Consider the following 72,089-nt stretch of genomic DNA (forward strand, 5'->3'; position numbering starts at 1 on the left):
TTTAACTTGTAATTTCTATGAATTTGTTTTTGAAATACATTTTATTTCAATGTCTATTTCTTATTTTTCTACTTTCTATTTCTTATTTTTCTATATCTAAGTGTTTGTGCCCCAAAGTGAATATCTTAGACGGGATTTTTTCTTTCTTTTTTTCTTATACGGTACAAAAAAAAACAAAAAAACTTTCCTCCATAATAAACTGCTCTTGTCTTCCTAAATATGAAGGCAACGACAGTGGAGCTGTGCAGACCCCCACACTTTCAACTATATGCTATTGACGAAGAAGAGGGATTCACGCTCACTTTGGTGGAATGACGTACCAGAGCGCGGCTGACAGTTACGCAGTTTACGTTACTGTTTTTGCGTAGCAGAGGCCCAGCGGAAAGGAAGTGGTCCCACCGTGGACGAGTAGCCACCAAATCTAGACAGCAACAGTGAATGGCAGCGAGGCTATCCAACGAATGATTACAAGTCTTTTTAGGCGACACGGTAAATTGAGAAAAACACAACAGGTGAGATTATTTACCGAATTACACGACTCATTTTACTGGAATATCATTATTCTGTTGAATATGTTGGCCTTGCTAGCTATTGGCTAACCCAACTAGCAAGCTATTGGCTAATTTAGCTAGCAAGCAGGCTGGCTGACATGGTGATGGTGCATGGTGTCTGTCTAGACGTTGTGTAGCATTGCACGCTGTATATTTTGTGTGAGGCCATGTGTATGTTTTGCTCTATGAATCACTCAGTGGGGGTCAGACAAGCACACTGATCAATACAAACAGCTAGCCGCACAATTATCCTGGTCAGTACCTGGTCCCTGGCAAGCGCGATCCGTTTAGCTAGCCAGGCTAACAGGTGAAGTTACCCCGTTGAACGCTGCGAGAGGCTGTTTTGTGAGTGTGTTTAATGCTATTGAAGCAGTTAAAAAGCTTCCTGATGAATTGTTAAGCTCCCTCATGTGCACCCTAGATTCCTTCTAACGTAGTATCAGCTGAGCTAACGGAACGTAAATAAGCTAATTTGTCATATGGTTGGCATTCAGTAGTTTATTGAGCTAACGTCACGGTTCATACTTTGACACTGATAATGAGGCCAAGGACCTTGTGAGGCTTTGTTGCTAATAATATAATATCAATCGAGCATCTCCAAACATTTGATACAATTGCTTTAATGTTAAGATACTGTAAATGATGTTGAATGGATGCCAATAAATGTCTGGCAGGACTGAGCTGCTAAGTTGCTAACTAGCTAATGTTACTCAGTCAGCATGGTCTCTGCCAGTAATTTTAACATCATGGCCAGCTAAAGGCTTGTACTTGCTAAGGAAGCTAATAATGGTGTGTAAATAACAGGCGGCGGCGTGTTACGAACTGGCTGCTGTAGAGTAAAGTCGTTGAATGTCACAGTGCCCCGAGGTCAAAGAGTTAATGACTCTAACTATTGGATATGATGCAGTGAAAATGAATCATTGTGGCTAAAGCTCTGAACATTGTGTTCTGCACACATGCCGGGCTTCACAGAGCTGCTGCCAGACACTTTCTCTTCTCTGTGAGGCAGCAGGACTGTGGGACAATGGCAGATGTGTTGGCATGTCAGTATGAGCTCATAAGTGTGAAACAGTAATAAAAAGCTGAGCGAGGTCCTCTTCAGACCCGCACTTGTGTTTAATATGATGTTGTCAAGTTTGAAAAGGACGTGGAAGTTTTTTTCTGTTGCTTTGGCAGTCTGTTTACTTCTAGCTGAACATTTCTGTAACTGTTTCTGTGTGCAGCACAGTCACATTAACACGTTCTGTATGCATACAGTTAAGGAGAAAAAATATTGAACAGAAGTTCAATCAATCAAGTTTTATTTGTATAGCGCCAAATCACAGCCAAAGTTATCTCAAGACACTTTACAAAAAGAGCAGGTCAAGGCCGTACTTTAAAAATATATATATTTTTAAATGTAATTTAGAGAGAGACCCAACATGAATCCATCATGAGTTGCACTTAGCAACATTTGGCTCAGTGGCAAGGACAAACTTCCTTTTAACAGGCAGAAACCTCGAGCAGAACCAGACACGTGTTGAACAGCCATCTGCCTCCACTGGATGGGCCGGAAATGGGTCGAAAAGTTCTGGTGTCTTATCAGGGGAGGGTATTTTTAAATTGACACAGATTAAAAGTTGGTGGATGGTTTTCCCCGTGTCATTGGAATATGCTGATTCTTACTGGTATGTCACTGTTGATTGTGGTTATGCTGGTGCTGTCCTACTATCCCATCACACCTATAAACAGTATGTCACTCATGTTCGATTTTCATATACCACTGTGCTATATGATTCTTGTTGGCATACAGTATGCAGCTAATAAGAGATTTGTAAAGTGTGCCACTGGTGTTTAAATGACAGATATGGATTTGTTCTAACCACAAAAAGAAAACTTTTTTATATTGGACTCAAATAACTTACTGAGCATCTATACATTTATATCAGCCTGCGTGAGTCTCATGTTTTACCTGTTTACGTCTGTGAGTCGGAGGACGTAAAAGGGTGCGTCATGCTTATATTCTAGCGATGCACGATTTTATCGGCACGTTATCTGGATCTGCAGATTATCGCTTGATATGTCATTTTTCTGCCGATATTTTCCGCTTTAATTCTGCCTAAATGCTCGATGATTCCCTAAAGAAAGAAAAGAAAATGTTACATACAAATAAATGTGGCTTTGCTACATAACCTAAGTTTAAGTAGTTTTCTTATGTTGCCCGGTGAATGGGTACATTTTAAAAAGCACTGTATTATGTTATTTCTGCGTCTGCCAGTGGGCCACTACAATGAGAGTAGGCATGTTATCAATTCCACTACAGGTAAGACTTTAGGTAGGTAATTGGGTTGAAAAAAAACATGTGCCAAATGTATGTATGTTTATGTTTGTGTATCAAAACAGGCAAAAAGGGTTGGAAAATATCGGCAAAAAATCCAATATTGTGCGTCCCTGTTATATTTAGTTATACAATGTTAACATCCGAGTACTTGCCAAAAAATGTTACCAGCTGTATATGGTACCTTGCACAGTACTTTCCATTGTGCTGCTTTCTATTAAGTAGACGCTCACAACAGCATATGTTCCAACAATGTACATCCCCATGCATAGAGCTCAAGACGGTACTCCTCTGGAACTGATAAGACAAGATAAGATAATCCTTTATTGATCCGCAGAGAGGAAATTCGGGTGTTGGTGAACTGATTGATGAGCTTGAACTTCTGTTCTGACTTTGTTCCCTGAATGTTGAATACTATTGATCTGAGATTGAGGTTGCCGATATTCATCTGACTCATGATGTCATCCTGATGCGTCTTAATCACTAGCAGGTGTGAGCAAATCCATTACTGAATAGATCTGTTGCCATGCTGCGACAATATGAATACTAGGATTTATTATAGCTATGGTGAAACAGTCTTCACTGTCGGGTCGTGTGGTCGTGTGGTCAGCTGTGTCAAAAATGCGTTGAAAGCTTTTCTCACTGTAGAGATGATGGACCTGTCTTCTGTCTGCCTAAATGTACCCGTGTCAGCATCTGGCGCCCAGCAGGACCTCACCTCCTCATCTCACCTGTGCTTTTGTTTTTACAGATTTGGAGGACCTGCTAACAATCCCTGCCACTTTCCGTTTGTGAAGAGGTGAGAGGTTTCACTTTTGAGTGACAGTGTTGTGAATGCTTCCTGGACATTTGTCGCATTTCTAAGTAACTCAGAAGCTTAAATCAACATTCAGTCACTGCTTTCTACAGCCAGAAAATACTTTCATGTAATTAACTTCACTTTTATATAAACATGTTTCTCCTCTGTGAGTCTGTCCTATAGATAATAACAATGCACTCTCTTGTTTCTCAGGTGTGTTTCCATCTAAATGAGGGGAAGCATCAGGCGTTGATTCAGATATATTTTATGATGAAGCCCAGATTAAGTGTTGACTGCACATCCAGAAAGTCTCACTTCTTACCTGTAAGTATCCTTTAGTAAGCTTACTGTTGCTGCTGTGTCTGTCGTCTCCACCACATTAAACCAGTGTCCTCTTCTCCTCTGCCAGTGAACTTGTGAAAGAGGAGGATGATGAAATGAGATAAAGTGGACGACTGGAGGAGCCCAGTCCCCTCACCTCCACCTCTTTTGAAGCATGGCAGGCCTACAGCTTGTCACCCCTGCCACTTCACCCATGGGGCCTTTCTTTGGTCTGCCGTGGCAGCAGGAGGCGATCCACGATAACATCTATACACCTAGGAAATATCAGGTGATCATGTCTTACCAGCTGCTTAATTTCTGGTGTATAATGTGCAGCCTGTTCCGTCGTTTATCAGAGACAAACAATATTTATTAGATGATCTTTAGGTTTTGTTTTCCATCAGCTCATTGTCCGTGAACTGACCCTCCCTCCGCAGGTAGAACTTCTTGAAGCAGCTCTTGAACATAATACTATCGTCTGCTTGAATACTGGCTCAGGGAAGACCTTTATTGCAGTACTTCTAACAAAAGAGCTCTCCCACCAAATCCGTGGAAGTTACCAAGAAAATGCGAAGAGGACTGTTTTTCTGGTGAACTCAGGTACCTGCAGAGCTTCTCATGTGCTGCAGAACTCCAACTTCATCATCAAACGACACCCATCCTGTTTGTTAAAATTCAAATGCAAGACGTGATTTAATTTGAGTTTCTCTCTGGTCTTCGTCGTCCAGCTCTGTCTGTGGTTCAGCAGGCAGCTGCAGTCCGGACTCACTCAGACCTCCAGGTGGGAGAGTACACTGATCTGGAGGAGACCTCAGCATGGACTGACCAACAGTGGAGTCAGGAGATAATCGAGAATCAGGTGTGCTGATCCCTCTCATTGCCTCTCACTGTATCTGTCCTAATAAGATCACACTACCTTCATGCTGTGACTGTTCAGCTGCGTTTCAGGCGAGCAGTGTGGCCTCGGTGTAAGAGCCCTGATTATATAGCTAGAAGGCTGTTTGTGTTTCCAGTGGCCTGAGCAGTGTTAGTCGGACTGAATAACATCGTCTCTTCTCTCTTGTTCTCCACTTTCTCTCATACAGGTGCTGGTCATGACTTGCCACATATTCCTGCACGTTCTGAGGAATAAAATCTTACAGTTGTCTAAAATCAACTTGGTGGTTTTCGATGATTGTCACCTGGCCATCACAGACCACCCCTACTGTGACATCATGAAGGTGAGACCGTGGAGGCAAAGTAAAAACAGTTTTCTGCAGGTGAACGGTGTCCTGAGTGATTCATGTGTGACCTGTGTGTCCTCTGTGTGTCTGCAGCTGTTTGAGGGCTGCTCAGGTAGTTCTCGTATCCTCGGTCTCACAGCTTCTATTCTGAACGGAAAGTGTGACCCGTCAGATCTGGAGCACAAGATCCAGAATCTGGAGACGATCCTGAAGAGCAATGCTGAAACTGCCACTGACCTCGTGGTCCTGGACAGGTACGACGAGCCGATACTGACAGTTCATTCAAACAGAGAAGGAAAATAAGGTTTAAAAATCATGTTAACAAAACCGACTGAAGCAGTAACATGTACCGTGTTTACATTGCAGGTACGCCTCTCAGCCCAGAGAGGTGGTTCTGGACTGTGGTCCCTACGTGGATAAGAGCGGCCTCTCGTCCCGTCTGCAGGAGGAGCTCGATGAAGCTCTGCACTTCCTGAACGACTGCAACATACCTGTTGCCAGAGAGGACCGAGACCCCACATTCATCTCCAAACAGGTGAGTAAGATGTAGAGTATTTTATCTTTGTAGTTGTTTAATTAATAAATGAGTTCTCTATCTAAATGTCCGCTCTGTGCATACTTGCTGAGTACCCCTCAGTATCAGCAGATGGAACGTCGATGAATAGAAAGATCAATAACTGTTAGTATCATGTTTTTGTTGATGCAAAACTAAGGCTGCATGACTTATATTATTCGATGTGTGCATATGCAATCGTCACATCGCAGGACGTGCGATGTGACGCAAATTAAGTGAAACATGTAGAGCTGCTACTTTAGTGCTGCTTGGTGCAAAACGAAAACGCGCCAGTCTCTCCTTTTTCACTACATATCTCAACGAAGGTCTGTCTGACATCACATTAGTTCAGAGTGAAATGAACGCTGTGCAGCAGACTGTGTGTCACCTGCCTGTAAACTGTAAACAAGCACGCGACGCTGCTGCCGTCACAGATCATGCCGGCGGGATGATCGAGGCAGGCGCTCCGTTACACGAGGTGTCTGAGTGTATTTCTGTTATCAGTGTAACCTCGACCCGGTGCTCGTTGATGCTGTGGCCACATGAACGAACAATTTTTAGTAATTTACTATATTAAGGGATTTTGATTGAAGGCTTTTCAGAGGTGGAAAGGAAGATTGCAAAATGCAATTTCCAAAATATCTTTCTTTTTTCTTTGTTCGCTAATTTTTCACTTTCCAGTCTGCTCTCATCATCCCTGATTCTGGCAGCAGCATGCAGCTGCTTTCAGTAAATTGCTCTTTTAAACCTGCTGTGCACACTGCCTCTGTTCTCTCCAGGTCCTGAGTGACTGCCGTGCCGTGCTGCAGGTTCTGGGTCCCTGGTGTGCAGATAAGGCAGCTGGCATCATGGTGCGCGAGCTCCAGAAGTACATAAAACACGAGCAGGAGGAGCTCAGCCGCAAGTTTCTGCTCTTCACCGACACCATCCTGCGCAAAGTGCACGCTCTCTGCGAGGAGCACTTCTCCCCCGCCTCGCTGGACCTCAAGTTCGTCACCCCCAAAGTCCTCCGGCTGCTGGAGATCCTGCACGAGTACAAGCCCTTCGAGCGGCAGCAGTTTGAAAGCGTCGAGTGGTACAACAATCGCAACCAGGACAACTACGTATCCTGGAGCGACTCTGAGGACGAAGACGAGGATGAGGAGGTGGAAGCCAAAGAGAGGCCGGAGGCAAACTTCCCCTCACCGTTCACCAACATCCTGTGTGGGATCATCTTTGTGGAGAGGCGATACACCGCCGTCGTCCTCAACCGGTACGGCTCTGTTATCTGTATAGCTACATTTGTCTACTAGAAATAATCAACATTTTGTATTTATTATTCTTTTAAATATGGTTGTTGGTGGACTTTAATGTGGAGCTCATCAAGAACTCTGATGTCCTCTGTGAATCTACATCTAGTCTATTATAATTCACTTTCCTTGGTTGTGTTTGTTTGTCAGGCTCATCAAAGAGGCGGGGAAGCAGGACCCGGAGCTGGCTTACATCAGCAGCAACTTCATCACCGGCCACAGCATTGGCAAGAACCAGCCGAGGAACAAACAGATGGAGGTGGAGTTCAGGAAACAAGAGGAGGTAAACAGACAGAAATCATGTGCGTATGTGAGACTCTGATCAGACGCAGGCCTGAACCTCTTCTTTTCGTCTCACAGGTTCTCCGCAAGTTCCGCGCTCATGAAACTAACCTGCTGATCGCCACCAGCATCGTGGAGGAAGGTGTGGATATCCCAAAGTGTAACCTGGTGGTGCGGTTCGACCTGCCCACAGAGTACAGGTCCTACGTCCAGTCCAAAGGCCGAGCCCGAGCCCCCGTCTCTAACTACATCATGCTGGCCGACAGTGAGAGGACCAAAGCCTTCGAGGACGATCTCACCACCTACAAGGCCATCGAGAAGGTGACCTCTTTGCCTTTGTATTGTTTGATGTAGGTTGTACTTATTAATATTTATAATAACAGAGATATAGGTAGTAACGTTGATGTAACTTTGATGTTAGATCTTAAGGAACAAGTGCTCTAAGTCGGTGGAGGTGAGTGAGTTTGAGGTGGAGCAGGTGTTGGATGACGACAACATCCTCCCACCATACGTGCTTCGATCTGAGGATGGAGGTCCGCGGGTCACCATCAACACAGCCATCGGACACATCAACAGGTCGGGTGACGTGTCTGCAAAGCTCATAAAGAAAATAACCAACATTATTCTTTAGAGCAGCTTTTCATAGTGTGCTCTCGCTCTATTTTTCAGGTATTGTGCTCGGCTGCCCAGTGACCCGTTCACCCACTTAGCACCCAAGTGTAGAAGTAAGGAGACGCAGGACGGACGCTTCCAGTCCACACTCTACCTGCCGATCAACTCCCCTCTGAGAGTTCCTATAAAGGTCAGGAAGAACATCTACGTCTTAATGGTTTAGGTGATTGTGACACCAAGAAAACTAGTGTGCAATGAATGTTCAAAACTTTCCCCAACATTTCAACTCTTAAGCTTCGTCTACATGTGCACAGGAATAATATTACACGTGCTTTTACATTACACATTGCATTTTGGGTCATTGGAAGTAGAGCTTTTAGAAACAATGGTGGACCTGGCGGTCTAGGTCTAATTAGGAGTTTTCTAAACAAAACCAATGCAGTCCATCGCTTTCAACTTTGTCAACAACAATGGCGGAGGAGAAGCTCATCCTTTCGTTCTTTTGAGGGGACTATTTCCAGATGTAGAGCTGCTGCTAACGCCAGGATGCGATTCCTTTCATTGTTTCTGTTTTCTGTGTAACATTTCACCTCCAAGGGAAGTGAGAGTGCCGCCAGATAACTTCCGTAACCTAGCAACAGCAAGCCGGTGAGAAGCCCTCTGAAATTTAGGTTGTGGCAAAAATGCAGTTAGTGGACACAGGCCTTTAAGCTCACTACACATGCTCAGGCCTAAACCACAGAACCTTTTCATTTATCAACACTTTCATTTAAAAATAGATTTCACGAGATAAACAATATGTGATAGAAGTCTTTGTTTCTGTCTGTGACACTAAAACTAAAATGATTTAAAGTAAAAGTGTGGACAGTAGACGTGAACAAAGTATCGTGCAGCAGATATCGCCACAGAATGTTTTTCTGTACTTGCCAGGCGTGTTCGAGTGTTTGGCACTGATATGTCATGAGGACAGGAATCATCCTCCCTCCAGAGGTGCAGTGAGAATCCTGTTTCACTTCTCGGGTTCATTCATTTTATTCGTCTGTCTTCACAGGGTCCGATCATGAACTGTGCCAGACTGGCAGAGAAAGCGGTTGCACTACTATGCTGTGAGAAACTCCACAAGATAGGTAAAATAACAACTGAGATTTTTGCAGCTGCATCATTTGACAAATATTCACTGTCTGGCTTTACGTAACTTTTTCCTGCTTTTATTTCAACTTCTTCGTGTTGCTCTCTCTTCCCACCAGGTGAGCTCGATGACCACCTGATGCCGGTGGGGAAGGAGACGGTGAAGTACGAGGAGGAGCTGGACCTCCATGACGAGGAGGAGACCAGCGTACCAGGCCGGCCCGGCTCAACCAAGAGGAGGCAGTGCTACCCTAAAGCCGTGAGAAAGTCTTTCTGTTTGAGTCTCGTCCTTTACAGTTTGAGTTCACTGACGACAAAATCGATTATTTTCCTCCTCTCTCTCTTTGTCCTCTGCAGATACCAGAGTGTCTGCGGGACAGTTATGCTGTACCTGAGCAGACATACTACCTATATGTGATCGGGATGGTCCTCACCACCCCTCTCCCCGATGAGCTCAACTTCCGCAGGAGGAAGCTCTACCCACCTGAGGACACCACCAGGTGCTTCGGGATCCTGACTGCCAAACCCATACCTCGAGTACGTCGTCTTAAATCCTTCTTATACTGTCTCATGTTTCCACTTAAAGCTCCATTGGTCTTCTATTTTTACGGATGCTAACTGATGCTTTCCTTCTGTCCAGATCCCACATTTCCCCGTGTACACTCGCTCGGGTGAGGTGACGATCTCCATCGAGCTGCAGAAGTCCGACTTCTCTCTCACCACCGCCCAGCTCGACCTCATCACCCGCCTGCACCAGTACATCTTCTCCCACATCCTCCGCCTGGAGAAACCTGCACTGGAGTTCAAGCCCACGCTGGCTGACTCGGCGTACTGCGTTCTACCTCTGAATGTTGGTGAGTAGAGTCGCTCTGTCAGGCTTGGTGGATAACTCTCCCAGATGTGTGCAGATGCTTATTAGTTTATTGGCTCTCTTCAGTTGGGGACACCAACACTCTGGACATGGACTTTAAGTTCATGGAGGACATCGAGAAGTCTGAGGCCCGCACTGGCATTCCTACCACTCAGTACACCAAGCAGAACCCCTTCACCTTCAAGCTCGAGGACTACCAGGATGCTGTCATCATTCCAAGGTGAGTTCACTGCCAGAGCTTGTGTCTGGGGATACATCCAATCTGGGTTAAATAACGACTTCCCTTTTCTCTCTCAGGTATCGGAACTTCGACCAGCCTCATCGCTTCTACGTTGCTGACGTCTACACCGACCTGACGCCGCTCAGCAAGTTTCCCTCACCGGAGTACGAGACGTTTGCTGAGTACTACAAAACCAAGTACAACCTGGACCTGTCCAACCTGAACCAGCCTCTCCTGGACGTGGACCACACCTCCTCCAGGTCAGCAGCACCAGCATCAGGACATTTAAACATAGCTGTCCACTTCCTGTCAGGGGGTCTGATGGTTTTGTAAGCTTACCTAGGAAGTGACGAGCCAACGTGAGCCAACGAGAACGCACACTAGACACACAACACTTTGTGTGACACAATGTTAGGAACCTTGAGTATAAAGACTTTGATGGGTTAAAGAAGCATACGGTGTTTTTTGTGCCTGTTTTTGTTTGCGCTCAGTTGAATATAGTTCAACTTTTGGAACACGTCAGTGTCACTTCTCTCTCACTGACCAATCAGAATCAAGAAGGGGCAGGGCTTCCAATATCAGCTTTGTCAACAACAATGACGGAGGAGAAGCTAATCCTTCTGTTTTTTCGAGGGTTTAATGTCCAGAGCTGCTGCTAACGTCAGGACGCGATTCCTGCTATTGTTTTTACATGTCTTTGTATAATTTTGTTGAATTAAAGCAAATATTAAACACAGAGTGATTTATAACAGAAGAGGAAGTGCTGCTGTACAACAGTAAGCGCTGAAATTTGGGGAGCGCTGCCGGCACAAAAACAGGCCCTAAAGTCGCCCTAAAAGCCACCAGCTTAGCCTGACATATAGTTGAGCATACTCTGAAATGTAGCTGAAACCTGCAGAATCTGTGCTTGTAAAACAATACTGTAAAGTCACTCTGTTAGCACAGGTGTAACGTTGAGTATCTTGTGCCCTCAGACTGAACCTGCTGACCCCTCGGCACCTGAACCAGAAGGGCAAAGCCCTGCCGCTCAGCAGTGCAGAGAAGCGGAAGGCCAAGTGGGAGAGTCTGCAGAACAAACAGGTAACTGCTGCTTTTTATTGATTTCCATGTACTCTCATCTACAGCTGTGTGAGTCTTAACTTCACTAGAGAAATGAGTTTCAGCTACACCCCCTCAGACACACCCTGTACAGTCCCAGTCTGACAGCGTGTGTTGTTTGTTTCAGATCCTGGTCCCAGAGCTGTGTGCCATCCACCCGATCCCGGCCTCCCTGTGGAGGAAAGCTGTGTGTCTGCCCAGCATCCTCTACCGCCTCCACTGCCTCCTGACAGCCGAGGAGCTCAGAGCCCAGACAGCCAGTGAAGCTGGAGTGGGAGCCCAGAACCTCCCCCCTGACTTCAGGTCACTGTTACACACAATACACAACATATGAGTTTTATCTGATGAGTCAAGACTTTCTCGTGCCACATATTCCTCGATTGTAACCAGTGACAAGATCTTATCAACATTATTCTTCATGGCAGGTATCCAAACCTGGACTTCGGCTGGAAGAGATCCATCGACAGCAAAACCTTCATCACCTGCTCAGAGTCCTGCGATGAGGATGGTGAGGGTCACTGTACGCACCTAGAGACTGTAACCCCTGACCCCGAGCCCCTCACTCACCCCAGCAGTCACCACTCTTCGCCCTTGAAGCCCGGAGAGGCCCGCTGCACGAGGAACCTAACAAATGGCACTGCCCCGGTCGCCGACTGTGACGACGACGGCCACCAAGACGAGCACCTTCTCCAACATGACAATTGCCAACGCTCGCAGCCCGACCCCCCCGGGCTGCAGGGCTCTGAATCAATACAAACCACTACCTCAGTTTCTGTGCAGCCCTCTCCCAGCGTGAAGAAGCCCAGCTCCAGTCCTCCGCAGCCCAGTGATGAATGTACAGCAGGGAGGACCTCAGACCACAAAAATAAAGCTACCTCAGTCTGCAGCCGGGCAGCCACGGGTCCCCACGCTCCCACAGCACCTTCTCCTGACCTCCCCGCTGTCCCCCAGCACAGAGCCGAGGCAGGGGACTCCCCCAAAAGCCTGGGGCCAAACCCGGGCCTCATCCTGCAGGCCCTGACCCTATCCAACGCCAGCGACGGCTTCAACCTGGAGAGGCTGGAAATGCTCGGAGACTCTTTCCTCAAGCACGCCATCACCACGTACCTGTTCTGCACCTACCCCGACGCTCACGAGGGACGACTCAGCTACATGAGGAGCAAGAAGGTGAGACGGTGGACAATGATTGGGCATCATATCTGAATTTCAAGACATTTTATTGCTTCTATAACTATTTAAATATAATAACTAGTAAACTGTGGGCTCTGTAAAATAAAGGGTTAAATGTATTGCTGTGTGACTGAGTGTCGCTGCACAGCTGCCCAGATCCTTAAACACTCATCTCACCCCAGATTTTGCATACATATAAAACAAACAATAGTTTCTGAAGCCTGACTAACTTCTTCTGTGGTGTGTCCATATCCAGGTGAGCAACTGTAACCTGTACCGTCTGGGGAAGAAGAAGGGTCTCCCCAGCAGGATGGTGGTGTCCATCTTCGACCCCCCTGTGAACTGGCTGCCTCCTGGATACGTGGTCAACCAGGACAAGAGCAGCACGGACAAACTGGACTCAGAGGAGGTCAGTTAGTGGACCTCAAGCTTATGTGTGTGTGTGTGTGTGTGTGTGTGGTTCTCAATCTCAACTGTGTCATGGTTTTGGATTCAAATATGAGCTAACAGGAACTTTCTGTAACAGCTGGATTTAGGATTTAGACAGTAATTGTTTTTAGTAAAATCCTTTTGTTATTTAGTTCATCCATGTATTCTGCCGTGTGTGCTGTCAGTGTTGTTTTGTTTTCTGGCCACTAGAGGGCAGGCTTCCACCGTGTCTGGCAGCCACACGATTGTTGTATTTCTATTTTATGGCCCGCAGGATTTGACTCGAAGCTTTGCTTCTAACTATAATATAAATGATAACAGAAAAATATATGTAATTCTGCTACACTAACATTAGACTCATAAAATATTTCTGTTGGACTTTAACCAAAAAATTTAGCTTGAACAAAAGTTTCAAAGAAATATGAAAGATATAGAAAGATGTTTTCACAGTGAAATGTATGCGTGAACAATCTAATATACCTCTGCCACAGGCTCAAGTTTACAGCACCTCTGTAACTGTGTTGGGTGCTATGATGATAAACGTTCATCATCTGGTCCAGACTGTGTTGTACAGTTTAAACCATCAGTGGGAGCAATCGGGCAATATTTAAGAACAGTTAGAAGCCATGAGATTATAATGAACATTATTTACAGTCATGGAAGATTTTATCTTCATTGCCAACATCACTGTTTTCTCTGATGCCACGTTTCCTCCAAAACATCCAGTTTACAACATTAGAAAACAGAAGAGCCGTCAGTGCTTTAAACAATAAGATCAAAGTTATCAAGAGTGTAGCAGGATCATTTAATGTACGTTAACTGATTGATTAATCAATCATTTCACTTTAGTTTAAGGTGTTGGTTTGCAAAATAAGTATTTGGCAAACCCCCCCTCTCTATTTCCATATATTGTATGTGTGACAAATATTGCAAGTAAACTGCGGCAAACTGTCCAACTTGCAGGAAATACATTTATTTGACAGAAGGTCATGAAACCGAAATAGTTAATAATATAATTTTTACAGTAGTAAACTTATTTACAATTAGACACCCTAGTAAAGAAAGAAGTCCCCCATGTATGACATAAATATAAAGATGCTAATTTAAGAGGGAAAGAATCTACAGCTTCTTGACGTGGCGGTCGGCTGAATAAAGACCTTTAACACATTGATTGCTCCCCAGTTTGTACCAATACAACTCTGCAAATGCGCTCAGACGGCTACAGCTTTCTTAAACAAAACACAATATTTAACTTTATTATACATTGTACAAATATTCTGCTGCGTATCGGAGTCTGCGTCGCTGTGATGCTCGTGTGCTGCAGACAAAAGTGAGAGGCTTATAAACTGTGGAGTCAGAGCGCCCTCTGCTGGACAAACTATGACACCATTTCTAAATCACCCCAAGCATTGTAACATCTGTGACGGGCCTGTTTTATTGTCCGATCAGGCTATAAAAATGTTCTTTAAAGACCCGACTGCTGCAGTTATTTTGGTTCAGATGTGTGTTTGTGTGCAGACTCGGAGCAGACCACAGAGGGATGTCTTGTGTAACTGCAACAATTGTAGGCCATGATTAGCTGTTAATGTCTTTGTTGCTACAAACATGAAAGCTCGTGCGCACAGCTTTTGTTTTACAGGTTCATTTTTTATTATAAGAACTGTTGTTCCTGACCACAACTCAAACACAGTGTCTCTGTTGTGTGTGAGGACAAGCAGCCAAACCAAAGCCATGACTCAAAGAGACTTGAGTTTTACTCATCATTGAAGCCACACACGAGGAAACTCATGTCAGAACTCCTCATCATTTTAATTTAGACATTTAAATACCCCAAAAATTGAATCAATTCTTAATCTTCCTGATTTAATTTCAGTTTCTTTAACTCTCCTCTCCTTCCTGTTTGTCTCTATCGTCAGGCCAAAGAGGAGCTTCTTTCCAACGGGCGCTCTGGAAACGACTTCGATGAGGACGAGGAGGAGGAGGAGGGTGAGGAGGTGGACGAGGAAGCTGATCTGATGCTGAAGGAGGAGCCCAAGGATGACGTCAACATGGAGGACGACCTGGAGTACTACAAGGAGCACATCAAGTTCATCGACAACATGCTGTTGGGATCAGGTGCGTTTGGAAAGAAGATCTCTCTGAGCGGCTTCCCTCCCTCCCTCACCCCGGCCTCCGCCTCCTCCCCCGCCATGGAGTCTCCGTACGAGTGGAAGCCTCCAAAGAAGCCCCTCCACCCCACCACTGCCCACTACCCCTCTGAGCCGGCGCCCAGCGGACCCTCAGCTGAGGAGTTTGACTACAGCTCGTGGGACGCCATGTGTTACCTGGACCCCAGTAAGGCCGGGGAGGAGGACGACTTCGTGGTCGGTTTCTGGAACCCGTCGGAGGAGAACTGCGGCGCCGAGCTCGGCAAGCAGTCCATCTCGTACGACCTGCATACGGAGCAGTGCATCGCCGACAAGAGCATCGCTGACTGTGTGGAGGCTCTGCTGGGCTGCTACCTGACCAGCTGTGGGGAGAGAGCCGCCCAGATGTTCCTCTGCTCGCTGGGCCTCAAGGTGAGCCCACACATCTTACACTGATCTGTGACAGTGCTGCACGATTCTGCATACCTTGCTGTTAAAGCACCGATTGTAGTAGAACCACTCCAGTCCAATGTAGGCCTACGTATGCTGTTGTTTTGTAAGTGAGCTGGTTGTGTTCAGAGATTTTCAGAGCTGAGCCCTGGACAGTAAGCTCTTGCCCCCCGTTAGAGCCAGGCAATATGTTTGAAGCCAGAACATCAGAAGTTGTGATCATGTGTTGTGATGAGGGCCACAGAGTGCGTGCAGGGTGCTTTTCCAAAGTAAGCCGGGTTTTCCAGAGTTGTTAATAGTTGTTTTTGCTGACTCCAGGTGTTGCCGTTGGAGAGAGGGACCCTGACAGGAGCGGTGGTGCAGAGCCGTCACACAGCCATCGACCTGTGCTACGGCTGGCTGAAGATCCCGCCCCGCTGCCTGCTGGACCATCCGGACGCAGAGCGGACCCTCAACCACCTCATCTCCGGCTTCGAGAACTTTGAAAGGAAGATTAACTACACCTTTCAGAACAAGGCTTACCTGCTGCAGGCCTTCACCCACGCCTCCTACCATTACAACACCATCACAGGTCAGACTGCCCCGCCCAGTACAATACTCTTTCCTGAGATGATACTTGGCTGATACTGATGAATGTTTATTTAGCAACTTAAAATTCACACTAAGGCGAGCTATCAGTTACTTGCGTACCTAAATATTTTACAGTAACCACGGCGACAGCTCTGTGACATCCTGCAGTTTGTTCCTCGTTAGCGGTGGAGGATGAGTTTAACTTGGTGTCTGACTTCTGCTAACGTTACTGCAGATGAAGCTGGGATGCTGCTTGACTGACGCTGTCCATGGATTAAATCGAAACATAACTTAGAAGTGCTAATAACAGAAGCTAGCTGGCTAACAACAGTGACTGAATAACTACAGGTTATTTATAAGAACCATGTGTTTTAACTGCATATTTGGTTTGGCTAATCCCATCTGCAGTGTTGCTATGGGAGGCACCAGGACTCAGAGGCTGCACTGTGGATGTACTAGCAGCAACGCTAGCAATGGTGTTAGCATTAGCTGCTATGCTAAAGCAGTCAAACATGCTGCACTGCTTCAGATTTATAGACAGTTTACTACATTTTTACATAAAAAAACAGTTACATTTGGTAGAGTGAGCCCAAACTATGGAACACTCTGCTCTGTCCGCCGTGTACACCTGCTAGACTCTCTCTAGCATGAGACCACAACGATGCAACGTCGCCGCCTGACACCGGCGGCTTCGTCATCACTAAGGGACGGATGGCAGCTACCTTAAAGGGGCCATACCTTTTGAATGGATGTTCTCATATTGTGCATGGGTTTCACATTTTGGGTGTTTATTGTTCACAGTGAAGAAGTGAAAACTGCATAATTCTGTGTTTTTCCAGTTTTCTCCAGAATTACATTTTTAAAAAGGTTTGGTGTGGAACCTTGCTTTCGCTGAAATCGACCAATCGTCATTCACCGTCGTTCACCTCAGGCTGCCTTCTTGCCCGAGCTTGTAGTCAAGTTGTCACGATTTCAACTTACCATTCTGATACCTGCTGGAGATTCTGGCTCGTATGTATAAGGCCGAATAACAGACCCTAGAGCAGCCATGTTTTCTACAACTTTGGAGTGACAGTGCAGTGTGGCTGCTCCGCGAGGGGGAGGGGCTACGCAGCCACTACAAATACTGTCAGCCAATCGTGGCTAAGGTCTGACCTTTGAATGGCAAAACGACTCGTTCGTTTCAGGAGGAAGGAGAGGCTTCGAAAAATAATTAGATTAAAATATAAATAAAACAAAACAAACTTTACTAACGTGATTCAAAAACGCGTTAGAATAATAGAAAACTGATTGCAGAGCTAAAATATGTCGCCTTTAAAAAAGAACAATTGAATCTAAATGACATTAAATAGGACTGAATGTTCAAGTTAAACACAGATAGGAGCACCGTTTGTCCATAAGCTTATCGGTACTTTTGGTACTGACCGATCACGTACCGGTACCAAACAATACCGACTCTTAATACCCATCCCTACTTACAGAGTTTAAAGTAAAGCGTGTATGATCTTCTCGGGATCAGGCAAAGCAACAAAAGACCTCATTTTTGAGATGCTCCTTGGTTTATAAAAACATGACTGAAAAATGTACCTCGTTTTATAAATGAAAGGTCAAAGGTTAGCTGCAGGTTTTGAGCTGCAAGTTTGACATTTGTTAAAATGGGAGTCAAAGACGTGTGCATAAAAAATAGAAATAATTTCTTCAGACTTCTTTTGTCTTTCATTTCATTTGACCCTCTTACTAATGCTGAACCCCTCCTGGCTCTGAGACACACGGTTCTCTAGAGTTTAAAGTATCAACATTTAAAGCTGGAGTACTTTGGTGCACGGCAGATTAATCTGTCAGTGCAGATAAATTATTGAAGTTCATCAAGTTATCGAACAGATTACACATTCAACACAACAGTATGAGCAACAGTTGGAGTCGTGTTTCTGTCCACTTAAACTACTTTGAGTACTAATGAGCATTTCCAAATGAATACGTATTAGTGTGGACGCAAGCTAAGTCATGCAATCCTCTGTTAGTTACTGCATGATTGTGCTCTGCAGATTCTTACTCCACCAGCACATCTGACAGCTGTTTGTTGTCCTCTCCCCTCAGATTGTTACCAGCGGCTGGAGTTTCTTGGTGATGCAATTCTAGACTACCTCATAACAAAGCACCTTTATGAAGACCCGCGGCAGCACTCCCCCGGCGTGCTGACGGACCTGCGCTCAGCTCTCGTCAACAACACCATCTTTGCCTCCCTGGCCGTCAAGTACGACTACCACAAGTACTTCAAGGCGATCTCGCCCGAGCTGTTCCACGTCATCGACGACTTTGTGCAGTTTCAGCTGGAGAAGAACGAGATGCAGGGCATGGACTCTGAGGTGAGTGCTGTTTGTTCCAGAGACGCAGCTAAACAACAAAACCCTGCAGGAAGAAACCGAATCTGTAGCGCAAATTAAAGTCAGCATTCAGAACGATCTGCCTGAAAAACAAGGCTGTCAGCTTCTATGAGTCTGTTTCATATTCCAAAGATTTTCAGGACTGAGGAGAAAATGCAGTTGGATTTAATTTGCCTGGTAATGTCTATCTGGGCACCAGATCTCCTCTCGTTCTGCTGGAGAGGTACTTACAGGCCTACGGCACAACAGGCTCGTACACCAGCATCCTGAAGAAACAACAGCTGAAAGAAATAAAGAAATGTGCTGCAGCGATCTGGTCCCACTCCACTGCTCACTGTTGACCAAATAAGAACAACAACATGATGAAGCTGCTAATGAAGCGTACTTTAAACTGTTCCTGTGAGTCAGTGACTCCCGTTAGTTCCTCGACATGTTTGGTACTTTTTTTAAAAGGTTTAAAAAAGCAAATTCACATGTTGTTTTTGCGTGAACACCCCCCCCCCCCCCCCTTTGTAATTTAAACCATGCATTTAAAGCCAGACTCACTGAGTGTGTACAAGTAACAGCCAGATATAAATCTGGTGCTTTATCACCAGACATAAAACCTAGTTATGCTCTTCTCTTGTTGGAGGCGAGGTGTGAGGACTGTGGTTGAAATCCATTGTCACAGTATAAATCATTTTATAATAAAATTAGGGCTGTCAATCGATTAAAATATTATATTATAATATAATAATCAAGACTAATCACATGGTTGTCCATCGTCAACTCGTGATTAACCGCAAAGTAATCGCACATTTTCTACCTGTTGTAAATGTACCTTTTAAAGAGATATTTTTTAAGTGTTTAATCCTCTTATCAACATGGGAATGGACAAATATGTTTCCTTTATGCAAATGTATGTTTATTATTACTGCAACGTTCCAAAACAATGATAAAAACTGTCCAGAATATTCTACAGAATAACCTCAAAGGTGCTGCACGCTCAGAAAGCATAACAAAGCGAAAGCAGAACAAGCAGCAACAGACGGCATGTTGACCTGACTGTAACATTCCTCAGTAATAAGTCGTTGAGTCTGCAGCAGGAGATAAAAATAACATCGTTTCACTCAAAGTTTAATCACTTAAAGACATTTTTCACAACCTGGGTCTCTCTGCATCAGCTGTGTGCTCGGCCAGTGAGTGGTGTTTAAGACTCGACGTTCGACAGTAAATCCAGATAACTTTTGTCCTGTCCAGAGAAGCATCGAGCAGAGCTCTGAGGCTGAACTTGACATTTAACAGAAACTTTTCTTTATCCTTTTCTGCTCACAGACGTTTGTTTCTGCTTGCTATCCACAACGTTACGCTCTGCATCGCTTCCTGGTTTCTCAAACTACGGGGCGGGCGGAGGGTCATGATAATAGAACACATGCATTAATTGCGCGTCAAAATAAATCGGCACACATGGCATGAGGTGTGCCGACAGGAAGTAGGAGATGTGAGCAGTTGTTTCTAAAAGTTAGAGTCAGCGAGCTGATCAAGCTGATTAAACATAAATGTAAACATCGTTAGAAAAAGAAGACGTACTGTACGAGTGATGCATCTGCAGCCGACAAGTCTATTTATCTTATAAAGAAACGTGTCGCTCTCTACTTCTACTTATTCATGCAGATGTCAGAGTCGCTGTTTGTCCAAAATCATTTTTCTTGCAGCCCTGCTATAAAATAAGAAAATGTGTAAAATGTGTTGTAATGTTGTAACCTGATTATTTTCACTGTAAATTTGTATTTCCTTTTAAATTTGTCTCAAATATGCTGAAGACGTTTAATATTGTTCAATGATAAAGTCTGCTGAAATCAGAAGTCTGTCATGATTAAAGATCAACATTTAGAAACATATATTTTTAACCTGCTCATCACTTAAACTTCAAACAGATTTTTGTCAGTTTACATTTGTGTGTGTGTTTTTGTTTCCAGCTGCGTCGCTCTGAGGAAGACGAGGAGAAGGAGGAGGACATCGAGGTCCCGAAGGCCATGGGCGACATCTTTGAGTCTCTAGCCGGAGCGATTTACATGGACAGCAGGATGTCACTGGAGACGGTGTGGCAGGTGTATTATCCAATGATGAGGCCGCTCATAGGTGAGGAAGAATCTTTATTTATTGTTTGTTTGTTTGTTGACATGTTGAGGAACTGAAGGATGTTTATGATGCCACTTTTATCCCACCCTCACATCCTCCATCTCTCCTCCGCTTGTAGAGAAATTTTCTGCCAATGTGCCACGCTCTCCTGTGAGGGAGCTGCTCGAGATGGAACCAGAAACTGCCAAGTTCAGGTAGGAGAGCAGCACATACACAGATACTGCACTATATTCATTGTAGACATGTAAAGTTGAAAGACCTGACCCCGCTCAATTGTGTCATCTATGTATTATTGTAGCTGTTATCATGCAGCCTTACTTTATACTGAACGTTTCGAGTCATCAGGTGAATATTAAGGAAGTTTTAGGTTTGCATTATGTGTGTAACGGGTCGTTAGGAATAAGTGCAATTATTTCTTTTAATCTGAAACTCTTGTCTCGTTCCCGTGTGTGCAGCCCTGCAGAGAGGACGTACGACGGGAAGGTCCGGGTGACGGTGGAGGTCGTCGGTAAGGGCAAGTTCAAAGGAGTTGGCCGCAGCTACCGGATCGCCAAGTCAGCGGCGGCGCGTCGAGCTCTGCGCAGCCTCAAAGCCAATCAACCTCAGGTCCAAAACAACTGAGCTCAGCATTAGCACCTAAGCTATTGTCGCTAGCGGAGAGTAAGCAACGTCGGCTTCCCAACACAGCGCGATGCTAGCCCTGCACCTTCAGCCAGGGAACACTGTGTGGAGACGCAGCAGAAGAAGCAGACTGATCTCACAACAGATTTCACATCAGATCTTGTACCTTTTTTCTTTTTTATCCCCTTTTTTTTGCGCAAACACAATCTTTACTTTCCCTCTCTGCTTTGTGTAATCACATGAGTGCTTTATTAACGTTTAGCAAAGTGTTTAAAAAAAAAAAAAAAAGGTCAGGTCGCAATGTCTACTCCTCACTGTTTTTGATTCTTTTGGTTAACCTCCATGTCGGTGAGACGAGGCTTATGCTTATTGTGTAGTATTAGATTGTACATAGTTCAATCAAAGGTGTAAATCAAAGTATGTAGGAAGAAAAAAAAACAAAAAACGCTAAACTCCTCAGCCTGTGCACTAGTGCCAGTCAGTTTTAAAGCGGTTTTTAAAACGCTAACGGCAGACGTGGCTAACAGATACCACTGGAGCAGAAGAGCTGGTGGCACCTCTGTCTGAAATCTGTCTTGAAATGGTATTCTTAATCATTTTTGCACTTATTCCATTAGGGTCTGTTACTTTGAGAATTGTGTGGTCACATTGACACCAAAATCATATACGTAGCAAAGTATATAAATATATATAAAAAGAATAAAATACATGAATGATATTCTCGGCCTTAGACGCTAAGGCTCACCCTCATATCCTGCAGAGAGGATAGGAATTTCAACATTCCCAGTTACTGTAATTTAAACTAGTTTTTAACCGCACTTGAGGTTGCATGTTCTTGTAGCTTATGTGTAAACCATGACAACTGGATGGCTTCTTTAAATGTTTAAATCTATGGATATACTATCTAAGGAGTGTGTGCGAGCGAGACGAGATGTTTATGGCATTATCTTGATGATTCGGTTTAACATGTTTTGATACCAAGAGTGGATGGACGTAAATTCTTGCGCACTAAATTGTCTTTCAGAGGAGCGAATCATCCAGTTTTGATATATAAGAGAAAGACATATCACACGTTCAATATATGCTGCAGACTTTTCTACTAATTGGATAAAATATGGACACGCAGAATCTTTTCAAATATTCAGTCTTTGTGAAAAAGGCCAATTTATTTCAACACACTAGTGTTCCTCACATCCCGAACCTACCAAAGCTATAACAGATGTGACACTATGAGGTTGAAGTCGATTCCTAGGGACAAGGATACCAGCCTTTTTTTGTGGTTTCTGTTCCCACAAATTTGCTTCTCGCTTAATGTCTTTTTTTTTTCTCATCAGTAAGCCCTTTTTTCACGTGAATACCTCAGTTAATTGCATGCATTTTCTTGTCTTTATTTTTTTTTCTTTTTGTTTGGTGCTATGTTTTTGTATTAAGCTTGAATTTCTCATCTTTTTTGCACTGTAACTATAATACCTCTTTATTTGACCTTTTTTTATTTTAATTTTTGGAAATCTGTTTGATTTGGTTGTCCCGTTCGTCAGCCATCAAGCTGGAGAGGAGCGCTGCGTTGTCGTTTTTCCCCCTCCCATACTTGAGGTTGACACTTTTTTGGGGAGGGGGGGGGGCAGGAAGTCTATTCTCTGCATATAAGCATAACTGTTTTTTTCCTCATACATTACCTTTTAATTTCATCAGTGGAGAATCTGGGTTAAAAAACAGGACTAATGGATCAGATGGGTTCGTGCCGTAGACGTAATCATGTTGCACTCTGGGAAACTCTCTGACACTCACTACAAAACAGAGGTGGAAGGAAAAATGTGCATTTCTTTTAAACAGTTAAAGGGTTATTCAGGTATTTTTTTTAACTCTGGGCCCTTTTTCTACATATTTAGGGGTCTAAATGACTAAGTACACACGATTTTGGAATTACTCCAGTAGGTTGCTTCAGCAGTGAAACAGGCTGCAAAGTAATCCTTTGTGCAAACGTACCCAATCAAAGGTCGTCCACTAAAAGTTCTTGTTGTTTCCACTGACAGGCTCAGATTGTTATTCTAAGTGTGTGACAACATGACAGAAAGGATCCCTACAGAGATAGACCTTTTAGTTACAGAGGAAGATGATTGTTTTAACCACACACAGACGTTACATCGCTCTCTGCAAACACACCAGACTCCATTCATAAAAACAGTGATTTTACACACAGCAGGTGCTGGTCTACCTCCCCCTGGAGGTTTAGTTTGTGTGCATTATTGTGTGACTTTGGTATGTTAAATTGTTCGTTCTGATTCAGCACAATATCTGTGCGACACACAATAACACAAAAAAATGCACAAATCAAGGCAGCAGTAGACCAACAACTCTGTTCTTTTAACGTAAAATTACTTTTTTTGTAAATGGAGTTTGGTGTCTCTGAAGAGAGCGATGTAAGGACTGTTTCTGGATTTAAAAAGATCCTCTTCCTCTGTAACAAAAAGGTCTCTCTCTGTAGGGATCCTTTCTGTCATGTTGTCACACACTTAGAATAACAATCTGAGCCTGTCAGTGGAAACAACAAGAACTTTTAGTGGATGTATTTTAGGATTACTGTCAGTTAAAGCAATGCTGAAACGTTTCAAACCTGTTAGTCCTTCAGACCCCAAAGAGGTAAATATTGGACCCAGGTTTAAGAATGCTGGAATTCACCTTTAATGGTTAGAAGGGACAAACACCTGTGTGGTTTCTAAAATGTTTTAGTATCTGAAATATAATTAAAAGACGTGTCATCCCGCCCACAGGTGCTTCTACCTCAAAGACGGTGCACTCTAATCTCTAGATCTCTGATCACTGAGTCAGCAGTAATCTGTATCGAACATCCATCGAAACAAACTAAACCTGGTGCCTTCTCTGTGGGAGATCAGTGTCAGCAAAGACTGGAGTGAGATTCACTTAGTAAATTAATTCAGATTCAACTCCCACCTGGAAAGTTCAAAACATGCTTCATGAACTTTAGTGCAAGAGCTGCAACTTCACATTTTGTTTCGTAGGTTTACGTCAAAGAAAAGCACACGTGTAAATCTGCTCTTTGCTGCAACTGATCTTAAATTTTGTCGCCTGCCAACATCTGAGCAACTCTCAGATCTCTAGTAGGGTGCCATACGTTTGCTATTCTGCTGAAACTGATAACTAACAGTGTAAATGTAGGAGATTACTCGCTTTATGAGTTAAAAATCGATGTGAACTCAGTTGAAATCTTTCTGCAGTGTATCACTGTTAAAAAAAGAGTGCAGTCTGTGGTTACGTCTCGAGCGTGTTCGACCCTCTGCGTCTGTTCATCCTTCAAACTGAGCTGTGTTTGATTTCCTGTTAGAGAGTCACACACCTCCCAACACCTCAGTCTGTAGTACACACACACACACACACACACACACACACACACACACACAGCCATCACACACTAATTACCTGTAAGTCTCCAGGAGGGGGGGTTACTAACGAAGAATGTGAATCTCTCATACAGTGCCACGCTCACTCTGTTTCTCTGTGACTGAAAACAAGCATCATAAATAATCTCATCAGGCATCAACACACCTTTACACACCCTTACACACCCTTACACACCCTTACACACCTTTACACACCTTTACACAACCTGTACCTTTTATTTCTTTGTTATAGAGGGGGGGAGGTGTGTGCGTCTGTGGGAGGAGGGGGGAGTGGAGTTGGTCCCGTGTTCTTCAGAGCGGACTACCGGCAGATTTAAATTTTGTTTCCTTTCTTTTTGTACATGTAGCACAATTGAGCATTGCACTTGGGCGCCATACTTTACCTCATGTCAGAGTGTGAAAGGGAGTGAACGATGGAGGACAAGAATACGTGTATATATGATGTTTAAAGAGGACTAACTTGTGGTTCAGGCTTTGCTGCTGTTTGGAACGCTGGTATTAGACACACCTGTTTAAAAAGGCGAGTAAGGGGCTCTGGGAGGAGAGACGGAAACGTGGCTGCAGGTCTTCATCTGAGTCCGCCGTTAAAAGAATCTAAAATGTCTGGACGTCTCGCTTTCTGACGTCCCGCCTTAAACAGCCGTTTGGACATGAATTGTTATTTTATATAAGACATCCAATCATGACTTGAACGATGAACTGTCTCTCTCTGACTGCTTCGATGCCACCAACAGGTCTTCTGCTTCTGAGCTGTTAGTTTGAAGTACAAGACCAACCTCCCACAGCCCTTCATAAGAGCTTAAAGGAACAGTCCCCTCAAACATGCTCCTGTACTGTTGGAAACATTATACCAGTCTATAAAGAGTCTTGGCTTCTTGTCAGGTGTTTTAGCACTCTTATTGTTTTCCAATTTAAATCACCTTTCGTTTTTCCAACGTGTAAAAACAGCCGAAGGGAAAGGAAGACTCAGGTGTGGGCGCGCAGCAGGAGTTCAGGCTTCATTGTGCTCGAGTCTTTCTAACACATTAACGATTGATCACATTTGTTTTTTGTGACAGTCTTTACTATTGTTGAAACAAACATGTTATTAGGAATGTAAAATGGGCTTCCAACTGCTGCCTCAGTTTGTAGATCTACACCTGTGAATTGTCTTTAGTGCAGAAGTGTAAGTCCATTTACTCCTGGGCCCTTTCTTTAACATGTGTTGGTGTTACATAAGATACAAAAAGTTTTTGACTTGCTCCAGTAGAAAAGTAGTAAAAAATAACTGTGCTAGACCAACAACTCACACGGTCTGCGAGGTTAAATTCCTATTTTTGTCAATGGAGTCTGGTGGCTTTGAAGAGAGCGATCTAAGAGGCAAAACGTACTTTTAGTGGACTTAATGAATCGGAGCAGCTACAGCCCGTCTAGAAGCTGCAGGCTGAAGTCATCGACTGTTAAAAGTCCAAAACTTTTTGAACCTTCAAACCCAACGTGTGCGTGCAAAAGGCCCCAGGTTTATATTGAAGTGCACTCAGGTGTGGGAGTATTTAAAGAGGCTTTCTAACAAATTCATGAGTATTTTAATATTTTTTTTTTTTACCTTTCTCAGCTCGCCCTAGCTGTGTCTGATCTGTTAAAAATGAGCATGTTGGGGGTCATACCAACAGGTTATTAAGGCTGTGAAATGGGCTTCAACTGCTGCCCAGGTATGTAGATCTACTCCTGAGTCTTGTCTTTAGAACCAAAGTGTATTTCCATTTATTCCCGGGTCCTTTTTTAAACATGTTGGTGTACGTTTTGAAATTGCTCTTGCAGAAAATCAGGAAAAAAACCATTAAGGCAGCGGTAGACCAGCAGCTCCCATGTTCTGGAGTCTGGTGGCTTTAAATGACTCTAAAAAGTCCAAAACTTTTTGTACCTTCAAATCCAATTAATGTGCAAAGGGCCCAGGTTTAAATATACTCAGATTGCCACTTTAGATTGCCACTAAGTTTTGACAGGACAGGGACTCTCAGGTTCAGGTTACCGTCACCTTTAGAGGCTGTGTTCTTTGAGATTTGAGGTTCCTGAGATCAGAAAACAAACGGCTTCATCTGCCTCTAAGATTTATTCTCAGTTTGTCCCCTCTGAGGAAGCTGGACCGGCACGTTTGCATTTAGTTTACTGCCTGTAAGAAGTATTAATTTGTTTGGACTTCATCATGTGTAATGTCATTAAATAACTGTGGTTGTGTCATGTACATGTCAGGTTATGTGGCCAGGTATTCACAGGAAGTGGAAAAACAAACACACCACCAAACAAGACAGTTGAGACAGCCAGCACGTTTCCAACAGCGTCAGTGTTTGAAGGCGGTCTGTTCCTTTAAGCTCTGTTCTGTACGTGTCATCAATGTGAACAGAAAACTATAGCTGATGCATCACACAGTGAGCGTTTGGGTTTAGCAGCACGACATCGGTCTATAAAACCAGCACAGAGCAGCGCCGGTGACTGATCCCCGAGCAGCAGAACACCAGCAGAGTGGATCTGAGCGGACTGATTGATGGACTGTCATCAGTGTGGTGAATTATGGGCCATCACAACCTGCAGCAAGTGTTTAAGGGACATTGGAAAAGAAACTCCTCAATCATACTGTAATACCGAGCTGCAGTGGTTTGCGGTCTGCACCTTATGGATCACAGATACCTTTAATTTGTTGGTTTGGATTCTTTTTCTTTTTTTTATAATTGTAGCCCAGTATATCTACAATAAAGTAATGGTATGGTCATTCACCTCTGCTCCTGTGGGCCTCTTCTTTTTTCTCACTACATCCTTTCCTCGCCTGGATTGTGGCGTGTTTGTGACAACTTACATGCAGACCTCTGCAAAGGACACACCTGTGCATCCTTACTCGGCTCCTCTCCGTCAAGTCTCCTATTCTTGTTACTCAAGATGCATTTTAGGAATCGAGTCATCCTTCAAGATTGTTAAGACCGATTTTGGGATCACAGGCAGGCGGACGGAGGACAGGAGAGACGTTTGGAATGACATGCAGCTTACAGAAGGCTGGACAAGAACCAGGAACGTTGCAGCATAAGGTCAGTGATGAGGCCGCCAGGAGCCATTTCACAGTTATGTTTTGTTTCCTCAAGTTTGACTCACCTGAGTTTGTGTCTTTACACGTCTCTACTGTAAACCTGATGAGGACAGTGTCAGTTTCCCTGGCGGGTTTATGATGGCCTGTTGTTTAACAAAACATTCTCTACTCAAGGTGCACTGTAAGTCTGGAGCTTTCAACCAAATTAAATCTTTTCTGTGCACTTGTAGGACTACTTGTCCAACCAACCTTTAGTTTGTCCCTCTTTGTCTCATACAGAGACACACGTACCCTTCAGCATCTACAAGCGATGCACCAGGCGTTCAGCTACTGCTAATGGAAGTATTTTTGTGCCTGAAGCTCACCAAACATAACGTTTGGTGTACACCACTGGTTAGGCTAAAATTAAACAGATGCATGTTCAGCCTAGGTTGTTCACTTAGCTCACTGGATAGAGTTCCCGTCCTGTGTATCTAAGAGAATGTTCGGACACAGGTTCGAGCCTCACCTGTGCCACAACTGAATTTGTAAGGCTGCATGGTGGTGCAGAAAGTTCCTGGTTCGAATCCCGGTTCAGACGTAGTGGGCCTTTCTGTGTGGAGTCTGCATGTTCCCTCCGGCTTCCTCCCACAGTCCAAAGACATGCTCGTTAGGTTCATCGGTGACTCGAAATTGCCCGTAGGTGTGAGCGTGAAAGGTCGTCTGTCTCTGTGTGTCAGCCCTGTGATTGACAGGTGATCTGTCCAGGTGTAACCCCGCCTCTCATCCAATGACAGCTGGGATAGCGACCCTGAACAGGATGTAGATGATGGATGGATGGAGAAGCAGTGTGGAAGATTTAGTGGCATCTAGTGGTGAAGCTGCAGATTGCATCTAACTGACATCTCTCCTCTGACTCTCCTTTACGAGAACCTACAACAGCAGAACTACAAACATATGCACAAGACCCTCACCAGAGCTGGTGCTTAGTTTGTCCACTCTGGGCTACTGTAGAAACATGTCGGACAAAGTTGATGCATGTACTCTGCAGATATAAAGAGCTTATTGTAAGGGAGGACAACTTGTTACAATAAGTTCTACCAAACATATATTCTCTGCCTCATGACGCTTCGTCCTGCTGCCCTGCTGACCTGCAGCAGAGTCCTGTCGTGTCTCCGTCAGCTCTGCATGAACTCAGTCTGCCCGTCATGTGCTCGGCTCCTGCAGGCCGCTGCTCTGAGCCCGGTCAGCCTCTGAGCTTCGTCAGCAGCACCCTCTATATTGGCTCCGTCTGAGGGGCCGCAGCAGAGTGAGAGGGACAGCAGGTTTAACGGGCCCCGGGGACCCGGCAGGTTCTCTGAGAGGATCGGGTTTCAGGCTGGACTGAAGCAGCTTACAGTCCACTCTTTTTACGATCAGTGTCCTCAAACAAATATTCATTTTCATCGACATGTTTGAACATCCAGCTTTTAATTTAACAATGTGTTCAAGGAGAGGGGCAGAGGATCAGGGTAACGTGTATGAAGGAAAATAAGGTAGTTTGGGGGCTCTGCGATCACTAAATCTCAGATCTGTTTCCTGATCGTCTTGTACTGTTGGAGAGGAACGAGCTGAAGCTTTATGAGATAATGACTCCGGCAGAATGAGTTTCCTGTTTTTATGAGGTGATTACAGAGTCTGCAGGGAAAGCAGCAGAAAACTCAAATCTACAGGCTTTAAAATAAAATAAACCGAATACATATTTTTTTTGTGAATAAAAACAGAACAAATAGTTTTCAGAATTCTCTATCAAGTCCACATTAAGTCTTTATATGGAATAATTTGGCAGAAGCTTTCCTACAAAGGCCACATAGGTGGAGGAGACGCATCCCTGCATGCGCATGAAGGACCACATCGATGCAGTTTTTAAAGGTATTTACAGTTGAATATGTCGACTCAAATCTAAATAAAAGTCTTATTGTGTTTGTTAAAGACCTGACGTGCTGCCACATTTTGGATCGCTTGCAGAGGTTGATGCAGGCGGTCGAGCCAAGAGCGAGAGATGACAACTTCCTGTGCACGGTGCTGAGCGGTAAAGAAGTCAGGTTAATCGTGTGCTTCTCTTTTATAATCATATATGAATAAAGCTTCACCAACAGGTAGGACTTTCACTGATTCACACTCTTCTCTCAGTGACTCAAACACCGTGTGATGTGCAGCACGCTGGACGTATGTTTACCGTCACTCAGCTCTGGAGAACAGAATGTTAGAGCTCCAATATACTGACAATGTAAACTCTACAGCTCATGTGTTCATCATCTTTTAAAACTACAGCTGCACTCAGAACTTTAGGAGTTAATACCAAGAATTTAGTAACATCTATCAAATGTGTTTGAATGTAAAACGAGGACTTTTATTGTGAAAAGCCGAGCTGATTGAACATGTGACTGCGAGCTGACATCGGGTCTGCGAGCAGCAGAGGGTCAGCAGGCTGCTCCGTGTGGGAATGAGCAGCTTAATGGTGACTTATTACCTGTGTTGATAATGTGCAGACTCGTGCTGTGTCACATGAGCCATTTATTCTGCGCTGTAAAAACAACAGAGACCCCGAATAACTGTGCTGCATGAAGGATGGGGGGGTGCATTGTTCCCCTCTGAAATAAAGAGCTTGTCCCCCGTTAGAGCTGCACAGTCGCTCACTCAGCACTCACACATCAGCTCTGTCGTGTTATTCTCCAACTGTTGAAGCCCCGAGGCAGATTTCCGACCCCGACTCCAAATACAGACCCAAATCTAAATGAACGTCTTCGTGCGTGTGTATGCACGTGTCAGTCGTGTTCAGTCCTGCTTTGTACTTGAAGTGAGGATTGTTTTTCTGCATACGACCAAGTCCTGCTGAAACACAAGCGGACAGAGCTTCTAGGACGACGAACAGAAACCTGAATGCTTGTCCCTCTCCTACAGATTCTTCGTAGAGATGATCGGCTGTAAATTACAGCAGCGAGCGTCGAGATGAGAACAGTAGTAACATGTGTGTCACAGCGTGTGTAACAGTGCAGGTGTTAAACATCTTCTCATTTTCAATTGGATGCTTATAAGCTGCCTGGTTTTTGAAATAGTTCATGTAAACAGGTCTACCATTTTCTATGGAAGCCCTAAGCGGACATGCATCCCTACGTATGATAACAAGTAATTTCCGTGTGACCTCATGATTGACAGCTCTGTGGACAAATGGGGCTCCTGCAGCATTCTGTTCCCGAGTAGCAGAGTAGAGGAGTAACGGCGAGAGGAGACGTAACGAACACTAACACTACAGTCATTGAACTTTCCATCAGCGTGAATATCTGCTTCAGACCGACACAAGAAGCTGTTCTGCTGCAGACTGAGCCCACCTGAGGGCTCCAACACGCCAAGGACACCTGAGGGCTCCGACACGGCAAGGACACCTGAGGGCTCCAACACGCCAAGGACACCTGAGGGCTCCAACACGCCAAGGACACCTGAGGACTCCGACACGCCAAGGACACCTGAGGGCTCCAACACGCCAAGGACACCTGAGGGCTCCAACACGCCAAGGACACCTGAGGGCTCCAACACGCCAAGGACACCTGAGGGCTCCAACACAGCAAGGACACCTGAGGGCTCCAACACGCCAAGGACACCTGAGGGCTCCAACACAGCAAGGACACCTGAGGGCTCCAACACAGCAAGGACACCTGAGGGCTCCAACACGACAAGGACACCTGAGGGCTCCAACACGCCAAGGACACCTGAGGGCTCCAACACAGCAAGGACACCTGAGGGCTCCAACACGCCAAGGACACCTGAGGGCTCCAACACAGCAAGGACACCTGAGGGCTCCGACATGCCAAGGACACAAGGTGAAGGTGTGGTCGGGTAGAGGAAGGGGCGGGACGTCACTACTGCGGCTCCACCAACCGATCTCTACTGCACACACTCTGGATACAGATGAGCAGGATGGCAGCGCCCGCTCCGGGGGGGTTTAGGGTTTTAGGTCCCTAAAAACGGATCTTTTGTAAAACTCCGGCCTGGGTGAGGACTTTTAGAAACGGGGTTAACGGCGCGTTTGGCTCGTGACATCAGGCTGTGTGCCTTTGTGAGGCGTCACAAAGGAGGCGACAATCTTTGCAAAATTACGGACGTGAGATCAACAGTGGTGCTTAACAGGACTTTTAACATTACTGGAAACTCTTTATTAGGAGTCACCTCTTGAGATGTGCCATCTCGTTTTCGAGTGGATCCTTAAACACAGAAATGAACAGAACAGGTCGACAAGACATTTAACAGGTTTCAAGACGAGAAACAAAACAAACAAACAAACAAAACAAGACGTAGTGAAAAAAAAAAAAAAAAGACTAAACAATAAATATCAAATTGTAATAGTGCATAACAGATCATGTTATATATGTGCAGTTACTCGTCTACTACATTGAGGAACATTCTTCTTTGCATGACCGGGCTATATCGCCGCCTGTTGCTGTGGCGTTGTCATGACAGCGTTTCTGTTTTTGCGTTTGTGTTTGGACGGGGATTCTTCCCACCGTGCTCCTCTGGACGGGTGTTTTTTAGAAACAAAGGTTAATGCTCCCCGTGTACATGTACACATGGCCTTACATTAGTAATGCATTTTACAGTTTGATAACAAAGTCGAGCCAAAGGGCCGTGTTATCTCTGACTGTGATACATAACGAGAGAGTTCTGCAGGCGAGCTGCTGAGAGAACATGACGGGAACCTTTTCATGGACAGAGATCTGTGAAAGAGTCGAGTTACATCAGAAGCTTTTTAGGACTTTAAGGGTTTTCTAAACATGATATTTTGATTTTGATCGAGTTTTTCGGTGTTCAATCGATGCCAGGAGACGAGCTTAAATACTGTCTCCCTTCATTCATGCGAATGACCTTACAGAGATCAGTGAGCATGTTTCCACACAATAATTAATATTGTTAGGATTCATTTTTAACAGTGCTTCAATAAGCTGACAAACATTCACACAGTCAAACAGGATCGTCTGCCGTCACTGCCGCTGACGTATTGTTTCAGACACAGTCCCGTGGTGGTCTGCAGCGGGGGGAGGACACTCACCTCAGTTTAAATCAGGACTTTACACTTTTAATTTCCAAAGCTTGTTGTCGTCTCCAGCTCGTTGTAATTTCCAGCTGATCTCACAGCAGGCTCAGCGTCTGTAATGACAGCCGGCTCAGAGCACAGATAAATGAGAATCAAGCTGCTGATTGAAGCGTTAGAGAGAGTTAGCGAGCGAGAGCGAGCTGAGGGCGCCTGCTTAGTCAGATAATCAACGCAATGACAACTTTCAATCGCTGCTGTTTTGTTTGTGCAGAGGTCGCTGTGTGGAGACGTCTGCCACAGATCCCCCCCCTCACCCTCCACACACACCCCCCCTCACCCTCCGTCTGATGAGACGCAAATATTGAAATGAAGTTTTGGCGTCGGAGGCTCGCGCGGCATCATGGGAACGCTGGGAGAGGTGGCACATAATTAAAAACATCATTTCAGCTCCTGCTCGGCCTATTTCCACTCAGCATTACGGCGGCTCTGCAGGTAAATTGCTCCCTGTTCTCCTGCGATGGCGGTAATGAGCGGCGGTTAGGTCTGACACCACGTCTCTTTGATTTAACCTAAATGAGAAATATGCCATCAACGGGGGGGGGGGGGACTCAATCATCCAGACTTTAAATATGATACGAGGCCGCTGAACGAGAGGGGGCGAGTCACAGAGCGAGAGTCTGATATTAGGTTGGCTGATGGAGAGGATACACACACCTTCGCAGCTGTGTGTGTGTGTGTGTGTGTGTGTGTGTGGTAGCTCTCGACTCATGTCCACCGTCCTGGAAAAAAAAAAACCTTATTATACAGATAATAATATATCAAAAACACATCAGCCTCGGCGTCGTCGTTCTCTCCGGCCACAAGCTGTCACTGCGTCTCGCTCTCGTTGCATTTACACTAATTGTTCGCTTCATTCAGACACAAGAAATCAGATTCCACCCACAAGAGCTGTTTCCATCATGTGAGCAGACGTGTAATACAGTCTGATGTTTAACCTCCACCAACCAGAAAGAGACCTCAGTACTGATAATAAACCTTTTTAGAAATGATGTCGCAAGTGTCTGTCCTCCCAGGAGCTCTCTGAGTGTTTGTTAAAGAGCTCAAATCACAGATCCTGTAATAGTAAAAGAAGAATATCACATTTAAGATTCCGTCTGGATGTTTCTGAGAGTCGCTGCTTTAAATGAGACGTTAACACATTTCATCAGCGTGAGACAAGACTGAGACTCTCATCACGGCCTCTCTTTCAGTTAAAGCATGTCCACATCATACATTTGAGTTATCGGTCGTCCGTGTGAGACGACAGCCTGCACCCCCAATCAGGCTCACAACCAGTCTGTGCATTCATCTACTTCTCTTCTGTCATCAGTGAACCACGTGTGAGATCTTCTTTAAAACAGGAGTGAAAACAAAAAAGAAAAACAGAAACTTTATGGTACTTTATGCTATATCTTTGCTCCATTGTGAGAGATTAAAAGGTCACAGCGGTTGTCAGGTTGATCCTAATAACAGGCCTGGTTTTCATGCTAACATTCGCGGGGACAACAATTTATTCCATTTACATTTTTTTGATGATTTGAAATCTGATTCATGTCTTTCTCTCTCCTCTTTGTCTCTGAGTAGTTTAGTTAACAGAGAGGACACTCTCTCTACATTATGAATTATGAATTCACAAACAAATGATTATTGTTTCATCACTGCTCAAAACTGAAAAGAAGAAATTACTTTAATAAATGACCGGCCGGAGTTTGGTCGTCGCCATCTTGGTTTTCTGGAACCAGAAGTGACCATATTTAGACAAGAGGGAGAAGCTGGAGAGGAGTGGGAGGTTCGGAAACGCTAAGGTATCAGCAAATGTTAGAGTCAACTTGGCTAGCAAGGTGCAAGCTTGTCAACCATTGGTAGCCCCGCCCTAACCCCTCCCCTCTTCCTGGTCTGTGTGACTCTCAATGGGAGCATCAGTGACTAAATGAACATCATGCTGTGTTGAAGAAGACTTGAAACTAGAGACTGAGACCATAAACTCTGTTTTATGTTTACTGAGGGAATAAATCAGGAGAGGAGGAGGAGCATTTTCTCATAGACTTCTATAGGATCAGACTTCTTTCTGCAACCAGTGGAGACGCCCCCTGCTGGACATAAGAAAGAACACAGGTTCCAACACACACAGATCCACATTAGCATTGATTTAGAGTTGTTGCTATGCAGGTAGCGTTCAGTGGATCGATCAGAGCTGTTTCGCTGGGACTTTGTTACATTAAATATCTTCGTCACGTCACCGTGTCTCTGAGGAGGAGCAGCTGAGTGGAGCTGAGTTTAATATTTCCACTATGTTATCCTATGATTATTAGTCATTAGTAACTGAAGACGAAAATATTAGCCTGATTGCGTCTGGAGCAGTGAGTGCAGAGCTCGCCAGCAGCAGACATGCTTTATTAGAAGAGAAACTAAGTCGAGTGATTGTTGTGTGCTTTGAGCGTTGGACCACAGAGATCGGCCCGTCGCTTTCAATCACACACTGATCACGTCGGGCTCGTCTGTCTGAGTATCAGGTTCACTCTGCACATCGTCAAGCTCTGCAGGAGAGACGGATTGGAAGGGACGTGTGGAGGATTTCTTTCTGTGTGTGTGCACGCTTATTAAACTGCCTTTACACACAGAGTGCATGGTTAACACAGTGTCAGACTTTGTTAGTATCAGGACAAACAATGACAAAGAAGTTCTTTTGTAGGTGTTTTGATGATTACTGTTTGACTTACAAAGGTGGACACGGCCGAAGAGAGACAGGACGGTCAGACAGACAGAGGGGATGACATGCAGACAATGTATGTGCTCTACCAGGAGAAACCACTGGGCTGCACAATTCTGTAGGTGTTCGTCCTGCACTCTGGGTCGTATATATATTTTTTCTCTGTTGAACCGTTTCCTTGAATTTTATTGTTCCTCTCCAAGATGCACAGAAGCTTTGAGTGAGCCAGCAGTTATTGGTCATCACTTTGTTTGAGATCTACAGCTTCCTGCAGAATCAAGTCATGAAAATAACGATACATTTATTTAAACAGCACTTCACAAAAAACAACAGCAAGATAAAAAGGAGACCACAGTCTGGGGATTGTGACTGACCCGGTCACCTTTGGTCAAAAGCTGGAATCTAGGAACAACCAGTACAGCTGCATCCACTGACCTCAGAGAACGTCCAGGCACATAGTCTTTTGTATAGTTTGGAACAAGGCCATTTAAAGCTTTAAAAGTAATACATTTTAAAATCAATACGGTTTCAAAGTAGAGAAAAACGTTGCACATCTGTTTCATAGGACAGGTGCTTAGGACAGCAAGTAACTCCAGCACACTGTGTAACTACATTTATTTGTCTGCACCGTTTCAGTGCTCCACCTTCATCAGGCAAAAGCCGAATGTTTCTCTGCAAGATAGACAGAGTGCGGGAGTTTACGTACAAAATCACTGCGGTGTAAAACAAGCAGCCGGTGTGAGCTGGAAAGCAGAGAAGTGATGTGTTGGTATTTGTTGGTTCCTTATAAAATTGGAGCAGAGGTGTTCTGAGCCGGTGGAGGGAGCTCTTACTGATGCCGGTATAAAGTGCGTCAGTCTATAAAAGCATGAATGACTTTATGCAAATCGTTGGGAGACGATGAAAAAAGCAGGCCTGGACATTGTTCTTTACATGAGCATCAAAACAAAGATCTGCATCACAAATTACAGCCAGAGTTTATCCTTCCGTTTTTGTTCAGTGAACTAAGTCTGCTCCAGAGAAGGCCGGAGGAGTCTGACCAGAGATGATGACTTCTGATTTGTCCTGATTGAACTTTAAAAGGTTTGAAGCAAGAGATAGAGAACTAAAGAGGACCGAGAATAGACCCCTGAGGAACACCACGAAAAAAATCAACAAAGCAAAAAGCTGAAATGTGGTGATGTTTGAAGTAAGGAAATAGTTAATGTTTGAATTTATCTATGATTGTTTTTTAACTTTACCAGTGTTTTAGTTGGCTAACCTTAACCACCACCCTTAAGATAAATGTTAGGTCAGCGATGGTCCCACGCTGTTGCTTTATATGCACCCCCCCCAAGAAATGTAACTACATGTAAGGGCAATACAGACATCAAAACAGTTTGTGCTACGCTGTTACACCCTGTTGGCTTCTACATGAAGCTGAAACTTAAATAGTGATTCTCAGTCCTAATTTCTAAGGGCTTAATGTGTTTGCACAATTTTCTGTTTTGCAGTATTTTCAGTAAAACTTTAAATTGTTTAAAAACGATGAGCTCCAACTCCAACATTATCTGCCAAGTTTCAGCGTTTGAAGTACAAGAAGGATCCAGAAAAAGTTCCACACAGGGCAGGAAGGAAATCCACTGCTACAAGCCAACTAGCTAGCGTAACACAGACACACTAGTGCACATGTATTAATGCTCAGTACATTGTTTATTTTGTGCAACGATTTCTACTCTGAGATGTGATGAACACGGCCGTATCTAGAGCAGAGCGACTCACCATTCTGTACTCGACAGGCTGAACTGCCTTTCATAAAACGGGATCACACAGGGAGGCTCAGGAATGTGATTTGCTGCTGACAGCTGATGACTGCACAAAGTTAAGCTACATGTGGACATCTTCCACACGCTGGCTGAGCTCCACTGTTCCCTGAGCTCTACAGGATCCAGCAGGACTCACACTGCCTGCTGATCAAGTGTGACATGTTGCTCTAAAGTGCGAGCGAGTCGTGAAATGGAGCGTGAAGGGAGAGGGATTCAGGGAGGCGATGAGCAAGAACTCACAACGTTTTTAGCTCGTGTATAAAGAGTGAAGGTAAAGCCCTGAATGTGTGGTGCCTGATGAAGATGAGATGGAGTTATCAGTCCAGATGTTTCTGCTGAGCGTCTTGGTGACATCGATACCGGCAGAGATAAGCCACAGCTTCTCCCCGTGCAGAGCGACCGCAGCAGTCAGCGCTGAGCTGTTGTGATTGGTAATACACTGCAGCTGTGACCATGAAATCAGGACTTAGCGTAATTAGCCACTTTGAAGCAGAGATTTAATACCAAAATCTCCCGACAAAATACCAAGGGATCTGGTGCTACTTACTGATAATCTGATCTCCGAGCCTCTCGTCTCTTGTATTTTCCTTCTTAACAGCCGTGCCATTTTGTGGCAGAGAGACGGGACCTGGCTTCCATTTGGACCGTCTGTTCACGAGCCAGACTGAAATGCCACGGAGCAATACCCTCAATTCCTATTTGTAGGAGGCAGCCCGCTATGACACATGCACGTTCTGAAAGAAAAATAAGGAGCATAAGTATAATATTACAGTGTTATTAGGGCGGCTTTCTGCCTGCTGTAAATACCTCTGTACGGGCCCCATGCAGCTTTGGGATTGAGTTGATTTGCAGTGGTGGATTTGCACGAGACCTTTGACAGATGTTTTTTTAGGCTTCTAAGAAAATTCGGGGTGGTAGCAGGATTTTTAGTTCTTTTGCTTAATATGTCTCTAAATCAATTCATTATGTCAAAGTACCAGCGTGTTTTTATGTGTTTGAAAAGCAGAAGAAAAAATGAGGGGGCATCTGCCTAGACCCCCCCCCCCCCCCCAAGTGGCCCCCACGAGTGCCTGCAATGGTTTTGTTTTGGGATTAATTATAGTATGTCAATTGTAATCATATAGCAAAGGAGCAACTGGCTTAGTTTGTATTATGCATGCTTTGGCCTTTGTTGCATGTCTGCGCCCAACGTCCTCCCTGTTTCCTGCATTTCCCTTAAAACTTTCCAATAAAGGCAAAAAATATGTCATCCTGCCCCGTGCAAAACTGTGTTACCAGACTGCCTAGCTGAAAGGACTGGTGATTATTCCCACTGCCTCTGTCAGAGCTGCTTCATGTTCATGTTTATTTGCGATGACACAGATCAGTTTAAAAAACAGGAGCCAGTTGGGCTGCACAATTAATCGAATATTAATCCTGATCACAATTTTGTCTTGTGAAACATGACTGACGGTGATATTGACGTTTAAAATGCTCCGCCCGGAGAAAACTCTGCTGTACATCAAATCAAGCGCTCCCTAAACTAACAGCCCCTCCCCCAGGGGGCGATGGAGAGGCTTGGGCTTCACTTTTGGGGGAGCTGGCACATCATGTGATGAGCGGCGACCTCACAGCGGCAGGTTACAGTAGAAGAGTAAACAACAGAGACGGTGTTTCGGTTCAATGAGTGACCACGTTACCTGTCGAGTTTCAGCCGAATGCGTTGGCGGTTCTCGTGGTTACAGCAGCTGTTGAAAAGAGAATAGCTATCCACGTGAACGCCTCTGTGTTGTTTTTCATTACAATCTCAAAATATATTTATCTGTAACGTCTCTGAAGTGTTGCTGAAGGCGCCTGACGCTGAGTCACGTTTTGAGCGCTGCTTGTTGCTCCGATAAAACAGGAAGAGAGCGAGTCGCTCGTTAAACAGAAACACCGTCCCCTCCACCGTCTCCCCTGAAACGGCTCGTCATCGGTTGTTCGGAGGCGTTTCAAGTTTAGGGCGAGTGATGTTCAGCAAGAAACAATAATCAGCAGAGAGGTCATGAAACCTGCGTCTGCGCCGCAAAGCAACACGACTAACTCGTTGAAGTGCGGCATGATGAGTGTGTGAAGGCCGAGAGGAAGAACGAGCTGCTCCGCGTCCTCCAGCAGCAGGTCAGACATCCAGAACAGAGACGCCCTATCCACCCAGCTCCCAGAGGCACACTGACATTACCCATGATGCACCACATTCAGGTAAAGAACCTGATATTAAGTCTTAGGTTGATGCAGTATTCATTTTGACGACATATTTAGTTTTAGTCATATTTCAGTCATCTGAATTCATTTGAGTTTTAGTCGATGAAATGTCAGGATGTCAGTGGACTCTCCGGTGAGGAGAGGGGAATCCAACAATTCTTAATCAATCAATCTAAATTCAAACGACGGCCAAGCGACAGCTCCGTTTTATTTGGATTACAGGAAAGCAACACACAAATGCATTGTGCTTCTGCTTTGTTCTTTTGGTTGCAGATTTGATTCAAATAAATGACAGTGATACTTTATGCTCATGTGTTTAGCGGGTCAGTAGTGAGTCATTAACTTTTCTAATCAGTCACATGAACGGTACATGACAGCAGTGGTTTCATGGACTTTGTGGTTTAACTAAGAAAAAGAGAAACGTTAGCTTCCATAGAAACGTTAGCTTCAGCGTTCTTACCTTTGAATGAATGTCGGGATGACTCGCCTGCAAATGTTCCTTCAGGTTTTTTGTGTTTTACTGGTGATACTCGCTCCGAACGGTTACAGAGCGTCCTGTTTTCTTTGACATCAAGGAAATCATCTTTACTCTGAGACGTGAGGAAAGTTTGCACGACGCATGGAACTGCCCTACCACGCAAAGAGACTCACTCTGATTGGATATCATCCCGTGGCACACATTTTTGTACGCCGAAAGTGTCAATTCATTCAGTCATCGACATTTTGCACTGATTTTTCGTCAGTAAAAAAACTATGACAAAAATACTTGAATGAAATGAACACTGGTTTGATGTAAAATGTGTATTTAAATGTGAAAGTGCAAAAAAAACCTTAAAATGACTAAATAATCTTTATTATCATTCTGGTCACAATCGTGCAGCCCCAGTGCCAGACATGATGTCAGAAACATCTCTGCATTTTATGAAAGGATCAAGGGTGTGTGAATGTACAGTAGGTGTATGAAGCATCGACATTAGTCTGTTGTATTTGCAGCACTGAGACAGAGACTGAGTGATTCTGCTAAGGGCCCTATAAAGGCTTGTGCCGGCCCTGGGTCTGCTGTTATGTCTGCAGGGTTATGCAGGAAGAGAAACAGTCCACCAATCAGCAGTTCAGCAGGCAACATTAAGAAGGGGGACATTATTCTCCCACAGAGACTCTATTCAAGATAAACAGTGAGGTTAAGTTTAACATGAGATTGACACATCTGTAAAGTTGTTTGAAGTCCTGTTGCTGCAGCGAGTAACCACTACCACTGCTTCTGTGCTAACTGACGATGCTAACACGGCAGCGTTAAGAACCTTTAGGTGATCACATGTCGAATGTTTTACTTTTATTAATGAATGCAGCAGAGTTTAAACTGACTGATATAGTCACATGAAGTCGATGTATTAAAGGCTAAAATAAATTAGTTTTTGTATAAATGAGGATTTTAAGAGTTCAGATGTGAGCAAACTTTTCAAAATGAACCATCTTCTCCTTCCTTCCAGTTGTTCTTTCCGATACTAATGTAATGAGGAACAAACAGCCTTGTTTTCCTCTCTGCGTCTTCGCTCAGTCTGAATCGGTGCAGACACAGTAATCCGTCTGAACTCTGCAGCTTGTTTGTGAAATCTCCTCAAACTGCATCAAAGCCGACCCGGCGGCCGGTGACTCTCCTGCCGCGGTGTAAGCTGAGACCTGAGGACAGTGATGAGGCATAAACGCTCCAAATCAAGGCTCCACTTTGGATGAATTGGCTCGGGCCTCTCAGCTTTCGCCCTCAGCTGTTTAATGCTGCAGCGCGGGAGGGGGGGCCTTAATGAAGAGCTCTCGAATGGAGGGCTTTCAGGCCTTGCTGCCCCCTCTTCAAGTGCAGAATAAGAGAATTAGCTGAGCCTTGACCAGACCCCCTCCTCCTGGTCCTACAAACTAAACTTACAAGCCCCCACAGCCCCCGTCCCAAATCCCTCATCCCGTTTATCCCCCCCCTCCAGCGCTGTCCATGTTTAATGAAGCTGTGATATATTTATGGCCGGCCAAATCCCGCTCTAATCCCCCCCCTGATAATAACAGCTCGGTAACTGTTTTCCTTAAACATGCTCATGAGCACTGGCTGGAGACCCGACGGCCCCCGCGCGCTGGATATTACTCACTAACCTAATTTGCACTTGCTGTATGTAATGCACACCGAGTGCAGAGGGAGGGGGGGTAGCTGTGCAGGTCAGAGGCAGGCTGCTGCTGCAGTGCGGTGGTGGGGGGGGCCCTGCAAAAAGGGGGTCCTGTTTGCGTCACGAAACGGGCACCTCGAGAGGTTGAGGGGGCAAAGGCAACAGCAGGGCGACCCGGGCGAGTAACGAGGTGTTGCTGGAGCGGCGTTTTAGAGTCGGATTACATCAGAGCTCATGAGAGCCATTGTAAACACGAATAAACCGCGCCGGGCTCCACAACGATATTCGAGAGAAAACAATAATACGTCTGTACAAAAATGACGCAAACGCATTAATACTGTGTGTTAAAAACATTCTGAGATTTCATCTGGCAGCGCTGGAGGTGATTTCACTTTTTATTCTCCTCCATAAACAAAAATGTAACGGACATAAACATGTCGCTGCTCGGCCAGAGCTCCCGCCGCTGATAGCATGCAGACGAGGCCGGAGCTGCGTTCACAGGAACCGAGTTACACACACAACACAGTGTGAATAACTGAGTCTGATTTATCATTAAACCTGCCGTCAAACTGGTATCATACAATGTTTACAGTCACATATTACACGTTGTTCACATGCAAACATCTTTTTAGAAAGTGTTTAAAATCTTAAAGACTTCTGTAATATCTCTTTTTGCAGCAGTGAACAAAATGATTTTACACAGAAAGTCCAAACAAGTAAATTCAGTTCTTAAAAGTTCTTAAAGAAGCTCGATGATTCCAGAATTTTCCTCGTCCAGGAACATTCATTATTTAGCACTCAGACAGAATTCATAGAACTAAAGTTACATCCATAACTTTAATTTAAAACAAAATTAAAACTGATGTTTAAAACCTGATTTTAAAGTCAGCAAACACCCGGATGTAAAGGTTATTACAAAAATAAACAAAGTAAATAATCACCGGTGTCCGGCCTGAACTCTCCGTGCTCATAGATTTGGTGTAGAGAGGCCGACCTGCTGACGACTATCCCAGGATCTCGGGTTAAAGGTGTGTAACTGTCAGTGCTTGTGTCGGTAGTTTAACTGTACGTGTGCAGTTTGCCCATATATCACTTCCAATGTGATCATCTTGTAATAAAGTATGAAAGAGTTTAACCAGAGGAGTTAAACTGTCTGCTGCTGTGTTTAGCAGAGTCAGTGTCCTCTCCTCTTCGTAATCAAATTTAACCCCAAACAAGAAGAGAGGACACGATTGTGTTTCCTTTATTTCCCGTCCCTTGATTAAAGTGAAATCCTCGTTCAGTCAGATCTGATTTCATGTGAGCCTGATCGAGGGTCAGCGGGGGGAATCTGTTTGACTCTCTGAAGGTGAAACTTTCACACCTGAGCTGTCGGAGAGGTGTGAGAGAGCGAGGGGCGAGACAGCTTCCCTGCGACGTCAGCGCTGGAAGTCTGAACGCTGAGAAATCACAGAGTCCCTCTCTGCGGACTGTCGCTGCCATTTCAGGCACGCTGTTTATTTTCACCGTTTCACACAAGAATTTTAATTCATTTCACCGTCCTTTCATTTCTCCGGGCCACGCTGAGCGTTGTTTAAGGATACCTCGGCTCCCCGGGCAATTACCGTGTCAGGAAGAGTGAGCTTAAACATCTGCAGCCGCCGAGGGAGACGGAGCTGCTTCTGAAAGCTCGTCCATCTGAGGCTCTGCGTGGAGTTTCTTCTCTGTCAGCACGTCAGCAGAGATCTGACACAGAAAATCACTGAAGAGAAGACAAATCTTTTGTTTTTCTTGAGAATTAAAAAAATCCTCGAACCTCCAAATAACACTGTTTGGCTGTTATCTGCAGAACGACACCTCGAAAGACATTTTTCCGCTGTTTCCTTTTGTGCCAAGCCTCAGCCGGAGAGCGAGTGTGGATTAGCATTCTTAGCCGAGAAATACCTCCCTATTACCCTTTTACACTGACAATTTCTGGGGCGATGCCTTTGGAGTATTTCTTTGTTTAAGCCTCTCCTATAAGAGCGAGGCGGCCCGGCGCACATGGGCAGTGTCAGCCGTAATTAGCTCTGACAGGGGCATTTAGTGGTTGTAATTCAAATCTAATTCAGAACATCTTAACCCTGAAGTCTGTCAAGGCGCTTGAAATGCACGGGAACACTCATGGTCCCAATCAGGGCTGCGTTTGTGTGGCAGCACGCTGATGTGTCAACAAGGCCGCTTAGAAAAACAGGCACCCGAGAAAAAGTCCTAAAAACTGGTTTACAGTGTGAAGCTGGACGAGTTCAGAGCTGCAGGGAGAACAAAACCTGAATCCGATTCTGGCTGAAGCAGTGATTACCTTTAATGCAGGAGCCTCTTTCAGCTTCTTCACCTTTTGAACTCCTCTGCAATACAACAAAACATCTTCTGCTGTAGGAAAGAAAACACACAGAGGTCTGGTTAGAGGGAGGAGGAGGAGGAGGAGGAGGAGGAGGAGGAGGAGGAGGAGGGGCGGTGGGAACATGGCTGACCTTGAGCTGAGGAGACTCCCAGACCTTGAACAGCAGCTTTGTAATCCGTTTGAACTGCACGCAGCACTTAGCCTTCTGCTGTAAAGCCAAGGATTGAATTTACTAAATAATTCCACTTCTGTTTCATTCTGACCCAAAGATGTAACACATATACACAGCTCAAAAAGGTGCGTACACTGATTACTCTGACCACCAACCTGGAAGCAGAGAAAATGTCCTTCAGCCGGACCGTGAGGTCAGACAGAGTGCACGCTCTCTTTAACTTTAGAGAGTAAAGCTGAGTTTCTCCCTGGCTGAGGTTTAACGAACTACAAGAGACTGTGTCGTGTTTATATGGAAGCTGAGAGAGGCCGTGGTTGCAAGTTCAATTTAAATACTTATATTTTTACATATTTAGAGGCTAATTGGTGCAAAATATTTTAGTACGTCCACTAAAAGTTCTTGTTGTTTCCACTGACAGGCTCAGATTGTTATTCTAAGTGTGTGACAACATCACAGAAAGGATCCCTACAGAGATAGACCTTTTTGTTACAGAGGAAGATGATTGTTTTAACCACACACAGTCGTACATCGCTCTCTGCAGACACACCAGACTCCATTCATAAAAACACTGATTTTACCTCACAGGACACAGAAGCTGCCTTGGTAGCTGGTTTTTCTTTTTGTTATCATGCAGTACACAAATATTGTGTTGGAGGCAAACTAACACCAAAGTTACACAAACACACAAAATAAGTAAAAACTGATGTAAGCAGAGGTAGACCGACAACTCTCATGTTCTGAGAGCTAAAATTACGTTATTGTCAATGGAGTCTGGTGGCTTTGAGGATGTAAAGCGTGACAGCCGTATTGGAGCAGTACGATCAGCTAGTAATAATATTGAGACTTCACTACAAAGTTGGTGTTAATTTGCTTAAAACCATTTTTCATGTGAGATGACAAGCACCCAGGTGTCTGTTTGCATCCGCGCACACATCAGATACTGTGTGTGTACTGTATGTATATTTTAATGAGTGTATAATAATGTGCCCGAACTGAGTTGTATATTGGCAACCCACACCCCAATCCTATTGGCATCCATCTACAATTACTTTGACTATTACATGGTGGACGCGCTTTGATTTCACTGATACTAATATACATTATATACTATATATACATATACATATATATATATGTGTGTGTGTGTGTGTGTGTGTATATAGGTTGAGAGGGCTGGCAGTAAACAGCCGAATAGGTGCCGTGAGACTGTTTCCACTCTGGTGCAAACACACACTTTTTCTTCCTTTTTTCTTAAAGTAAATAAAGTGAGGAAGATGAAAGTGATGAAATTCAGTCACTCTGTGAGGATCTAACCAGCTGAATGCAAAAGACATTAACCTTCTGAACAGAAGCCCTCAGCCCAGCCGAGGACTTTGAGAGCACGTCTTCCTCCGCCGCTCCTTCCTAAGTGATTTGGATCTCGACCTGATCAATGCTTCTGTCTCATCGATTACTGAAAGAAACAGCTTCAACAGAATAAACAGACGGTGTTTGTCAGAGTCTGGAGGCTCTGAGGATGTAATGTGTGACATATTGGAGATGCAGACTTAACTAAAAAGTTGATGTTAATTTGTTTCTCTCAATCATTATCCATGTGATTTGTTTTTTCATAAACATGAGTAAACAGAAGAGTTAATAGAATAATCAGGAGGGTCACAAACAGGGGCGGATCCAGACTGCTTGACTGGGGTGGCCCAGCTGGGGCCTGTGACTTAGGCCGGGGTGGCATGAAGTATGTGTCCACACACACACACACACACACACACACACACACACACACACACGCAAATGAATAGCATTTAATGAACCCTTCCTTCTAAGCTTAATTCTTTAAGGACTCAAACTGAAGATGTGGTCAGAGGAACAATTTAAAGTACTAAAGGAAATGTGCCCAATTGAAATGGAAAGAAAGCTATGAGCAGCCTGTTGGAACACAGCCCAAAGAGTTGATTTTAAGTCCCGCCTCTGACAAGGCAAATAGCCAATCCTTGTTTAGGATCTTGGGGTGGCCAATCAGATTTTAAGCAGGGCCCAGGCCAACATTAAAAATAATTTCAACTAACTCAGCATGAGCTAATGATACGTTTACTGACGAATCTTCTGATTATTTTCCAGATCAGTCAGTTAATATATCTGATCTATAAAATGTCATTAAATAGTCAAAAAAAAAATGAAGTGTCTATCCCAGTTCCTCAAAGTCCAAGGTGATGATTTTAAAGTCTTGTTTGTCAAAAAATGTACTCACACTAAAATCTATTTTTAGTTTAATATGTTTTATTCTGATGAACAGACAGCAGCAGGAATCTGCTCATTTAGACTGAAAACAGCGTTTTCACATGAAAAGTATTTTAACTCGTCATAACAGTTTGTGCTTATTTTTCTGTCGGCAGACTAATCTGTGCTCCAGCCGCGTTTGGCTTCCGTACCTGAGAGGATCTGTTCTGTGGTTTGAGCTGATTTTAAGGAAAATAAAAACTTTGTCAAATGTATTAAACAAAACTCACAGCATCAATATTTTCCTTCCTCTGTCTGTCTTTGTGTGACATCCATAACTCTGCACATCATCAGAGAGCACACACAAACTGTCTGTCCTGTTTAATAACAGCCTGCAGTCAGAGAGCAGCCTGTCTGTCTGCCTGTCTGTCTGTCTGCCCTTCACTCTACGAATGCTCCGCAGACGACTGCTTGTAATTTTCTTTACAGTGAAAACAGAGAGCAGAGACTCAAAGAGGCCAGCTGTCGGACAGAATGCATTTAAGCGCATATTTGCATTCTGTTCTAACCTAACACTGGTGCGCAGTGACACATGATTGATGACGGAGCGAGGCGGCTTTTCTAACCCTGTAAGTGCTCTAAAAACAAATTAAACCTTTCATCAGTGTAACATGTCTATTACTAGATGTGCTAATAGCCCCTCGTTCTATCAAATTATTTGTGTGTCTAAATAATTTAGAGAAATTAAACTATTAATCATGGGGGAGAGCGGCTGACACGGAGCGTGCTGAGCGCGTCCGCAGAGCAGCGCGAGGTGTTTACGGCTCCCTCCGCCAAACGGCTCTAATTGCTTAATTGCTCATCTGTTGGTGGCTGCGTAAAAGTTCCCGTCTGCGCAGAGTTTCAGCGGAATTATCCAAAGTAAAACCAAATGTGCGCTTTGAGGTTTTAATTGCTAATTTGAAAATGTGAAAGTGTTTGTAGGTTTTTCTTTCTTACAGCGCGCAGCTCGAGGTGGAGGTGTTCACCTTTAATGCGCGCGGGGAGGAATGCATCAAAGAGGAGAGACTCACAGTTTAGTTTCCTGTTTTAAAGCAGCCGCGCGGACATGCATGATCCCAGCAACACAGTGTTATGGCGCAGAGAGGGAGTCCTGAATGGAAAACAGGAGAGATGTTCACACGTGCAGGTAAGTGGAGGTGTCGGCACTTCATGCTCCGGCAGCTCTGTGAGGCGTTCACGGGCACAGCGATCCTGCAGCCTCTTTGTTATTAAGCAGGTCCAAGGCAAACACAAAGAGATCCTGTGTTTTTTATATGAGTAATGCATTAACCTGCGCAGGAAAAGTTCATGTTAAACGTATGGGCTCGGACAGCACAAGATTTATGGCGATGGCTGCAGAAATTATGCTTTTCTTCCCCCAAAGGCACTTTAATTATGTAATTACTGCCAGCTGCTTTTCATTTGCGGTGGTCGTTAATTAGGGCGCGGGGTCTGCAGTTCAAGTGCTGGGTCCCTCTCTCCCTCTCTCGCTCTCTCTCTCTCTCTCTGTGTGTGATAAGTCCAGTCGTCCCGGCCTGAGATGATTAGCCAAATCCTCAGCAAAACTCATTTGTTATTCAAGCTTTGCGCGCAGCCTCCCGCCGGGCCGCAGAAAGAACCCCGGAGCCCAATTTCCTCCACATCCTCCGCTCCTTATCCTCCAACTCATCAGCAACAATTGTCCTCAAATAAGCAGCAGCGATATCTGTGTTTGCTTTCCTTATTAGGCCCCCAAACGCAGAGAAAACATATCAGGAGCGGGGAGCCGAGGGGCCCCGGCACCTGATAATCTGAATAAATCTATTCCATCACATTTTAGCGAGGGCTCCTTCAAGCTAACAGCGGGGGGAGGCGGGGGGAGGGTGAGGTGTGTGGAGGGAGGGAGGGGAGCTCGCTGAGGCCCAGAGCAGCAGATTTGTGCTTTTCTGCATGTTAATTGATGGATTGAAATTCAAGTCAAACTCATCTGAAGCAGCAAATGAAGCATCTGACCGTCTGCAACTTTTATTTGCCTCATCACAAAAACAAAGGAGCAGGGACAAAGAGGTTAATGTCTGCACATGCGCAGTGAGGGCGAGGCAGAAAATGTTTCTGCACTTTTCCTTTGTGTTTTTTTATTTTACAGTTTAGGTCAAAACTGTAAAAAATGGAGCCGAATGATGTCGAACAAAACCTTTTACACAAATAGATTTTAATCTTCGTTTTCTCAGTTCAAGAAAAATCTGATTTTTGATTATTTTTGATTAAAGATGGTGCAGATGATGCGTTCAGGGAGCTCAGTTATTAATATGTGGTGGAAAAAAAACAAAACATTTAACAGAAATGATTGTGCTGAGTAGTTAGACTAAATATGCAAACTGATACTGGTACATCTTACTGGTTGCATGTGCAAATCTAACACGCTTGTATGATCTAAATGTGGTCTTTGGTATGCTCACATACTGGTGCACATTAAGTAGGGCTATAGAATAAAACGTATTCCCTTCAGTATAATATAGAGATATAATAATATGTCATGTTATGTTAGTCTTGAATACATCTGATACAGAGTTATCTACAAACGGGGGTAAATGTGGTGTCCCACATGGTTCTGTATGAGGCGAAAATGTTTTTATTATATAATGACATTAAAACGTCTCTAAACTGCACTTCACATGTTAACATGTAGTTTTTAGATCAGCACTGGATCACTTAAAAACACTTAAACAGGAAAATGAAGGTGTTACAGTGAAGAAGGTGTCATGTAGATTCATCATCACCTTTAAGTTACAACTAACGTGTGTTGTTTGGTTGTTAAGTGATGCAGGTAATTTAAAGGCTAATTTTGTGCACAGATCTGATTGGTTGAGCAGCCTGTGGATCTGCTGTCAGCACTGACTCTGACTTTAATATAACTGTTATTATTAGATTATTATTATTATTAGTGTTTGTGGTGAAAAGATAGTGTTAATATTTCTGTGCATTTGATTGTGCATCTTTTATTTCACACACTTCTCTCTGTGTCCCGTCCACCCTGAAGAATTCTCTCCCATTGTGACAGTGTGGAAAACACACGCATGCACACACACACACACACACACACACACACACACACACACACACACACACACACACACACACACCTCTTGTCAAACCTCAAACATCTTCTGGACTAAACAATCAAACCTGATCGGATTCTAATATTAATATTGAAGTAATAGAAAAAAAAAAAGAAATTTTTTCTGCAGATGTTTTTTTAAACATTGTGAGTTTTTTTTCTCACACGTCTTTGAATCTTTCGTCTCTTCCACTGCCCTCACATCCTCACTAACATCCAGTGTTTTTCTATTCTTTATAAGCGACTGTGCTGTAAATGCAAACGACTTCAAAGCAGGATATTTCTGCAGTCAGGAAACCAAACGTGATCTAAAATATTTAAACAAATCAAAGTTTCACACTCGGCTGGGAAAGTGTTGCACCTTTTGTCTTGGACGTGGGGGTTGTTGAAGTTGTTGCAGTTAAAAACACACTGACATGTTTTGCTAATTCACAGACTTTTAAAACTCAATGTATTTAAATGTCTTTAAGGTTAAATAAGTAAAAGCTGAATAAATGAATCAATAAAGGATTTATTGTTTCCTGGCAGCACGGAGAGCTTCTGAAACTGCTTTTATTCTTCATGTGAGGAAACGAAATGTTCACGGACGTTTCATTTCCTCATCGTTTGGTGGAAAGTTTCCTGGACAGACATTCAGTCCACTTTGTGATGTGATGTAACCCTCTGTGATTGTTCTCCACAGCCGAACAGTCGTCAGACCTGCACGACGTGAGAGTGTTCAAATGTTGAAAGACAAAGACTGAGAGGTGTTAACTATCCGACCTCCACTCTGTACGCTCACACCAGGCATTACTGCACATGCTGTGTATGTATTATTGTGATAGATATAAATGATGAGGCGTTCGCTGCACCTCGGGGCCCGTAAAATGCTTCTGATCTGAATAATCATACTTCATCCGCCCCTGAGAAAATAAACGAGTGCGAGTCAACAGAAGTGAAGAAAAACAAAACAGTCAAACAGACAAATGACTTTTCTTCCACAAACCTCTTTAGCCTCAGAGTGTCTGTAAACGGTGCCAACTGAAAACAAAATGAGTCGCGCCGCCGCCGGGGCTAAGTGCTGCCATTTCTCTGCGTCTGCCGCGGCCCCCGCCCGCTGAACGGTAAACCACCTGACACTGAGCGAGGAGGAGGGTCCCCGGGCCCCTCAACTGTCACACACGTGAATACAAATGCTTTCTTTCTTCCCAGCAGCCATTTGACGCTCAAAAGGAAAAGTCCAGAATAAAAAAAAGATACATATCTGAGACGTGGCTCTCTCCCAGCATGCTTTGAGCCTGTGTGTGTGTTTGTGTGGTGGCGTGTGCGGGGGCTGACAGGTCTGACAGGGGCTTGATATTTTACTCATGGAAATGATGCCCTCACCCAGCCATCAGTGTCACACAGTCTCCCCGGGTGTCCATCAGCGGCTGAGGGGGAATAAAAAGGTTGTAAAAAGGATGTTTTTCATGTTGGAGTGGCCGGACGGCGGCGGGGTGGGGGAGGGGGGCGAGAAGTGACACACATGTGATTACCTATGCATTAGGGGAGATGATGAGAGCCTTACAGCTCAGGAACGCTTCAAAAGAGCTGAGAAACATTAAGGCAATCCAGCGTCCAATCCATTACAGCATGTGCCTGTTTATCTGAAGCTTATGTATTCCAGCGTCCATAATGCTGAGACGTCTGCGCTCGACACTCACCAATACAAACACAAGAGGTGTGATGATGTGAGGCGCTCAGATGGCGCTCCTCAGATGTTCGAAAGAAAAGTTTGTTTTCCAACTGAGAAATCTGCAGGTTTGGAGCACGACGCCGTTAAACTTCAAGCTGCACTGATCTGAAGCTTCACATGAAGAACGAAGGAGGGAAAATAAAGGCTCTGCTTATAGTGATAACCAACTCTTCACTTCTTCTCTGCTTTATTCTCTCTTTGAAGACAGTCTGCACAGAAAATACGATGTTTACATTGTAAGGGTGTAAAGAGTCACTGATACGAATCGCTAACTGATTTTAGCGTTAAAGACGCGACTGCATCGGTACACGGAGCCCTGAGACGAGCCGGTGGATGGTCCAATTATAAAGTAATCGGTTTGCGGAAGATGTGCTGCTCATCCTGCACACTGTGCTCAGCTTCTCCTATCTCAAGAGTCTCTGACACTGACCTTTGACCTTTTACGAGAGTATCATTAAGCTTGCAAGGAGAAAACAGAGACATGTCTGTAAACGATGAAGCGACTCGCAGAGCCCCACATCTAAAATCCATCCCAGAGGCATTTGGACGTTAAATGAAGGAAGAAAAACTTTACAAAAGCCCGTCAGTGTTTTTGCTCTGTACAAAAGAGACGAAGTCCAACAGCAGCAACACAAATCTTAACACTCAGCTGGTGAGATGGCAGGGACAATCCTGGGCGTGTTATGAGGATGCACGAGCAAGACCAGTCCAAAGAGTATGGAGTCAGAAAATGGCGGATGTCAGAAAAGAGGATTTTGATATTGCAAAATAATGTTCACAAATAATTTCACAGCCTGCGGTTGTATTTCACATTTTGTGTAGATGTGAAAAAAATGTCCTCACACATTCAAGTTTGTGAATTTATCAAAACAAATCGTAACACTCACCTGGTGCGACAGCAGGTCGACACCTGGGCGTGCAAAGAGGATGCACGAGCAAACAGTCGAGACAAAGACCAGCATGTAAAACATGTTTACAGCCACGACTCTGCAGAGGCTCTGATGTCACAGCATCTTTAGCTCGATGCTCAGATTTTAGGAGCTTTATTTTATTGTTGTTGTCATGATTATTATTTTAACACACCTGCATGCTCATCGCTCTTCTGTCTGAGCACACTGAGCTCTGTCCAGCAGCGTTTTTCTTCCATCTCGTTTTCGGGTTTGTTTTTCCCCTTTCCATAAAGTCAGAAATACCTGCCATCCTCCGTCTCTAATGATTTGTTTAAGCAGATCCATTTTGTAGAATTAGTTTAATTTAATCTGTAATGGAAAATGAATATCATGACATTGCATCGTGTCTTATAGCACTCAGCTGTTCTAAATGTATTGTCTTGAAAGAGAGAGATGCACACCTGTAATAGATTGTCTTTGTAAAAGCTTATTACACAAATATTTAATTTGACCTGTTCTGGCTGAAGTATCACCAGAGGCATTGTTGAAGTCAGGGCGGTAAAGTCGACTTAGGGGAGGTGGATGGAAGCAAAGAAAGGGTCAAACAAACAAAGGACTTTCACCTTTTTTTGTTGGGTACATCACATAGTGTAACGCCCTAACTACATCTGACTAATGTACCTCGTGCACAAAAATCTTTCTTCCTAAAGTAACCACATTTTGTGCTGCAACCGAACTAAACTGCAAGCATTTGGCAAAGTTAACCAGATGTTTCAAGTGTTTGCGTTGGAGGACATGTCGGTTCATTCTCCCGTCTCAAAGCTCTCAACTACCGTGTAAGTACTGGAGGACACTGCAGGTTTAAAATAATACTTACTGCTCGACAACATGAAATATTCTTCACAAAATAATCAAAGATGAAAGTCAAAGTTAAGAAAAATAAAAACTTCAAACTGTAAAAAATGTTACTAGCCGAGTTCACAGGACAGCTGGGGAGTGGTTCGAAGGTTGGACCAACTATAAGCCAAAAGAAGCCCACACTATAATCATTAATGTTGATTAGCTCTGATTGGACCGTCCATCCATCCATTGGCCAAAAACGCTCACTCTGGAAGGTTGCGGGACGACCGGAGCCGAACCCAGCTGTCACTGGGCGAGGCGGGGCATAACCTGGACACATTCACACCTTTCGAGTCACCAATTAACTGAACTTTTGCAGAGAGCTGGAGTGACTGAAGGAAGGCCACAGACTGAAGCATGAAGTTACATACTTTCCAGCTGAGCCCACGACCACTGTGAAGAGCACAACCGTTTAGTCCGAGTATAAATTATCTTCAGAAGTCGTTTCACAGAGTTCATTATTCTTCTGATACGTTTGACCACAAATTCAGGCTGTCAGGTAAACGTGCTCATTTCCAGACCGTGTGCTCCCCTGAACGAGCTCCATAAATCACACAGTTAGCTGCAGGGGTCAGGTTTCAGGTGGTTCACCTCAGGCTGAAGGTCAGGGAGGGTTTGATGAAGATTTGAATCAGCTGATCTCAGAGACACGCTGGGACAGAGAAGATAACTGCAACGCAAGAAACAGTGAAATTATCCCAAAGTTTATCTTTAGATCGTTTCTTATCTGGTTTAAAAAGTTCAGACTTTACACACAGCAGCTGAGCTGAACTGGAGTTAGTCAGTTACAATGTAAGAAAGTAATGTGAGTAGCAAAATTATGAAGAACAACCTCCTGTTCTGATCTTCACATGAAGTAATAATTAGCTTTTAAATGTGAAGAAAGTCTAAAATGTTTCTGAAATGAAGCAAATATGAGAAACAAGCAGCTCTTAATCCTGAAATGGTAAAGTTGAAGTTGTGACAGTGAACAGGCGACGCACACGGACTGTATAAAAAGATGGCCGAACCCTCTCTATCGCCCCCTGCTGACTGGCTGCAGTATAGCTCATAAAGCCCGCCTCCTCCATGTTAACAGATGGGACATGAGTCAAACTATAAAATCTAAATACACGTCAAATACATTTTTCTCAAACATGGTTTGTGTCATTATAGTTAGTTCTTATCATGCTGATTTATGTCACAGTGTTCATTTTTCTCACAAGTTTACTTTTAATTAGTTATTTGATGCTATAAAAAGGGGGTGTGGCCTCATGATTGACAGCTCTGTGGACAAATGGGGCTCCTGCAGCGTTCTGTTCCCGAGTAGCAGAGTAGAGGAGGAACGGCGAGAGGAGACGTAACTAACACTAACACTACAGTCATTGAACTTTCCATCAGCGTGAATATCTGCTTCAGACCGACACAAGAAGCTGTTCTGCTGCAGACTGAGCCCACCTGAGGGATCCAACACGCCAAGGACACCTGAGGGCTCCAACACGCCAAGGACACCTGAGGGCTCCAACACGCCAAGGACACCTGAGGGCTCCAACACGCCAAGGACACCTGAGGGCTCCGACACGGCAACGACACCTGAGGGCTCCGACACGCCAAGGACACCTAAAGGCTCCGACACGGCAAGGACACAAGGTAAAGGTGTCGGCCATCTTTATATGCAGTCACTGGCGATCCACCTTTAACATTACCATCTGCAGATTTAGCCTTGGCTGTGTTCTACGGCCTTCATGTTAAATGCATTTATAAAGTAAGTTTTTTACTTTGCAGCTGGAAACATGTTTTGGTTTAAAATGATCAGCAGAGGCACAACATGATAACAAGTGAACAATGCAGGTGTTGATCTACACACCTGCCTGCCGACTCCACACTCTAATAACGTAAAATGTGTTTCAGACTCAGGGTCCAGATGAAAGACATCACTTACAGTAAAGTACAGGGTAAAAGTATCAGTTTTAATAGAGACCGACTGTGTTATCAGAGTATTTAACATTTTCTTTTTCGTTCCTGCTGTCACAAACACTTCACTTGCACTGACCCGTCTAGTTCGATTACGTGATATCTTCCCAGCATCATTTTAACTTGCTTCATGTCTGTAAGACGTCTGTCACACGTTTCTTGAGTCTTTTTCTCACTTTGTGAAGAACGTAAACGTACTTTTATATAACACAGTACACTTCGTTAAACTGTAGCTGGATCTGAAGGGAAAACGTGAGCTGCAGAAACGTCCTCGTCGAGTGTGTTCCTGCCAAAACGGAACTCTTTATTTCTGTGTTCGTTCTTTTCATTCCACTTTTTTTTTTTTAAAGATTATTTTTTGGGCATTTCGCCTTTATTATTATACAGGACAGCTGAAGAGAGACAGGACATGTGGGGAGTAGAGAGTGGGGGAAGACATGCACCAAGACCGGGAGTCAAACCTGCGATCAGTGCGCTGAGGACTACAGCCTCTGTACATGGGGCGCCTGCTCTACCACATGAGCTAAACCAACGTCTCCTCATTCCACTTTCATCGTGTTTATCAAACCAGAATTCATAATTAATTTAATTTCTATTTCCCTTGTTTTCATGAGGGTTTTGAGGGTACATAAATTTGTGCTGTAACTTTTATCATTACTGAAATTATTATGTTGAGTTTTTTTGTCAATACTTGTATTTATTTCTGTCCTTTTAATCGCTCTTTGTTTCTTTGTTACTAAGGTTAAATGTCACTATACAGTTTCTCAAATGTTGAACAAGTAATTTAAAAATATGTTTTTATATAAAACTAGTTTTTGCACCTTGAGGAGGAGAGACTGCAGGAATGTAATGCTCGTACTTCTTTGTGCGCTGACACTGAATGTGATTAAACAGCAAGAAGGTATTTTCACTTTCATATCTGCAGTCACAGATCACAGACGCTCTCGTGGTCCTGAAGGGTTAAAAAAGCTGTGCATTAGTTTCATGATGGAGAGAAGGATGAAGTGTTGTCTGAACAAACTCTCCTGCAGATATACGATCGCTCTCTCTGGGATTTTCGATCCACTTAAACGAAGCTTTCAACAAGCAGAGTTATCAGTGATAGTCCACACATCATCTTCGTACGCGGTCGGATTGTGAACACGCAGGGAGAGGCTCATTTACAGGCAGCATTCATCACATGGAGCCTGACTGGAGCCTGATGGCCGTTTCCAAATACCTCATTAAGATTCCTCGGGCTTTGGGACGTTCGACGTGTTCACATGTGTTTTAGGAATCAGCTTCCAGGCGACCTGTGAGCTTCATTTAAAACTGATCGTCTGGAAATCAAGCCGAATCCGTAACGACTGTCAGACCCTCGGTATGAAAGAGCAAACAAGACTTCAGGACTGAAGCTGCCTCGATGGTTTATTAATAAAATGTTTTACAGGATCTGCTGAAGTTGTCTGATGTCAAACATTTGTGTCTTTCTGATGTGATCCGCGCTGCCGCTAACGTTATCTAGCAGCAGATAGTTTTTTATGGTGAGCCGAATTATCTGCAGCGGTCTCCTTCTCTCCAAAACCAACAGCTGATGATTAGAACCAGTAAAAACACTGAATAAACAAGTTTCACACTAAAATCAGAGTTTCTCTGAAGCTCTTTGGCGTACACAGGATGTCCAGTGACGGGCCGCTCGCTGAACGGTTTTAATTCCAATAAAATTAACCTCATAATAACTTTATGTTCAACCTCATCGCTGTCAGCTTCTCTCCCGTGCCCCTCGGTTCAACTATTTATTTTCTACACTGGAAATCCACTTTGTTCATCTGTAAATCAAACAATGCTTTGCAGTAGCTTTCGTTACATCGATCCAAATCCAACACCTGCTCACCCTCAGGTCGTCACACACAGCGGCTCGGTCAGTTGCCCTGAGCTTCAAAATATGAATGTCCAGGTGCCACTGTCAGTGCAGCTCGTGCAGGGCTCCGTGGGTCACGTTAGAAACGTCCAGTGAGACTTTGATTACAGGCTGGTGAAGTAAGCAAAGATAAATAAGCAGCATCCAACATCCAACGTGATGCAGATCTTAGCATCTGCATCATACTTTCACGTTTAAAGACTTTCGGACGTGTTTAAGACCTGTTGATGTTTGGTGATTTTAAGGCTGCAGGACTACGTCTGTTTAGGAACGACAAAATTAGTCGCCAACAAATTTAATTGTCGAAAATTAGTTGGTTATGTCATTGTGCGTGTTTTTCCTGCTGTGCACGGACGTAACATCGTTCTGACAGTTGCACATGCAAAACAGCGACTGGGAAGCGTCAGGTAAACAAACAGCAAAATGTTGGCGGCCGATGCAACACCATCGCGTCCTAAAACTTGTAAAGTCTGGGAGCGTCGGCAGTGTGCGAGCGTTTGAAGAGAAGGCACGTCGGACTTGATTTGATTTTTAGATCAACTCTCTGTCATTTTAAACGGACAAAAACTTTTTATTGATCTTGTGTATCAGTCGGAGCCAAATCAGCTGCAAAGTTTATTAAAGACATATTTGTGAATGAAGAACTCACATTCATTGTTTTCATTGTTAGTTAGCTCATTAAAAAAAGCCTCCAGCTACATTTAAAGCTGAGAGCTAAATAAGAGAAATTAAGTCATTGAGCAGATCATCATCCGATTAATCGTTTAAACAACGATGACTTGTCGACGATCAAAATAATCATTTGTTCTGTAATATACAAAATAGGGCCGCAGCATTTGCACCTGTCAGATGTGTTGGGCCACTTACCTGCTGTGTTCGACGGCTTGAATGTGACAGACGAGCTGCCTTATGGAGTCAAAATGTTTATCAACGTTATAGACTTAAGTTTGATCCGGGTCCTTTATTGAGACCTTTTATTGCCCTACTTTCAGGCTTAGTGGCGGTGCAGCCGCTCAGGACACCGTAAAACAACTTTCTGACACTTTGACAGCGAGTCAGGACTTTGAGTCAGGAGAGACAGCTCCTCAGACCCCCCCCCCCACAGTGAACATCCATTAGTCCGGTCATCTTTGGATCCTGCTCAGAAAAAAACACTTTAGCCCGAGCTCTGGGTGCTCCGACCCCTCACTCCTCACCAGATGCTGAGCGAGCCGGCTCTGCTCTCACTCAAATGAAAAGTACCATTGTTGTGAATTAATGTTCGAATCAGACAGGAGGGGGGGGGGCTCTTGATTTTTACAAACTGCAGGCCTCCAGAGCTAAAGGTTTGAAATACCCCTGATAGTTCCCCTTCTGAGCGGCCTGAAGTCCTTGTCTTGTAATAATATATAATGCCTGCCGGGGTCATCTGCAGTGAAGCGGCGGCCGTGACCTCGGCCAATTACAGACAGGCATCAGCGAAGCCTCCCCTTTAAGTCTGAGCTTCCTGACAGTGCAGAGTAATTCTCCGCCACTACATGCAGCGCGCTAATGTTTGGCTCTCAGGGAAACTACAGAACGTTATAAATCTAATGAAGAGAAACACCTCGGCTTAGAAAAGGGGGCACATGTCACACATCGCCCTCGCAGGGTCTGACTGTTAAAGCCGGGGCGAGATGGAAGGGGTGGCGAGCGCTGCTGGAAATCTGACAGACGCATCGGCTCGTTTTTTCTTGCAGGCATGTTTCTCGTTTGCGTTGCAATTTGTTAATTCAGCTAACACTCTCATAAAGCATGGCTCCTTCACTGTGAAGGTGTTTGCCAAGTCGATGGTGGGTATTATGATTGGAACGCTGTAAGTGCTGGTTTGTTTTCTTTATTCCTTTCTTGCCATTACACCCACTGGTTTTCTGCAGGGAGCACTTTCAGCCCGCGATAGAGGTTAAAAGTGCTTCTCTAAAAACCCTCGAGCAGCCGTCTGTATCTGTGAGGGAACAATTCACACCATCCCTGTGGAGCCACCCAGCGAGTGTGACAGAAGACATGGTCCACTCGTTCTGACAGTAAACGTATGATCCCTGTTTTCGATCCTAATCCTGCAGGATTTATTGGTGCCTTCGCCCGTGTTCATCCCGCTTTGTTACTCACGCAGGAACTTATAAAGGTTTTACAGGGTTCAGCGGCCCTTTATTAGCTCCAGCTGCCCGACTCCTTCTGACAGGATAGTGAGGACACTCATCTCTGGGTCGGTGAGGAGCCATCGGGTCAGTTTATGTAACTAATAAAGAGCAGTTATAATCCTGCTTTCTGAGGTCGAGTCCGACTGAAGGAGGATAAATTTAATTGGAAAACCAACCTTTTTATTTTTATTGTAAACTTTATGACAGAAATCCAAACTTGGATTTGAAATGTTAAACTGAGAGTCGGAGCCAGACCGGGATAAAAACGCAGGCCAGTCTCCATTTATTCACAACAGACACGTTTACTGAAACCTCTCTGTGTTTATAGTTCATTACAGAAACATGTCTTTAGTTATATTACGACACAAAACTGCTCACAAATATCCATAACTATAAACTAAAGACTGCTGGCTGTTTGGAGTCATCAGTTCTGAGCGAGCGGCGTTTCCTCGACTTGTTTTCACTTTGATTTATTCCCGTTAAACGCTGCTCTGACGCTGAGGGGTAATCAGCTGGTCAGTCTGTGGTTAGTTCACTAAAGCTACACAGATATATCTTCTTCAGCTCGGTGTCCTTACACGTTCATTCATGGTGGATGTTTCCAAACCTTGTGAGTCACGTACAGAGTCAAAGCTCCGGACTGGTTTAAGGGTCCCATTGAGCACCAACTGGGTGGTGACACGGCGACATCAGGTCTGTACGTCTGAGATACGGTTACAACATCAACGTGTCAGAAACACATTTTTGTTTTATCATTATTATAATTTGTTTATCTTTGAAAGCGTGACGATGATGATTGCAGCGGCATCTCTCCAAAATCCTTTTGCAGCGGTGGGTGAAAAACGGTCTCCACAAACACGTAACATCAACACACATTATCTAGAAGAAGAAAAACACAGACTGAGCATGTGCGGGTTCTTGGGTGGGCAGCTCTGACCACGAAGGCAGAACGACCTCTGGATGCTGACCTAAATAAAATGCTAACAAACACGAGAGGAGTTGGATTCGATCTCATGAGAGCTGCATTCATTCATTCATTCATTCAGCACTGAGTCGTCCATCGAGGTCTCTGAAGACTCACCTTCCCGTCAGGTGTTAATCACCTACGTCAGCATCCAGGGGTCGTTCTGCCTTCAGCCTAAGTCCCCGCACGTGCTCAGTCTTCCTTTTACTTCTTCTGTAGGGAATGTTTCAAACTGCTCCCTTTACCATGTCTCTGAACCTTATTCTATTTTGGGTGGATTCTGGCGCCCCCTGTGGACAAAATGGTACGTCTCATGTCTTTGCTAATCCTATCCTGTACATGTGGGAATCTGTTATAAAGGTACTTCAGGTCTGCGTGCTGTTAATCTCTTCATCTGACGCCGACTCAGTGTGGCAGTGATGACAGGCATCAAAATAACCCATTAAAATCGCGAATCTTCTCGCTGAAGGTCTGGTTTGCTTCTGCAGCTCATAGTGGCATCAATGTAAATCCAAGTTTGTTTTGTACCCAGTTAAAACCTGCTCATAGTTCATACATGAGCGAAACGATCTGCTGATTCATGGACGAGTCTTCCACAAAGAAATGGAAAAACTCTTTTTGGGCCAGAGTGCGTCACGTGACCCAGAAGAGGTTTGGGTCTTTACGTCAAATCGGCTTCGAAGCCCTTCGAGGCATCTGTTGGCCTGGGTTAAACCGACGTGATGAATCTGTTCCTTCGTCATCAAACCCTCAGTGAGGCTTTTTTTTTTTTAAGGTTTTAAAGGTTTTGAAGACGCATCCAATATCAAAAATCTTGACTGGCGATAGATGTGATTTTTCAAGTTGCCCTTAGCGACGTCTAACCATGCAGACCGTTGTCTTGTTTTAATAGGCAAAGGTTGGGATATCACTGCCTCTGAGACTTCTGCTGCCTCTCTGATGAAAAGATGTGTTTCTTGAATTCTTTAAAACTCAACACTTGTGTGTCCTTCCAAAAACAACGTCCTGGTTACTCCGTGTTATCCTCACTCATCAGTAGTTGGACAGACAGTTTCTTTGGTCGACAGTTGTTCCAACAAAAACTGTTGTCGGGGAGATCTATGGATTATCCAAAAGTTCAGTTTCCACTGCTTTGTGAAGCACTAAAAGACTTTCATTACCCAGAAGTCTCAGAGATTGATATCCTAAATCCTCAGCACAGGGCTGTCTGCATGGACACAAACCAGAAGGTGAGTAAGAGAATATTTCTCTCTTTAATTGAGCTGAAATCACTTCGTGCTGTGTTCATTGGGTGGATAAGGTCGAGCTGTCGATTGTTGCCTGATAAAAATTGCTCAAGCTGTTTGACCAACCACCAAAGACAGCCTGTAGCAGATGCAGTGTCCTTTGGTATAATGAATTGGACGTTGGGTCGACAGCGGCCCCAGAGCAGTTTGAAGTGGGTTACCTTATTTCCATCCTCTGCGGAGCTGTGAGTAAGCAGTTACAACAGCAACAAACACAGGAGAGATTTATGACTGCTGATGATGTCACTCCGTAAACAAACCCTGAGTGCAAATCCAGAGAACAAGAAACAAACTTTCATTCAGATGAAGACAAACAGTCGAAGAGCTGCGAGACAGAGAAGTCCTAAAGCATGACTGCAGTCGCTTCTTCTCGCCACAGGGGCCGCCAAAGAGCATGAAACAGACAGTTTCATTCGGAGCAGTACAGCTCGGATATTTCTTACAAGAAAAACAGGTTGAATCTGTGAACCAATCATGTAATAAATCTCACACTGATTTGACTGTTCCATTGTTGGCTCAGTGCTGGTGTTGTCTATCTTGTAGATGTGTAGGGCTCCGAGTGCAGGCCCAGTACTGTTCAGTTCTGTAGTGATATAGCATTAGCAAATGCTTTGAACCATCATTTAGCATTGCAGTCGCCACGGGGAGTAACAGAAGGCAAGTAACAGCGTTACGTCATTAGGATACTAAAAAAGGCGCCTGTATTCTGTTACAGAAAAAAAGAGGTCATTAGATTACAGGTACAATTATTAAACATGGGGATTACTGGCAGGATTCAACTTCAAAATACATTTTAAAATGAAGATGATTTGATACTGAAGATGTTCTGTAACAATTGGCGTCTCATTTCTAAACCGTCCGTCTGACCGGCTCTGATCACACCATGCACCTGCACGCACACGTTACGACACTTAACGACACATAAGTCTCACAACACCGCTCCCCAAAGTTGCCATCAACAGTCTCTGGTTACCCTCAACAGTGTCTGGTTGCCATCAACAGTCTCTGGTTGCCCTCAACAGTCTCTGGTTGCCAGGGCCTGTGGTGAAGAAATGCTTTCACTGGGCTGAAATGGGAGCAACATCATGAAAATGCTGTAATTATCCGAGGACTCGACATCTAATTTAAAGAAACATTCACACGTAAGACCACCCGCTAACGTTAGCTTCACAGAATTCGGGTTAAAAATGTTAGCTAACCTGTCGTCTTCTTCTTCTACTGAAAAATAGTTTGTGACTCAGGTGATGTCCGAGGCCGGGAATGTGCAGGTACAAACACAAGCTGCAGACTGGAACAAGTTTATGTCAGTTTACTTGAAGTCAGAGTGTGACGTCGTGTGAACAGCAGACTTCACTAAGTACATTTAAGCAGAATTAATTTAAACGAGCATTCACAGATTACAAAACCATTGAATGTCTTTTCTCTCGTGTTTATTTAGTTTAGTCCCAAAGTAACTGAAAATAATCAGTTACTTTAAAATGGTGTTACATGGATGAGGTTACTGATTACATTTGTTAACACTTTTACAGTAACCCTCCTAACACCGTTGATAACAAACAGGAGCTTCTAAGCTAACTTAGCATGTGTATGCTAACTGCTATCTATAATAAGGAAAGCAAAGCCTTTAGTAACTCACCTTTCAGTGAGCAGCTGAAATAAATCTTTTCATACATTCTGCAACACATAAAACTGAAGGACACGCGCGCCGTTGTTGTGGGCGGAGCCAAAGAGGTGTCAGTCAGAGCGTCAGCCTCGCCCACACAGTCTTGAGAAACGATCTGAGGAGCAGAATGAGCTGTTTTTTTTAACCATATTTTCTGATATTTATGAACACAGATTTTCACTCAGATGTCTGAGGATGCTTCATGAGTCTCGTCTTGTTTATCGTTTATGCACTTTTACTATTTCTAGCCGTGTTGTCTATGTCAAGTTCTCGCTGAACCCTCACCGGCTGCAGCAATCGCGGACTGAAAATAAACTCATGGTCGGACGAACAATCAGAATATGATTTTTGCTTTTGCAATAAAAAGATTGTGGAAAAAATATTTACACAGTTTTATGCAAGTAGCAGATTCGGGTGGCTACAAACCTCCTCTAAACTTAGATTTTTCTGAAACATTGACAGTCGAGTTCTTTGAAACTCTAACGGTGGTTTGCACAGGAAGAGTTCACGGAGGAAACAAACATCCGAGCTGTAAACAGCGGTCGTAATGGGTCTTGGTGGTGGAGATCTTCTGAGGCTCGGATCTGTTTGATCAGAAACAATATTAACCCGACAAGACCTTTTTATGAAGCCGGCTGCCCGCAGGATCACCACGCTCATGACTCTGTGTTTATCTCCTCCTCCTGCTCCTTGTTCTGTGATGATTGCATATTTATGTGTGTACTTGTCTGTAATGTGGCGGGGGATTACATCACACCCCTGTGGTTTTACAATTACCGCAGTGACAGGCCGGCCGGCGGTAATGACCTGTGAGCGCTGGGCTCTGCTTTCTGGCTGCCCCGGCCCTCCGTAAACCAGTTTGACTTTGGGTGTCTGTCAGAGGCGGCCTGTATTTACACTGAACTCAAACGAGTGGGGGTCTGCTCCCCGTGTGAGGTATTCTGGCTCTCGCTGACAGCACCAAGGTTGCCCTCTCTCATCCTCCACATGCTAATACCAGGAGGCTCCGCTGATGGAAAAGGATAATAAAGCAATTTCTTTGTCAACAGGGAGACGTTGATGTTGCTGAACTGTTGCATTTGGAAGGAATGCAGATTTCTTTAAGAGCTATCGTTTTTCCTCAGCAGGCCTCATCAATGCTAACGCCCCAACCCCGCTGCCCCAGAAAATAATTCAGATGAAGTGGTCCCATTTTGAGCCTATCCATCCCCTCCCATCCCCGTCCTACTGATTTGTAGTTAAATCATGGCTGTCAGTATAGTAGCAACCCTGATTAAAGTTCAGGGGTTTAATAGATCATTTTAAATAACCCCCAAATTACTCCCCTCTCCCCAGCCGATCCACCTGGACCCCTGCCCCGGGTGCATGGCAGTTTTCAGCCGTCGCGAGGGCGAGCCAAGTCCAGCCTCGTGGTTCCTGCCTATTCCCCGAGGATGGTGCGCTGCAGGCCTAGACCAACATTCTCAGCTGTGTTCAATCTGCTCTGAGACAAGCTGGCTATGAGAAAATGCAAAGGGAAAAGGCACTTGTGCGCACACACACACACATACAGGAGGAGAGACGTGGAAAATCCTGGACAGTTAGTGCGCTTTGTTCACTTGGTTCAGCTGGAATCTGTCCAGAAACACCCCGACACACACACGCACACACACACACACACACACACACACACACACACTCCCCAAGCGACTGGAGTCCGCTCCAATTAATCCTGTTTAACCATTCTAATCACACTTTAGCACATTAATCCTATTTTCAATCCAAAACACATCTGAGCGTCCGGCTTCGGCCCCGCTGCTGTTTTATTTAAAAAAAAAATATTTAGTATTTTTTTTTATTGCCACCGCAAATCAGATGAAACCCAGAGCCGGCTGCTCGGCCTGCACTCTCACTGAACTCCGACTTTCAATCACTTTTTCCTTTTTTCCCCTCCTCAACTCAGAGGTAGAATTTATAGCATGATGCTGATGCCTTCACTCAAAATATGTCCCTGCAGAGTTTAACAATTACCCCGGGTGAGGTAATAAGTAAAAGGCCTGTATGAGGAAGTGCCGTTTTTTCTTTCCTCGGTTGATTATGTTGTGTTTGTGTGTATCGTGTGGATACGGTCGCAGTATCTTATCAGTTTGACGTCCTAAGTCACCGAGACAGGCAGATCATTTGAGCCAAATCCATCTGCTGGTGGAGCCCCCCCCGGAGGCGGGTCATGATACCGTGTATCTGCACTCTCATTTAAAGCTCTTGGAACACATCAGCTGTATAATTTCAGGATCATCTGGAGGCTAACAGTTATCAAGAAGAGGGCGGTTGTTGTTCTGTGAATTACGTCTTCAGGGTCCTAAAAGGGAAAAAAAAGTTGGGTTTCTGCCTCTTTTTGTGTGCAGCCGAGGTGTTTAGCGCCCCCCAAGGTTCCTCCTGGAAAGCCCGAGAAAAATCACAGATCTCACCTCTCCTGGAGCTCTTAAAACCCTGCAGCCGGGGGTCCTGTAAAAGGTGCTGGTGCATTGATAATTGAGCCCTGCAAAGCAAACAAAGCGTCAGAAATGGCGTTTTAATGGGCACTTCTCAGGCGCTCGCCGCAGCAGCAGCAGCAGCGCCGGTGGAAGCGAAAGAGACATTAAGCTAATTGAGTTTTAGAGTCGATGTAAAACTGGCAGCGGCCGATATTCACAACGATGAAAATAAACAAAAGAGCTACTCATAGGCAAACAAATGGCCTGGACGCTGAGTAAACCGTGACATCACGCTGCAGAGTCCCGGCTCAGCATGTGGGCAGGATGATGTAATGGGAGCTTGACTTCTCTAACCCTGAAGCCATTCAGACCCCCCCTCCCCCCCTCCTCATACACCCTAACACACACTGCTCAGGGGGACATGCTTTTATTAATCACAGGTTCATTAGTGCACAGAGGCGCCTATTAGAAACAGGAAAAAACACTTGTGACGGCATGACAAGTCCTCCTCCTAATGTGGCAGCTTAGCATAATGAAGAGACAACAGACATTAATCCACGAGGAGGAGGAGGAGGAGGAGGAGGAGGAGGGAGAGAGAGAGCTCTCTGCATAATCTGAACAAACACACAGGACTGTAACTCAGCAGCTTCTGTCCTGCGTCTCAAGTTAAACTGAACAGGAGTAAAGAGTAAAGCATCCTTACTGCCCGTGTGTGATTCATCTGTATGATCGTCTTAGTTTTGACTTTCATTAGAACAAACTGCACAACATGATTTAACTACACGAGTCCTCAGAGCTGACGCAGAGTAATGACTGATTACCCACACCCTGTGTCCGCTGATCAAAAAACAGCTACAGTAAAATCTGCACATTATTTTACTACTTTTTACTTCTGGAGGTCCAACGATGCATCGCGGCACAGAAAGACTGTAAATCAGGAAGAATAACTGTCAGAGTCGTAGTGTTTTGTGAGCTGAAGTCATCAGGAGGAAATCGTGTGTGCATTTTAAAACTAAAATCACTCTGACAAATATCTGAGCCAGAACAGTTACGATGGTTTAATTACATTTAGATAAAGATATAACTTGATTACAGTCAGAAAATATAGTAAGTCCCAAAAGGTGAAACATTTAATCTTGTACACAAGATAATAACTTTTTGGTAACTTTTGGGACTTCAGGGGCTCCGTAGTTTCGTTACATTCAGACAGAAATCTAACTTGATTACACTCAGAAAATGTACGGAAGCCCTGAGAGTCAAATGAGAACAAATATTCTGGGAGCCATTATCTATTTGAAATCATCTTTTCTGTGTTTCATTAACTTTTTTTAAATCAGCTTTTTATTTAAGTTCTTAATCTTTTTTTCACCAGTGAAACAAGTGTGAAAAAACGTTTTATTTTTAGAAAATAAATAAAGTTTTGTGAACATTTCTTCTGGATTTCAGGACAGTTTTAATAAGTTTTTGTTGTTTTAATTTTCATGTCAACTTCAAGAGGCTGAAGAGCAGCACTAACCCACGCTCTGATTTATGTTCCCATTTTTAGATGAAAAAAAGGAACTTTGAGAAATGAAACAGGGTGTGAAAGCATTTCTGTGATCTGTCTTTTTTATGATCTTGAAGAATGCACGTGAACTCCCGCACGCTGTGACGTGCTAAACATACATTTATTTGCTCACAACGTTTCGGTGCTCGGCCTCCGTCAGACCTGCAGTTTGTTAAAAAGAAGACCGACCAGCATTTTTTACAGTAAAGAAATGTTTAACATGTCAGACGGTGTGCGGGACTCACTTTCATTTTTCCTCCCCTACACACCTGACCTATGAAAGAGACGTGCAAAGTATGTCTCTACTTTTCTTTTAGTGATCTAAAACTGTTTTTCACTTATTATAACAGATAAAAAAAAGGAAACAGAGAGAAAGAGTTCCACAGATAAAGAAACAGATAAAAGCTGCAGAGTGCTCAGCCCTCTTTTCTCTTTTCTTCTGCCGGGACGTCCGTGCAGAGAAAACTGAGCTGAGATCAGAAACGTGCGGCTTTCCAGAAGTCCTGACATTTTTAAATGAAGCCTAAAATCATGTCACTGATTTAAGCTTATTTTTTGATAACAATAATGAGACGTGTCATCATGAACAGGAGTGTCCCTCTAATGATCTGCACCATGTGTGGTGCTCCACGTAAATGAGAACAGTATACCAAAGGTCAAAGGTCCAGAAACACGACCTGTTCAGTTTCAAAGTTTGGTGTAGTTTCAGTGTGATTGTATGAAGAACAATAAAGTTTTTTCTTCCTTTATGAGGTCGTATTTTTCTCTAACAGCCCGGGTACAGTCGCTGTGAGGAGCCAAATCTCACCTCTCGTTCGACTCCTGTTTTCTCCCAGCTGGAAGGTTTCCTTTCCATTTCTGTCGACACGTTCACACAAAACAAAACCTTCTTATTAATCTTTATGTTCCCGAGCTTCTGTCCAGGAACACGAAATGAGAATTAATAACTTTTCCAAATCAGGAGGAGGCGACGAAGCTGCCAAAGCCCTGTTAAATGATTCTACACACAAACACACACAAACACACACGATCCGGTGGCAGGACTCGTCCGTCAGCACAGTTTAGAGGATGAAATGACACCTACACACTCTGATGTACCCTGCACCCACTGCTTGTTATGCACTTTTTCTCATGCTGCGTTCAGGGACTGCTGGTTGACCCTGTTTTCACCATCTGACCTTGAACTCCACCCGCTGCAGTGCTGCTGGTGTGCGTGCGCTCACACACACACAGGAGCTGCAGGAACAGACTTCCTCTCAGATGGATCATAATCGCTGGCCGCTCGAGAGACGCCAAGACACAAACAGATCTTTTGTTTGGTCACTGAACGGTCAGCAGCGTCTCAGCGGGAAGGAAAACGAGTCCTCACTACTTGTGGTCGACAGAGACCAAAGGAACAACAGCAGCCCCGACCCTCAGCGCCCGCCAGAGCCTCAAACACGTCAGAGTTCTGTGAGATTATCACAAGTTATACTTAAACACACCGCAGAGTCTCTTCAGACACAGCAGCACATGTCGTCTGAGACAGACAGCCTCCACAACACAAACACTGACACGCTGTCACTCAAAGGAAAAACACAATCCTCTCTTAGGAATGAAACGTTGATATAAAACACTTTAATGCACCTTTCTCAGGTCAGGTATGTCCAGTAGTTACATGCTAATGTCAGCTGAAGTTGGGAAACTAGCTGACATGCTTTTTTTAATCTCAGACATTGTAAAACAGAAATACTGCGACATTAAAATGTGCAGACCAACGAAGAAAATATTACGACAGAAGAAAATAAAGGAAATCTTTGTGGGTAATGTGTTACAAGGACTGTCCTCATGAGGCCGATGACAGCGTGTTTGAAAGCAGGTGCGCCCTGCGGACGTAGGTGAGGACAGCGGACGAGCAGCAGAGGAGCAGCTCCGCCTACTCCCTGAACAAAGTACCCAGAGCCGTATAGACAGAGACTCGCGTCGGTGGAGGTCCAATATGCTCCATGATCCACCATTGCGATGTCGCAACTCTCTCTCTACGCCTGTGAAAGTACCGTCACTCAGTCAGTCAGTCAGTTACTCACTTACCCGTTATCCGTGAGTAGGTCTGACCCCGGCGGTCATACATTTCATATATTAAAGTGAAAAGTCATAAATTTAGGAGAAACAAAAAACGATTTAGAAAGTGTTTGGATCGACGTGGTCACGCCACAGGGAAGGTCACGAACACACGTGAGTGAGGAGGTGCAACAGCATGCAGCATGGCATCATCAGGTAAGTTTACTGAAATTGATATTAATGAAGTAGTTAGGTTATGATTGGTTTATTGATTAGTGCATCAACATAAGGTCCTACGCTAGCTGAAACTTATGACTTTATTTTCTCACAAATTTGCAATTTTTATGGCAAATTTATTGAATCTCGGAGTGAATTCTTGAGTTTTTTGGGAATAATACCCTTTTTTTTGTGTTCTGTGCCGTGTGTTTGTCCCTCTCTCTCCTGTGTGCTCCTCAGGTGCTGCTCTCCCCTTGGTGCAGCAGGTCAGCTGTGCCAACTTACCCATCAAGGCAGGAGTGCAGAGCAGCAGAGAGGAGGCAGTGCGTCCTCCTCCAGTAAGGACGGTGATTATCCCTCTGCCCCGCTGTGTTTGTTTGTTTGTTTGTTGTTAGTTGTAGTTTTTGGTAAATAATGTTCTGACTTACACATCGGCTTCTCTTTGTTGGTTTTTGACAGAAGCTCACTTTGTAGTTTGTTTAGTTTATTAATAGATTCTTTTAAATTTGCTTATTATTATTATTATTATTATTCTTTTTACTCTTCCTCTAAATATATAAAAAGATTAGAGGCAGACTACAAACATGACTACAATATCAGCCAAATGTTATAATCCAAGAGTGTTAAATATTTACTGAGATGTTATAAAATGATTCATCAGTGAGTTCTTGTCTGTTGATGAAGGCACACAGGCTGTTCTGTGATTGGCTGCTGAACACAGAACTCTGTCCTGATCATGTGATCGATAGTTTGTGATGAACATCAGAATAATGAGACAAAACATTGTGAAATAAAAAAATAAAAAACGTTGAATAAAAGAAAAATTACTTTTAAAGAACTTCACTGTCAGAGGAGATGGAATCAAGTTCTGATTTGATAAACTTTATGAATTATTTCAGATTTCCTGGTTTGTTTCTTTATTTATTTATATGATTTCTGTCTTCAGATTTGTTTAAATGTGGACTCTTCTGGGCTCCGTACTCTTCAGTGTAATCTTTTACATGTTAACTCAGTCACTCACAGTAGAGTGACGGGGTTTCACGATGGACTCTTCAGGCTCTGAGGATAAATGAGTCTCTCTCGGTCTTACAGACTCATCAGTGAATCACTGACAGCTCAGACGTCTCTTAAAGCTCTGCACTTTTTCATCTCTGACTCTGTGAGCTGAAAGGAACTCGACTTTCTGCCTCTGCAGCGTGAACAGTTCGAACGTTACACATGCTCTGAGAATGACTCTTTGTTTCCTCCCTTTTCCACAGCCGCCACTTAAAGCGGCGCAGAATAAATAAGCTGGCAGCGCGAGGAAACACCAGAGAGACGGAGTGTGTTCTCTGGAGCCGAGCCACCGCTCGCTTGTCGATGAGAATGTAAGTAGGCCACAAGTGTGAGCAATCACTGGAAATTATACGCTTTTAGAGGGATTTGATATAAAGGTATTAAGCCGGTCTGAGATGTTTGGCAGCCGGAGTCGATGGGATTTATATTCATGGACATGATGTGCACCACAACTGTGGCTTCTTGTCAGTTCCATCTATTGCATATTTTCCGACTCTGCGAGTGTGTGAAGTGGATCCCAGCAGATTGATGTAATAGGATAAATGTGGCTGTGTGAGTGGGCTCGGGCCCGGTGAGGGCACCACATGGTAGGTGGGATGGAAACTCTACTCCTCGGCCCGGATCCCTTTCCCAGAGCCTCGGCCCGGCTCGGAGCGTCACTGGAAACTCAAGAAAGCCTCTAACAGGCTGCTGACAGGAGGATGAGCCAGGCCCACTGCTTTCAGACGGCCGTTACTCGCTTTCATCAACTTCTCTTAAGAGTTTAAAAGCAGAAAAACCCCATGATGATGTAAAAAATGATCTCCATGCTTCAGTCTACCATCAACTCCCAGTGAGGCCGATCGCAGCCGGCACGCAGCCAGGCAATCAGGTCCGAATTTCAGGCTCGGTTTGGTTCAGCGTTCAACGTTCCTGGGTGTTACACCGACGCTCCGCTGGTTATCAGCTCATGAAGTGGAACTGATGAGATCAACCAGAGTGTGTGTGTGTGTGTGTGTGTGTGTGTGTGTGTGTGTGTGTGTGTGTGAGGTCACTGCACAGCTGGAGAGGTGATCTGCTGCTGTAACTCTGATTGTAAACGGTTGAAACTGACGCTGAAACTTAATAGACTTGCACACTCGACTGTTTCCTCCAACCGCTGACGATCACGATTTAAAGTCGTCTGTAGTCGGCCCAAAATAAACCCTCCTCACTTTTATGCATCTTCATCTTTGATTTCTAAAAATTCAGACTTCAAATAAGAGCCGACTTCAGCACCCTGAGAAAAGGAATATACCTTTTTATTCATCTGATGAAATGGCTGCCACATTCAAAGGATTTATTTTGTGAGTTTTAAGGGTTCAAATATGTCAAATAAAGTTGGTTCCATTTTTATGGCTCAGATGAACGATTGGCACCCAGATCAAAACATATTTCGGGGTCTGAAGTGCTCTGAAATGCTATTAGAAAATCAGAGAAGTGCATGTGATATGAAGTTGAATATTTTGGTAGAACTTGTTCAAAGATTTCAGAGTTAGTTTAGAGTTCGTACTTTCTCACTGATCAAGAAATATAAAGACAAACATTTCCATCCTTTCTGCTCGCCCTCTTCAGACACATCATGGACGCCTCTACAGCCCTGCCACCGTACTGAAGCACACTGAACCTCAGAGTTCCAAAAGGAGGCAATCGATGTTAATTTGCAGAATATAAAGACACATTAAAGCACGAGTTTGACAATAACAACAATAATCCAGAATCGTCTCAGTGCAGATATTTAAGGTGCGTGCAGCGGTCATATCCGAACACTGTCACTTATTTACTTTAACTTTAAATACAGCCGTAAACAGGCCGATCCTGCACAGCTTGTTTGATTTAGCACCTCGGTTATTACCTGGCC

General features: G+C 44.2%; 1 protein-coding gene across 1 annotated transcript; it reads left to right on the plus strand.

Moving 5' to 3' along the window:
• Positions 1 to 400: 400 nt before the first annotated feature.
• Positions 401 to 23,146, plus strand: dicer1 (dicer 1, ribonuclease type III). The gene is made up of 30 exons (XM_069661828.1): positions 401 to 512; positions 3,620 to 3,667; positions 3,881 to 3,991; positions 4,077 to 4,277; positions 4,426 to 4,588; positions 4,717 to 4,847; positions 5,074 to 5,208; positions 5,305 to 5,465; positions 5,578 to 5,746; positions 6,544 to 7,016; positions 7,204 to 7,336; positions 7,414 to 7,656; positions 7,757 to 7,911; positions 8,005 to 8,137; positions 8,999 to 9,074; positions 9,195 to 9,334; positions 9,433 to 9,612; positions 9,716 to 9,929; positions 10,013 to 10,166; positions 10,244 to 10,426; positions 11,141 to 11,246; positions 11,392 to 11,567; positions 11,690 to 12,431; positions 12,691 to 12,843; positions 14,780 to 15,421; positions 15,758 to 16,010; positions 18,107 to 18,375; positions 20,352 to 20,514; positions 20,633 to 20,708; positions 20,970 to 23,146. Exons 4-30 carry the CDS (start codon positions 4,164 to 4,166, stop codon positions 21,133 to 21,135), a joined length of 5,703 nt encoding a protein of 1,900 aa, XP_069517929.1. The 5' UTR covers positions 401 to 512; positions 3,620 to 3,667; positions 3,881 to 3,991; positions 4,077 to 4,163; the 3' UTR covers positions 21,136 to 23,146.
• Positions 23,147 to 72,089: the final 48,943 nt, after the last annotated feature.

This window comes from Semicossyphus pulcher, unplaced genomic scaffold (genome assembly GCF_022749685.1).
Source record: "Semicossyphus pulcher isolate SPU_LCO1_2020_fin unplaced genomic scaffold, fSemPul1.0.p SCAF_14, whole genome shotgun sequence".
NCBI lineage: Eukaryota > Metazoa > Chordata > Actinopteri > Labriformes > Labridae > Semicossyphus > Semicossyphus pulcher.

Coding starts and splice junctions, on each gene's coding strand:
- dicer1 (XM_069661828.1), top strand. CDS start 4,164: ATGGCAGGCCTACAGCTTGTCACCCCTGCCACTTCACCCATGGGGCCT. Junction 5,466..5,577: donor GACCTCGTGGTCCTGGACAG/GTACGACGAGCC, acceptor TTTACATTGCAG/GTACGCCTCTCAGCCCAGAG. Junction 5,747..6,543: donor CCACATTCATCTCCAAACAG/GTGAGTAAGATG, acceptor TGTTCTCTCCAG/GTCCTGAGTGACTGCCGTGC.